General features: G+C 45.6%; 2 protein-coding genes across 3 annotated transcripts; one reads left to right on the forward strand and one right to left on the reverse strand.

Moving 5' to 3' along the window:
• Positions 1 to 37,270: 37,270 nt before the first annotated feature.
• LOC119337051 (U-box domain-containing protein 35-like) lies at positions 37,271 to 40,239 on the forward strand. The gene is made up of 4 exons (XM_037609155.1): positions 37,271 to 37,698; positions 39,082 to 39,200; positions 39,316 to 39,431; positions 39,530 to 40,239. Exons 1-4 carry the CDS (start codon positions 37,392 to 37,394, stop codon positions 39,816 to 39,818), a joined length of 831 nt encoding a protein of 276 aa, XP_037465052.1. The 5' UTR covers positions 37,271 to 37,391; the 3' UTR covers positions 39,819 to 40,239.
• Positions 40,240 to 40,499: 260 nt separating this feature from the next.
• LOC119337050 (protein kinase G11A-like) lies at positions 40,500 to 44,194 on the reverse strand. 2 transcript variants are annotated; one of them, XM_037609154.1, is made up of 4 exons: positions 43,902 to 44,194; positions 43,149 to 43,207; positions 42,057 to 43,006; positions 40,500 to 41,574 (listed from the first exon to the last, which is right to left on the reverse strand). In XM_037609154.1, the coding sequence occupies exons 3-4, from the start codon at positions 42,911 to 42,913 to the stop codon at positions 40,695 to 40,697; spliced, it is 1,737 nt and encodes a 578-aa protein (XP_037465051.1). In that variant the 5' UTR covers positions 42,914 to 43,006; positions 43,149 to 43,207; positions 43,902 to 44,194; the 3' UTR covers positions 40,500 to 40,694. The 2 variants fall into 2 exon arrangements, with proteins under 2 accessions (XP_037465051.1, XP_037465050.1); XM_037609153.1 differs by lacking the exon at positions 43,149 to 43,207 and having other exon boundaries at positions 43,902 to 44,193.
• Between the last annotated feature and the right edge of the window lie 27,895 nt (positions 44,195 to 72,089).

Raw genomic sequence — 72,089 nt, forward strand, 5'->3', positions numbered from 1 at the left:
GATATTAATGAGGGATCTTTCTATTATTCTAACACGCATAGAAACAAAGAAGCATAACAATCACAAATAAACGCATATTGTGAAATAGTATGGCTCCTTCATGGACGTTCTTCCAGGTCGGCTCCGACTCCGATGACCATCTAGGAACTCCATCTTGTTTGTCACGCTCGGACGCCAAGCCACCAACCTAATCTCTATTATCCAACTACTACAACTAGTAATGAATTTTACATAGAGTCACAAGTCGACATGCAGGTCATTATACATTATAATGACAACACTTTGGCTCCTGCCGGCTGACAAACATGACACGCAGGCCATGTATAATTTACACATATGCATCACATACACATGAGCCATACTATTCACATCAAACCCTGCAAAACAAAGTTATGCATAGAATCGCATTCTACCGGTTTGAGTGATCGTGTACAAAATACAAGGCACTATGCACACGGCGGTCCTGCTAGCCGATCAGCGGGCGGGGTTCGAAGGGGAAGCGCCCCTCGTGGGTGCGAGCAGCGCCCGATGTTTTCGGAAATCACAGATCATATCTGAACTTCGATCACGCCGAATTTTCTAATCTGACCGATCTTATCGATCATCATGAGTCTGATTCGGATTTACGTTTCACTATTAACCCCGATGGCGGATACCGACCGGTAGGGGTAGGTTGTGTCATGACCGCATTGACTCCGATCATCAGAAAACAAAGCCTCTTCAATCCCATGTGCAATTGATCTCATCAACCGTGCACATAGCCGATTTCATCAATGACAACAGATCTCATCTGCTACCTCCACATATCTAATATGCATACGATCTCCAACATGTGCCAGGCGTGGCGTCGGCCTCGAGCCACGCTTCAATAAATAGTAACTTCTCGACGTTATGGCCAGAAGCGACTCTTCGTTGGAGGAGAAAAAGTTGTCAGATAAAGACACCATTTGCACTTGAACGGTATTTGTTTATTATGGGCTTCGGTGTTAAGTAAAACTGCCGTTTTAGATCCCGGACATCACTTGGTTCTGAACTTGGATAAAAAGTACTGAAGAACTCGCCTTGCAAGCCGAATTCTGGTCGGATGAGCGGATGCCGGATACATCCTTGGTGTTGGAGGAAAGTTCGGGGGCTACTGAGGGAGTCATGGACTAAGGGGTCCTCGGGGCGACGGACCATTGTACATGGTCCAGACTGGTGGAGCCATATAGTGACAGGAAATCTATGAAGCCGTGGTATGCCCTGCAAGTCAAGAAGGCACAGGATGCCTTTAATCCCTTATTGTAATCTATCTTTGGTAAACCTAACCCTACCGATGTCTATATAATCCGAGGGTTTTTAGTCTTTAGGGCTACAACTTTATTCATCACCTCATCACCTTAGGGTTTAGCTTGTGCTGATCTTGAGGTAGATCTACTCTGTAAACCATATTACACGTCCAATATAATCAAGTAGGACGTAGGGTATTACCTCTTCGAGAGGGCCCGAACCTAGGTAAACATTGTGTTCATCATCCCTTGTTCCCCATTGATCCTAGATCCACAGCTCGGGACCCCCTACCCCGAGGTCTGCCGGTTTTGACACCAACAATGGGCATCCCCAAGCTTAGGCTCTTGCCACTCCTTATTTCTTAGCCCATCAAAACTTCACTTAAAACTTGAAAACTTCATAACACAAAACTCAAGAGAAAACTCATGAGATCCATTAATGTAATAAAGTAAATCACCACTTTTAGGTACTATTTTAAACTCATTCCAATTTTATATTTGCATTAAATATAATGTATTCTTAACTTCACCATGGTTCATACCCCCGATACAACACATAGATTCATAAAAACAAGAGAACAACACAATGAAAACAGAATTTGTCAAAAGCACAACAGTCTGTAGTAATTTGGACATTAGCCAAACTTATGTAATTCCAGAAACTCTGAAAAATTAGGACTAAGTGGGAAATTTGTATATCAATCTTGTGTAAAACATTCAGAATTTATCTCACTCCAGCAAATTTTATCAATTCTGCTACTGGACGTAAAAGTTTCTTTTTTTTCCAGAACAAATCAACAATTTTCCAAATCATCCCAAAGGTCTTACTTGGCACAAGTACTAATTAAGAACACAAGAACACCATCATAACACAAGTATAATGGCATATTTATTGGAAAACATAAAAGAAAAATATTGGTTTGTCTTATGATGCACACATGAAAGATAATAATTGAAACACAAAGAGAGCATCACAAAACATGTGAAAAAAAGTTAAGTCTAACATGCTTCCTCTACATAGACATTATATAAGCAAACAAATTATCAAGGCAAGCAAAAACTAGCATATGCAAGGGAGAAGAATAAAACATTGACAATCTCAACATAACAAGAGGTAATTTAGTGACATGAAAATTTCTACAACCATATCTCCCTCTCTCATAATAATTACATGTGGGATCATATTCAAATTCAACAACATAGCTATCAGGTAACATATTCTCTTCATGATCCACATGCATGCAAAGTTGACACTCTTCCAAAATAGTGGGTTTATCATCAAACAGAGTCATGACCTCTCCAATCCCACTTTATCAAAAAATTCACAAGTTTGATAATTCTCCAAAGTAGTGGGATCATTATTACCAAAAGTTGAAATTCTTCCAAACCCACTTACAATATTTTTGCAAACATTATTATCGATAAAATATTCATCATGAGACTTAAATAACTTTTCAAGACCATAAGAAGCATTGTCACCCCAATAATGATCATTGCAATAAGTACTGGACATAACAAAATCATCGTCCCCAAGCTTGTAGCTTTTCCTATCATTAACACAATTCACATTCATAGAATTTATAATAACATCATTGCAATCATTCTTTTCATTCAAGGAACTATCAAGTGTGGGTGCAATAGAAATAGTTTCATTTTTAACATAAGGAACTATTGCAAGTTCATCTCCACAAGCATTATTAATATTGCCATAATGGCCATAAGAATAGCAAGTATCTCGTTCATCAAGGGGGGGGGGATAAATTAATCAAATCAACAGAATCATAATTATCTATAGATTCATGCATATCATTATTTTCTTCCAAAGCAGCGGACATTCTCTCAATAAATTATTTAACATAGGCATTATGAGCATAGTTTTCATAGCAATATTTACGTATGTCAAAATGTTCAAATTTGTAGAGAGTAATATCATACTTTTCAATCAAAGAAGCAATGTCATAAGCACCCTTAAAATCAACAAATTCTTCAGTTTGTTCGATATCATAGTAACTATAAACACCCTTTTCATAAGAAGATAAGATTTCATTATCATTAAACTCACATAGGTAGGGAGGGTCTTTTTTAGGGTTCTTAGAGCAACAAGTAAAATCATAAAGTTCACAAAGATTACAAGCATAGCATAACAAACAATTTATTTCATTCCATAAGAGCCTCCCTGTCTGAGACAAATGGTGACGCACAAAATGAGCATGCTCATCTAAAGATTTTCCATCAACTAAGCTAGTTGAGGTTTCAGCATGAGCATAAATGGATCGAAGATGATCCAAGTAGAAAACTTTAAGTGGATCCATAGTTATCTTTATTTTCTTGTTTATTTTTCTGTTTTTGAGTCATGACATGAAGACAATAAAAGCAAGCAAACAAGCAATCGACCAAACAAATAAAAAGCAAACAAAAAAGGAAAATAGAAAGAAGGAAAATGTTTTTGTTTTTTTAAACGTTTTAGAAGTGGGGGAGAAGAAAATGAGAGGCAAATGGCAAATAATGTAAATGCAAGAAGTGAGAGTTTATGATAGGTACTTGGTAGGCTTGATGTAGATCCTCCCAGCAACTGCGCCAGAAATCCTTCCTGCTACTTCTTGAGCTTGTGTTGGTTTTTCCCTTGAAGAGTAAAGGGTGATGAAACAAAGTATAGATAAGTATTTTCCTCATTTGAGAACAAAGGTTTCAATCCAGTAGGAGGAACACACAAGTCTCCAGTAATTGCACCTACACAAACAAACTAATACTTGCACCCAATGCGATAAAGGGGTTGTCAATCCCTTCATGGTTACTTGCAAGGATGAGATCTGATAGTGATGGATATAAAATATAAATAAAAGTGTAAATAAAGGTAAATAAATTGCAGCAAGGTATTTTTGTGTTTTTGATTTTGTAGATCTAAAAATAATATGATAAAAGATAGACCCAGGGGCCATAGTTTCCTCTAGAGGCTTCTCTCTCGAAAGAAAGCATATGGTGGGTAAACAAATTATTGTTGAGCAATTTATAGAAAAGAGCATAGTTATGATGATATCCAAGGCAATGATCATGTATATAGGCATCACGTCCGAGACAAGTAGACCAACTCATGCCTGCATCTACTACTATTACTCCACACATCGACCGCTATCTAGCATGCATCTAGTGTATTAAGTTAACAAGAACATAGTAACGCCTTAAGCGAGATGACATGATGTAAAGGGATAGATCCAATCAATATGAACAAACCCCATCTTTTTATCCTTAATGGCAACAATACAAATATGTGTCATGTCTCCTTCTATCACTGTGATTGAGCACCACAGGATTGAACCCATTACAAAGCACCCCTCTCATTGCAAGAAAATCAATCTAGTTGGCCAAACCAAATCAATAGATCAGAGAGAAATACAAAGCTATGTAAATCATGCATAAAAGAGTTCAGAGAAGACACAAATAATATCCATAGATAATCTGATTATAAATCCACAATCATCGGATCTCAACAAACACATCACGAAAGAAGATTACATTGAATATATCTCCAAGAACATCGAGGATAACATTTTATTGAAGATCAAAGAGAGAGAAGAAGTCATCTAGATACTGGCTATGGACCCATATGTCTGAGGTAAACTACTCACACATCATTGGAAGGGCAGAAAGGTTGATGTGGAAGACCTCCGTGACTGAATCCCCCTCCCGCGGAGTATTAGAAAAGGTCCCCAGATGGGATCTCACGAAGACAGAAACTAGCAGCAATGGAAAAGTATTTTTGGTGTGCCCTCTGGTCTACGGGGAATATTTGGGTATTTATAGAAAAATAATTAGGGTTGGAAGTGCCACAGGAGGGGGCACAAGCCTGGAGGGGCTCCCCTGATACGTCTGTTTTGCATCATGTTTTCTTACTGTTATTTACAATGTTTTTATGCTTAATAATGCTTTATGGAGTAATTTTAATGCCTTCTCTCATAATTTGCAAGGTTTACACAAAGAGGGAGAATGCCGACAGTTGGAATTTTGGACCTGAAAAAGCTATCATAGTTACCTATTCTACACATCTCCAAATGAGCTAAAAATTTACAAAGAATTGTTTTGGAATATATAAAAAATACTGGAGCAAATAACTACCGGAGGGGGCCACCTGGTGAGCACAAGACACCAGGGCGCACCAGACCCCCCAGACGGCCCTGGTGGGTTGTGCTCAACCTAGCTCACCTCTGATGCCCATCTTCTGGTATATAGGTCATTTTGACCTAGAAAAAAAATAAGGAGAGGACTTTCAGGACGGAGCGCTATTGTCTTGAGCCGGAACATGGGCAGGAGCATTTTTGCCCTCCGGAGCGATTCCGCCGGGGGAACTATCCTCCCAGAGGGGGAAATCGAAGCCATCGTCATCACCAACAGCCCTATCATCTTTGGGAGGCCAATATCCATCAACATCTTCAACGACACCATCTCCTCTAAAACCCTAGTTCATTCTTGTGTTCAATCTTTGTACCGGAACCTCAGATTGGTACCTGTGGGTGACTAATAGTGTTGATTACATCTTGTAGTTGATTAATATATGGTTTATTTGGTGGAAGATTATATGTTCAAATCCATTATGCTATTTAATACCCTTCTGATCTTGATCATGATTATCATTTGTGAGTAGCTACTTTTCTTCTTGAGGTCATGGGAGAAATCTTGTTGCAAGTAATCATGTGAACTTGATATGTGTTTGATATTTTAATGATATGTATGTTGTGATTCCCTTAGTGTTGTCATGTGAACGTCGACTACATGGCACTTCACCATCTTTGGGCCTAGGGGAATGCATTGTGGAGTAGTTATTATATGATGGGTTGCTAGAGTGACAGAAGCTTAAACCCTAGTTTATGCTCTACTTCATAAGGGACCGATTTGGATCCAAATGTTTAATGTTATGGTTAGATTTATCTTAATACTTTTCTCGTAGTTGCGGATGCTTGCGAGGGGGTTAATCATAAGTGGGAGGTTTTTTCAAGTAAGAAGAACACCCATGCATAGGTCTACCCACATATCAAATTATCAAAGTAGCAAACACGAATCAAAACAACATCATGAAAGTGTCTAGATGAAATTCCCGTGTACCCACAAGAATGCTTTGCCTATTATAAGAGACCGTTTTGGCCTGTCCTTTGCCACAAAAGGGTTGAGGTACCTTGTTGCACTCTATTTACCGTTACCGTTACTTGCTCGTTACAAATTATCTTGGTATCAAACTACCTGTTACCGACAATTTCAGTGCTTGCAGAAAATACATTGCTGAAAACCACTTGTCATTTCCTTCTGCTCCTTGTTGGGTTCGACACTCTTGCTTATCGAAAGGACTACGATTGATCCCCTATACTTGTGGGTCATCAGCCCCCCGGGGCGCGCCCCTGAGCTTGTGGACACCTCGTGGCTCTTTTGGCCTCCTCCACCTTGTGGCACTCCAGGATGTCTTGTGGTCCAAGAAAAATCGTCAAAAAGTTTCGTTCTATTTGGACTCCGTTTGATATTGATTTCTGTAAAGACAAAAACAAGGAAAAACAGCAACCGGCATTGGGCACTAGGTTAATAGGTTAGTCCAAAAAAAGATATAAAATAGCATAATAACGCATATATAACTTCCAAGATGGATAACATAATAGCATGGAACAATAAAAAATGATAGATACGTTGAAGACGTATCAGTTGCCGGCGGAGCCCGACGAGGACGAGCGGCTCCTCGCTTGGGTCAACCACCCGTCGCTTACAACGGCAGAGATGAGCGCTCAACGGCTCCACCGGAAGAATGCGGGCACTCCGGCATGCCATTGAGCAATCGGAGCGCGAAGCGGCAGAGGCAGTTGCGGAGGCGGCTCGGGTGGCAAAGCTCAAGTGAGGGTAGGACAGGGCTGTCCAGCAGCTCAAAGGGCTCATCGTCCTCTCTGACTCCTCGTCCGACGATGGTGACGACCACAGCGCCTCATCCGACCACTCGAACAATCCACCACCAGCCGCAGACGTCTACGGCTACGCCGTCGACCGGAAGGGCGCCGGCGAGGAAGTGGTGAAGATTCATCGTCTCCACCTTTAATTTCAAGTTTTTAGTAATGTAGTTTAAACTTGTCTATCGTTTATGTGCATTATATGAACTTTGGCGATTTTTGGAGATCCGTTGGTGATCTTTTGGTGAACGGAATGTGTATTTCTATGCTTGATTCTATGTTCGTTCATGATCCGTGTAGTTTTATTCACATTGCATGGTTTAGTATGGATATAGGGTATCGGATATGAGATACACGGATGTGGATGACCCGGTTTGAGGACTGGCTGGTCAGTGCCTACAGACGCGTCCATGGGCATTTGAGGGGCCGGATTTGATGACCACGCCCGTAGATGCTCTAATGGCCATAAAGCCACATTTCCCTTTCATTTCAAGACATATGGATGTATTGGGTATAAACCCTAGCCACAGGTGGCGCGCTACAGTGCTTTTTTTCTCCTTTGCAATATAGTACACGCTAGATCGTGTGACTGATCTCTGAAATTCTCTGAACTAATTCAGTGTGCACTTTTGTCACTTCATGCTTTATCAGAAGAACAAAGGGTCTCCCGCGTCATCTCTTGTGCTGCGGCGTGCCACCGTGTCGTGCCTTGAGCTCTCATCTACCTTTGCCTATAGGCATGCTCGCGTCGTCCAACTCATGCGGTCCAGAGTGGATCATCACGGTTCGATGACCACCGACAATTCTTCAGGAAGCGGGTATGTGCGCCAGCGGCAACAGAGCACGGATGCAGAGCTGGTTCCGATCGCACCAACCTCATCGAACACTGCACAATGCCATGATGCCACAATTAAATTGGATTTAGTACAAAAATAGTACTCCCTCCATAAAAAAATATAAGAGCGTTTAGATTAAATGCTCTTATATTTTTTTAAAAAAATATAAAAAATACATAAGAGGCACAAAAGCGCTAGCCGCTGCCTCCAAGAACCCTAGCTTTCTGCCTCCCACCAGCGCCGGCGCCGGTCCATCCCGTCTCCGGTGGCCGTATGATCATGGAGGCGGAGTGGATCTCGGCCATTGCCGGTGGGAGGGCTCCGTTTTTAGATATTTTTTCGAGCTTTGTTATGGTTTGTGTCCTGCTCAGGAAGGCGAGACGGTGGCGGCTTCTGAAGATGGAATAAAGGTCTCTTCGCCTAGCCCCCGTTTCGGTGATGCGTCTTGCATCGTCGGTGGGCGTGTAGAGTTGTGTCTCCGGCGGATCTGTCTTTGGTGGATTTGCTCGGATCTGTTCGTCGTTCGTCTTCGTTCGTGTGTTTTCTGGTTGGATCCTTTTGATCTACACTCTTCATCCGCGGCGGTTGCTGTTCCGGTGTGTTGGTTCTACAGGGCCTTAGCACGACGACTTCCCGACTGTCTACTACAACAAGGTTTGCCCGGCTCCGGCGAGGGAGGGGCGATGACAGCGGCGCGCCTTCGGCTCGCTTCAGTGCTTGTAGTCATCGCTAGGTGGTCTATGGATCTGGATGTAATTTTTATTATTTCTAGTTTTCGTTGTACTACCATGATTGAAGTTGAATAGAATGGAAGTTTTTCCCGCAAAAAAAATGCTCTTATATGTTTTTACGGAGGGAGTAGGAATAATAAACTATAGCATGTGACGCATGTCTTCTTGAATGCAAAAGTGAATAAGATCAAACACCCAGATTGTCCAACACAGTGCTGAAAACCCCACAAGCACTCGCTGCCTGCCTCAATAGCTCATTCATGCATCTATCTAGTCCAGATGACCAGATCCCTAGCATGTCTGTCAGCGGCGAGCCTACTACTATGACTTGCATTTGGTGGTTGAACTTTGTTTTGACCCTTTTTGGTAAGAAATTCAAGATCTGACCTCGGTTGCAAAAAAAATCGGGATTTGATCCTTTTGCTACCGCCAGGGCCTTTGGCAGTAGGGTTGGACAGCCTACCGCCACGTCCCATGGCGGTAGGGTGCGACGGAGGTGGACGGCGGCCGTTTGACTGCGCTGACGTGGATAAGTACCTACCGCCAGGAGGCCTGGCGGTAGGCTGTCTAAACCTACCGCCAGAGCACCTGGCGGTAGGGTGTAGCAGGGTTTTGCCGTACAAACCTTCTGTAACGAAATGTGCAGTGGACCTAGTGGTAGGTGCACCCTACCGCCATGGGTCCTGGCGGTAGGCTGTGCGACCCTACCGCCAGAGCCCATGGCGGTAGGGTCCTGTGTTTTCTAGTGTAATGTTTCTGCAACGAAGAATGGAAGGGCCCTGGCGATAGGTGCGCCCTACCGCCAAGGGGGCTGGCGGTAGGTTGTGTGAACCTACCGCCATGGTCCTTGGCGGTAGGGTCCTGTGTTTTGTTGTTTCTAGTTCATTTGGTTGTTTGTTTTCGAATGCAATATGACAGCAATATACAGCAAGTTTTACAAATATGACAGGAATCACAGATTTTAAACAATTAAACTTGGGCATCACATAGATCAACATTAGATAACTTGTGCATATAACATTTCAAACAAACTTCAACGGAGTTCCACATATTAGCAAACACATAGATCCACAAATAGCAAACACATAGTTCCACGTAGTTTCATAACCACTAGACAAGTTCAACCAAACTAAAATAGCCAAGTATCAAAGAGCATAATTAGTTGCTCCTTCCCCTCTTGGAGGTACGGTCCTCGTTACTCTTTGAACGAGTCTCTTCGGTCTTCTTCTTGGGCCATCGAGGAACCGGTCTCCGGAAAGGGTCCGGACTCAGCAAATCCTTCTTCTTCGGATTCCTCTTCTTCGGCAGCTGAGATGCTTGAGATGTTTGAGTTGGTGGAGGTCCATAATCTTCAGCGTACTCCTCCTCCTCGTTGCTCTCATCCTCCTCCTCCCCTTCTTCATATGTGGCCTCCTCCTCCTCCTCCTCCTCCTCCCCAACCAACCTAGACGATGAGGGAGCATGGCTCGATGAGCCGATGAGACCCTGTGTGGCTACAGGCTGATAAGCTTCAACTGACGCAGCTCCAGCACACCCAAGCAGCCCTACCAGCTTGCGACAATGCTGCACAAACTTCTGCACTCACAATGAAGCAAGGTCATAATAAGTATCAGATCGACTGATTGCAAGTGAACAAGATGCATCTATTTCGAGGAGGCTGAAATGGTACCTTCATCGTCCCCCTGACTCTGGTCTCCGATTGTACGCTCCCGGGAAGATCACCTAGTGCATCTGAGGCTTCAAAGATGCATCTGTTCAGCTCACCGGACTGCAACGGCATAAGTTAGTCACGATGACGAATAAAATATTTTAAATATGACCGTCGGTTCAAACTTACCACTCTGTTGATGAGGGGTGCAAACTCCCTAAATCCACTGGGCATGTCTCTGATGCCGGACTGGTATGCCTGTTCATCGGGGTCATCCCTCTGCAGCTCCGCGATGTCTTCCACCGTCCATCGAGGCCTAAGACAAAGATGGTGCTTCTGGTCATCATCGTACCACCTCATGTGTCGGCCCAGGTAATCATCCCAGTTAGTCACTCTCCTCTTCACATCTTTACGGTACCTCCGTCGGTTCCAGTCCGTCACATGAGTCTTGTGCTCCTCTCCCTAGTCTGTGATCGACTGATTCTTCTGCCGGCTCATCCTTCAAGGCATAAGCAACAAGAATCATCATAAGCACAATGAGATCATCATAAGCAACAAGAAACATGATAATCACGGAGAACAAAGAGCTCACAGGTGGAGCGTGTGGCCGCCGGTATCGGTGGGCTTGCCCGGTGGGGTATGCTGATAAATCCCAAACTGCGTGGCCACGCGTTGTGGCAAATGCCACTCGACGGCGTACACACAGATCATGGGCACGATGCACCGCCAGAGACCATGGTACGCATCGCGCATCACGTTCAGATCAAAGTTCCACTGTCGTTCTTGTCGATACGGCCACCAGTTTACCTATTGCATATACCTTGGTAAGTTCGCACTCTCGGTCAAAAGTGGAATCAAAGAGAAAGGTGTTGGGCGAGTTCATATACCTACGTATGCGTCAGAGCATCCAACTTGTTGGTGTAGGTCTTGTACGAAGTCTTGTTTAGGACCGTGTAGAGTTTGACAATGTCCCACTCGTAAGCTACGGTCGGGTTTCGAGTCTCGTCGCCTTCTTCGCCATAGTCTTCCCATGGGCGTCTTCGCAACTTCTCCTGACGCCCCACCGGCAGCCGCTCCCACATCCAAATGGAGAAGGCACAGAAAAATCCACCCATATTGGACTTGTCTCCCGTCCTCTGTGTTGCGTCGTCAAGCTGCAAAACATCAAATGAGGATCAGATATAAGAAAATGTCGTGGACACACTTTCGTAGGTAGGTAGGCAATTAGACACTCTCTTACCGAACGGTATAGGTAGGCGAGAGATGTGGTCCCCCAACTGTACCCTGCATCCCAGTCCGCTAGGAAGAACAGATACGCCCAGTTGGCAGAGTTCCCGGAGCTGTCTGGAAACACGACCTCCGAGAGAATATACTGATGAAGTCATGTACCTAGGGTAGGGTCATGGACCTGTCCAAGGTACCCTCCCCAAGGACATCTTTAGAAGAAATCGTCTTCCAGTCGACCTAGAGGGATTCCACTCGACAGACTTGAAGACACTCGACCATGAAGACTCACTCGACCACCGGAAGTTCAAGAACCACTCTGTATTCAAATGGTCTGTAATTAAGTAGTCTTTATGGTCATGATGACACTTTATGTAAGGCGTTACCAGTAACGCCAGGCCTTAATGTACTTTAAACCCTTCGCTACGTGGGTTGGATGGGGTCTTGGCATCCTCTATATAAGCCACCCCCCTCCACTGGCAGAAGGTTCGCACCCCTCTAACTCATACGCCTATAATCCAGTCGACCGCCTCCGGGCTCCGAGACGTAGGGCTGTTACTTCCTCCGAGAAGGGCCTGAAATCGTAAATCGCATGCGTATACAACTACTCCATAGCTAGGATCTTGCCTCTCCATACCTACCCCCTATTCTACTGTCAGTCCTAGTACCACGATGTTGGGGAACGTAGCAGAAATTCAAAATTTTCCTACGAGTCACCAAGATCTATCTATGGAGAAACCAGCAACAAGGGGAAGGAGAGTGCATCTACATACCCTTGTAGATTGCTAAGAGGAAGCGTTCAAGAGAACGGGGTTGAAGGAGTCGTACTCGTCGTGATCCAAATCACCGGAGATCCTAGTGCCGAACGGACGGCACCTCAGCGTTCAACACACGTACAACCCGGTGACGTCTCCCATGCCTTGATCCAGCAAGGAGAGAGGGAGAGGTAAGACTCCATCCAGCAGCAGCACAACGGCGTGCTGGTGGTGGAGGAGCGTGGCAATCCTGCAGGGCTTCGCCAAGCACCACGGGAGAGGAGAAGGGAGAGAGGTAGGGCTGCGCCAGGGAGAGGTCAAAACTCATGTGTTGGCAGCCCTCAAGACCTCAACTATATATAGGGGAGAGGAGGGGGTGCGCCCCCTCTAGGGTTTCCACCCCAAGGGGTGCGGCAGCCCCAATCCCATCTAAGGGTGGCGGCCAAGGGGGGAAGAGGGGAAACTTGCCCCCCAAGTTAGGTGGAAGCACCCCCTCCCCAAACCCTAGGCGCCTTGGGCCCTTGTGGGGGGCGCACCAACCCACCTGGGGCTGGTCCCCTCCCACACTTGGCCCATGGAGCCCTCCGGGGCCTGTGGCCCCACTTGGTGGACCCCCGGGACCCTCCCGGTGGTCCCGGTACGTTACCGATAAAACCCGAAACTTTTCCGATGACCAAAACAGGACTTCCCATATATAAATCTTTACCTCCGGACCATTCCGGAACTCCCCGTGACGTCCGGTATCTCATCCGGGACTCCAAACAACATTCGGTAACCACATACAAACTTCCTTTATAACCCTAGCGTCATCGAACCTTAAGTGTGTAGACCCTACAGGTTCGGGAACCATGCAGACATGACCGAGACGTTCTCCGGTCAATAACCAACAACGGGATCTGGATACCCATGTTGGCTCCCACATGTTCCACGATGATCTCATCGGATGAACCACGATGTCAAGGACTCAATCGATCCCGTATACAATTCCCTTTGTCTAGCGGTATAGTACTTGCCCGAGATTCGATCGTCGGTATACCGATACCTTGTTCAATCTCATTACCGGCAAGTCTCTTTACTCGTTCTGTAACACACCATCCCATGATCAACTCTTTGATCATATTGCGCACATTATGATGATGTCCTACCGAGTGGGCCCAGAGATACCTCTCCGTCACACGGAGTGACAAATCCCAGTCTCGATTCGTGCCAACCCAACAGACACTTTCGGAGATACCTGTAGTGCACCTTTATAGTCACCCAGTTACGTTGTGACGTTTGGTACACCCAAAGCATTCCTACGGTATCCGAGAGTTGCACAATCTCATGGTCTAAGGAAAAGATACTTGACATTAGAAAAGCTTTAGCATATGAACTACACGATCTCTGTGCTAGGCTTAGGATTGGGTCTTGTCCATCACATCATTCTCCTAATGATGTGATCCCGTTATCAATGACATCCAATGTCCATGGTCAGGAAACCGTAGCCATCTATTGATCAACGAGCTAGTCAACTAGAGGCTTACTAGGGACATGGTGTTGTCTATGTATCCACACATGTATCTGAGTTTCCTATCAATACAATTATAGCATGGATAATAAATGATTATCATGAACAAGGAAATATAATAATAACTAATTTATTATTGCCTCTAGGGCATATTTCCAACAGTCTCCCACTTGCGCTAGAGTCAATAATCTAGTTCACATCGCCATGTGATTAACACTCACACGTCACATCACCATGTGACCAACATCCAAAGAGTTTACTAGTGTCATTAAACTAGTTCACATCATCATGTGATTAAGACTCAATGAGTTCTGGAGTTTGATCATGTTTTGCTTGCAAGAGAGGTTTTAGTCAAGGGATCTGTAACATTCAGATCCGTATGTACTTCACAAATCTCTAGGTCATATTGTAAATGCTGCTTCTACGCTCCACTTGGAGCTATTCCAAATGGTCGCTCCACTATACGTATCCGGTTTGCTACTCAGAGTCATTCAGATAGGTGTTAAAGCTTGCATCAACGTAACCCTTTACACCGAACTCTTTATCACTTCCATAATCGAGAAACATGTCCTTATTACTCCAAGGACAATTTTGACCGCTATCTGGTGATCCACTCCATGATCACCTTTGTACCCTCTTGCCAGACATGTGGCAAGGCATACATCAGGTGCGGTACACAGCATAGCATACTGTAGAGCCTACGTCTAAAGCATAGGGGACGACCTTCGTCCTTTCTCTCTTTTCTGTCGTGGTCGAGCTTTAAGTCTTAACTTCGTACCTTACAACTCAGGCAAGAACTCCTTCTTTGACTGATCCATCTTGAACACTTTCAAGATCATGTCAAGGTACGTGCTCATTTGAAAGTATTATTAAGCATTTTGATCTATCCTTGTAGATCTCGATGCTCAATGTTCAAGTAGCTTAATCCAGGTTTTCTATTGAAAAACATCTTTCAAATAACCCTATATGCTTTCTAGAAATTCTACATCATTTCTGATCATCTATATGTCAACAACATATACTCATCAGAAATTCTATAGTGCTCCCACTCACTTCTTTGGAAATACAAGTTTCTCATAAACTTTGTATAAACCTAAAATCTTTGATCATCTTATCAAAGTGCATATTCCAACTCCGAGATGCTTACTCCAGTCCATGGAAGGATCACTGGAGCTAGCATACCTTTTAGCATCCTTACGATCGACAAAACCTTTCTGATTGTATCACATACAACCTTTCCTTACAAAAACTGGTAAGGAAACTCGTTTTGACATCCATTTGCCAGATTTCATAAATGCATCTAATGCTAACATGATTCCGACGGACTTAAGCATCGCTACGGATGAGAAAATCTCATTGTAGTCAACTCCTTGAACTTGTGAAAAACTCTTCGCCACAAGTTGAGCTTCATAGACGGTGACATTACCGTCCACGTCTGTCTTCTTCTTGAAGATCCATTTATCTCAATGGCTTGCCGATCATTGGGCAAGTCCACCAAAGTCCATGCTTTGTTCTGATACATGGATCCTATCTCGGATTTCATGGCTTCTAACCATTTGTCGGAATATGGGCCCACCATCGCTTCTCCATAGCTCGTAGGTTCATTGTTGTCTAGCAACATGACCTTCAAGATAGGATTACCGTACCACTCCGAAGCAGTACGCGTCCTTATCGTCCTACGAGGTTCGATAGTGACTTGATCCGAAGCTTCATGATCACTATCATAAGCTTCTACTTCAATTGGTGTAGGCGCCACAGGAACAACTTCCTGTGCCCTGCTACACACTTGTTGAAGTGACGGTTCAATAACCACATCAAGTCTCCACCATCCTCCCACTCAATTCTCGAGACAAACCTTTCCTCGAGAAAGGACCCGATTCAAGAAACAATCCCTATTGCTTTCATATCTGAATTAGGAGGTATACCCAACTGTTTTGGGTGTCCTATGAAGATGCATTTTATCCGCTTTGTGTTCGAGCTTATCAACCTAAAAATTTTTCACATAAGCGTCGCAGCCCCAAACTTTTAAGAAACGACAACTTAGGTTTCTCCAAACCATAGTTCAAACGGTGTCGTCTCAACGGAATTACGTGGTGCCCTATTAAAGTGAGTGTGGTTGTCTCTAATGCCTAACCCGTGAACGATAGTGGTAATTCAATAAGAGACATCATGGTACGCACCATATCCAATAGGGTGCAACTATGATGTTCGGACACACCATCACACTATGGTGTTCCAGGCGGTATTAATTGTGAAACAATTTCCACAATGTCTTAATTGCGTGCCAAAGCTTGTAACTCAGATACTCATCTCTATGATCATATCATAGACACTTTATCCTCTTGTCACAATGATCTTCAACTTCACTCTGAAATTACTTGAACCATTCAATAATTCAGACTTGTGTTTCATCAAGTAAATATACTCAACATCTACTAGAATCATCTGTGAAGTAAGAACATAACGATATTCATTGCATGCCTCAGCACTCATTGGACTACACACATCAAAATGTGCTACTTCCAACAAGTTGCTATCTTGTTCCATCTTACTGAAAACGAGGCTTTTCAGTCATCTTGCCCATGTGGTATGATTTGCATATCTCAAGTGATTCAAAATCAAGTGAGTCCAAACGATCCATCTGCATGGAGTTTCTTCATGCATATACACCAATAGACATGGTTCGCATGTCTCAAACTTTTCAAAAAATGAGTGAGTCCAAAGATCCATCAACATGGAGCTTCTTCATGCGTTTTATACCAATATGACTTACATGGCAGTGCCACAAGTAAGTGGTACTATCATTACTATCTTATATCTTTTGGCATGAAAATGTGTATCACTACGATCGAGATTCAATAAACCATTCCTTTAGGTGCAAGACCATTGAAGGTATTATTCAAATAAATAGAGTAATCATTATTCTCTTTAAATGAATAACCATATTACGATAGACATAATCCAATCATGTCTATGCTCAACTCAAACACCAAATGACAATTATTCAGGTTTAATACTAATCTTGATGGTGGAGGGAGCGTGTGATGTTTGATCACATCAAACTTGGAAACACTTCCAACACATATCGTCTGCTCACCTTTAGCTAGTCTCCATTTATTTCGTAGCTCTTTTATTTCGAGTTACTAACACTTAGCAACCGAACCGGTATCTTAATACCCTGGTGCTACTAGGAGTACTAGTAAAGTACACATTAACATAATGTATATCCAATATACTTCTACCGACCTTGCCAGCCTTCTCATCTACCAAGTATCTAGGGTAATTCTGCTCCAGTGGTTGTTACCCTTATTACAGAAGCACTTAGTCTCGGGTTTGGGTTCAACCTTGGGTTTCTTCACTAGAGCAGCAGCTGATTTGCCATTTCATGAAGTATCCCTTCTTGCCCTTGCCCTTCTTGAAACTAGTGGTTTCACCAACCATCAACAATTGATGCTCCTTCTTGATTTCTACTTTCGTGGTGTCAAACATCATGAATATCTCAAGGATCATCATATCTATCCCTGATTTGTTATAGTTCATCACGAAGCTCTAGCAGCTTGGTGGCAATGACTTTGGAGAAACATCAATATCTCATCTGGAAGATCAACTCCCACTCGATTCAAGTGATTGTTGCACTCAGACAATCTGAGCACAAGCTCAACGATTGAGCTTTTCTCCCTTAGTTTGCAGGCTAAGAAAATCGTCGGAGGTCTTATACCTCTTAACATGGGCACGAGCCTGAAATCGCAATTTCAGCCCTCGAAACATCTCATATGCTCCGCGATGTTTCGAAAACGTCTTTGGTGCCTCAACTCTAAACCGTTTAACTGAACTATCACGTAGTTATCAAAACGTGTATGTCCGATGTTCGCAACATCCACAAACGACGTTTGGGGTTCAGCACACTAAGCGGTGCATTAAGGACATAAGCTTTCTACTGTCCGCATAATCGCTGCTGTCAACTTTCAACTATATTTTCTCTAGGAACATATCTAAAACAGTAGAACTAAAGCGCGAGCTATGACATAATTTGCAAAGGGTTTTTGACTATGTTCAGGATAATTAAGTTCATCTTATGAACTCCCACTCAGATAGACATCCCTCTAGTCATCTAAGTGATTACATGATCCGAGTCAACTAGGCCGTGTCCGATCATCACGTGAGACGGACTAGTCATCATCGGTGAACATCTTCATGTTGATCGTATCTACCATACGACTCATGCTCGACTTTTCGGTCTCTTGTGTTCCGAGGCCATGTCTGTACATGCTAGGCTTGTCAAGTCAACCTAAGTGTTTCGCGTGTGTAAATCTGGCTTACACCGATTGTATGTGAATGTAAGAATCTATCACACCCGATCATCACGTGGTGCTTCGAAACGATGAACTTTCACAATGGTGCACAGTTAGGGGGAACACTTTCTTGAAATTTTAATGAGGGATCATCTTATTTACTACCGTCGTTCTAAGCAAATAAGATGCATAAACATGACAAACATCACATGCAATCAAATAGTGACATGATATGGCCAATATCATTTTGCTCCTTTTGATCTCCATCTTCGGGGCTCCATGATCATCATCGTCACCGGCATGACACCATGATCTCCATCATCGTGTCTTCATGAAGTTGTCTCGCCAACTATTACTTCTACTACTATGGCTACCGGTTAGCAATAAAGTAAAGTAATTACATGGTGTTGTTTAATGACACGCAGGTCATACAATAAATTAAGACAACTCCTATGGCTCCTGCCGGTTGTCATACTCATCGACATGCAAGTCATGATTCCTATTACAAGAACATGATCAATCTCATACATCACATTCTTCTTGGCCATATCACATCACATAGCATACCCTGCAAAAACAAGTTAGACGTCCTCTAATTGTTGTTTGCATGTTTTACGTGGCTGCTATGGGTTTCTAGCAAGAACGTTTCTTACCTACGCAAAACCACAACATGATATGCCAATTGCTATTTACCCTTCATAAGGACCCTTTTCATCGAATCCGTTCCGACTAAAGTGGGAGAGACTGGCACCCGCTAGCGACCTTATGCACCAAGTGCATGTCAGTCGGTGGAACCTGTCTCACGTAAGAGTACGTGTAAGGTCGGTCCGGGCTGCTTCATCCCACAATACCGTCGAAACAAGATTGGACTAGTAACGGTAAGCATATTGAACAAAATCAACGCCCACAACTACTTTGTGTTCTACTCGTGCAAATAATCTACGCAATAGACCTAGCTCATGATGCCACTGTTGGGGAACGTAGCAGAAATTCAAAATTTTCCTACGAGTCACCAAGATCTATCTATGGAGAAACCAGCAACGAGGGGAAGGAGAGTGCATCTACATACCCTTGTAGATCGCTAAGCGGAAGCGTTCAAGAGAACGGGGTTGAAGGAGTCGTACTCGTCGTGATCCAAATCACCGGAGATCCTAGTGCCGAACGGACGGCATCTCCGTGTTCAACACACGTACAGCCCGGTGACGTCTCCCATGCCTTGATCTAGCAAGGAGAGAGGGAGAGGTTGAGGAAGACTCCATCCAGCAGCAGCACAACGGCGTGGTGGTGGTGGAGGAGCGTGGCAATCCTGCAGGGCTTCGCCAAGCACCACGGGAGAGGAGAAGGGACAGAGGTAGGGGTGCGCCAGGGATAGGTCAAAACTCATGTGTTGGAAGCCCTCAAGACCTCAACTATATATAGGGGAGAGGGAGGGGGTGCGCCCCCTCTAGGGTTTCCACCCCAAGGGGTGCGGCAGCCCCAATCCCATCTAAGGGTGGCGGCCAAGGGGGGGAAGAGGGGAAACTTGCCCCCCAAGTTAGGTGGAAGCACCCCCTCCCCAAACCCTAGGCGCCTTGGGACCTTGTGGGGGGCGCACCAGCCCACCTGGGGCTGGTCCCCTCCCACACTTGTCCCATGCAGCCCTCCGGGGCCTATGGCCCCACTTGGTGGACCCCCGGGACCCTCCCGGTGGTCCCGATACGTTACCGATAAAACCCGAAACTTTTCCGGTGACCAAAACAGGACTTCCCATATATAAATCTTTACCTCCGGACCATTCCGGAACTCCCCGTGACGTCCGGGATCTCATCCGGGACTCCGAACAACATTCGGTAACCACATACAAACTTCCTTTATAACCCTAGCGTCATCGAACCTTAAGTGTGTAGACCCTACGGGTTCGGGAACCATGCAGACATGACCGAGACGTTCTCCGGTCAATAACCAACAACGGGATCTGGATACCCATGTTGGCTCCCACATGTTCCATGAGATCATGATCTCATCGGATGAACCATGATGTCAAGGACTCAATCAATCCCGTATACAATTCCCTTTGTCTAGCGGTATAGTACTTGCCCGAGATTCGATCGTCGGAATACCGATACCTTGTTCAATCTCGTTACCGGCAAGTCTCTTTACTCGTTGCGTAACACATCATCCCGTGATCAACTCTTTGATCACATTGCGCACATTATGATGATGTCCTACCGAGTGGGCCCAGAGATACCTCTCCGTCACACGAAGTGACAAATCCCAGTCTCGATTCGTGCCAACCCAATAGACACTTTCGGAGATACCTGTAGTGCACCTTTATAGTCACCCAGTTACGTTGTGATGTTTGGTACACCCAAAGCATTCCTACGGTATCCGGGAGTTGCACAATCTCATGGTCTAAGGAAAAGATACTTGACATTAGAAAAGCTTTAGCATACGAACTACACGATCTCTATGCTAGGCTTAGGATTGGGTCTTGTCCATCACATTATTCTCCTAATGATGTGATCCCGTCATCAATGGCATCCAATGTCCATGGTCAGGAAACCGTAACCATCTATTGATCAACGAGCTAGTCAACTAGAGGCTTACTAGGGACATGGTGTTGTCTATGTATCCACACATGTATCTGAGTTTCCTATCAATACAATTATAGCATGGATAATAAACGATTATCATGAACAAGGGAATATAATAATAACTAATTTATTATTGCCTCTAGGGCATATTTCCAACACACGACAGTTGGCGCCCACCGTGGGGCAGGTGTCTTAGCGACTTATTGGAGAAGTTGCAATTGTTTCGATCGCCTTCATCATGGTTTCTGGCGGAGTTCTGGTCGAGAGCCACGAGATCCGTCTCGGCGCGCTCACGTTCATTGCCGACGACTCCGCTTGGCTCCAGGAGGCTCCACTCGACATCGACGCGCTTCCCGTCCGCGGGGCAACACACTTTCGCGCATGTGTCCACGGCGTCCTGCTGCGGCAATAGTCGGCCCCGTATCGGTCGACTCCTGCGTCATCCTCCCCCCTGTCTCCCGCCAGCGCAAGCGCTCTGGTCAGTCCAGGCTTCAACGGTGGCTGAGACACACAGTGGCTCGCCAATCGGCCATCACCCAAGTCGCGGCGATCGAGCTTGACGAATCTCTCTACGGCCTGTTTGATCTGTCGACTGGCTCCGTAGAGACTGCATCCGAATGCGACAGTAGTGATCCAGCGGCGGAGGTCCTGATGGTCAATGGGCCTCGTAGTCCTCCCGGCTTCCCTCGCATCGACGGAGCGGACAGCGGAGGTGACCCCGCTCAGGTCCACGAGGAGTATCAACCCGAGCCACTCACTTCTCTGCAAAGAGAAGAGCTTCGCCGCCGGAATATGGATGCTCTGCATACTCCCATCGTAGGAGAAACCCTCGAGGCTCATGCCTTGGAGGATGCGCGTTTGGCCAACTTGGCTGAGCGCACTCGACTGGAGAACCTCTAGCGAGCACTCGATGAGCGCGCGCGGCAACGAGTTCTAGACTCCAGTCGACGTCAACTCTTTCCGCCGCCGACTCAGGTATACCAAACCCCAATTTAGAATCTAGCAGCTGTAGCCCGTATAGCAGAGTCAATTCAACCCTCTCAATCAAAGGCTGGCAGAGGCTTGATGCAGATCCGAGATTTTCTCTGGGCTGCAGGAGATCAGAATTCAGCTATATCACAATCACGCAATAGGATTCACAGTCGATCCGTCGCTGTGAATACAGTTCAATTGGCTCATAGCCCAAGATCGCCTCCGCGGCGTGAGGGACGTGGGGGTCGACATGATCAATATGATGACCGATTCGATCGCGATGATCGGCGTCGAGTGCCCACTCCTTCCCCAAGGGGTGGGTCTTACGCCCCTCGGCAACAAGATGACACACGCCAGCACAGTGTTGGGCGAAGAGCTCCGGTCGACCCCAGGGAACCAGGCTTTGATGCGAGATCCATTATCATGCAAGGTCTGGTCGACCGGAACAGAGCTCACCAAGAAGGCCATGACAGAGATGCGCCCACTAGCAGCAGAGTTCATGTTTCAGGACTAGAGTGTTTTAGCAGAGCCATCAGGGCCGCAGTGATCCCTCCCAACTTCAGGCTGGCGACTGGGATGAGTAAGTTCACCGGTGAGTCCAAGCTTGATACTTGGCTTGAGGACTACCGAGTGGCTGTTTAGATTGGCGGTGGCAATGATGAAGTGGCCATGAAACACCTACCGCTCATGCTGGAGGGCTCGGCCAGAGCCTGGCTGAATCAATTGGCACCTAGCAGCATTTACACTTGGGAGGATCTTGCCCGAGTGTTTGTCAGGACATTTGAAGGAACTTGCAAGCGACCAGCAGGTTTGACCGAGATGCAAGTCTGCGTGCAAAAGTCGAATGAGACCTTGAGAGATTACATCCAGAGGTGGATCACGTTGCATCATACAGTAGAGAATGTATCTGATCACCAAGCAGTATGTGCCTTCAAGGAAGGTGTTAAGAACAGAGAGTTGAGTTTGAAGTTTGGTCGGACCGGAGACATGACCCTGAGTCGAATGATGGAGATTGCCACCAAATATGCCAATGGTGAAGAAGAGGATCGACTCCGGAGTGGCAAGTACAAGCCGAGCCAGTCGGAAAAAGGAAACTCCAGTCGGAAGCAGAAGCGGAAAGCCGAACCCGCTGCTCCTGGAGAAGCCTTGGCCATGACCCAAGGCAAGTTTAAAGAGAAACCCAAAGGATCTTGGAACCCCAAGAAGGTGAAAGACAAGGAAGGAAACAACGTGATGGATTTGCCATGCCACATCCACACGAAGAAAGATGAAGAGGGTAACTTCATTTACCCGAAACATACCACTCACCAGTGCCAGCTCTTAATCCAGCAGTTTCAAGGAAACAGACCAAGGATAAGGGAAAGGAGTCGGACAAGGCTGAGGACAAAGAGGACAGTGATGAAGGATACCCCCATGTCAATTCCACCCTGATGATTTTTGCTGATGTTGAGAGCAAAAGTCGATTAAAAGTTATCAACAGGAGGTGAATATGGTTGCTCCGGCAACACCTAGTTATCTGAAGTGGTCTCAGACCGCCATCACATTTGACCAGTCTAATCATCCAACACACATAGCCACCCCTGGGAGGCAAGCTTTGGTGGTCGACCCAGTCGTCGAAGGCACTCGACTGACTAAGGTTCTGATGGGCGGTGGCAGTGGACTGAACATATTGTACGCGAAGATGCTGAAGGGAATGGGCATTCCGATGTCCAGACTTAGTTCCAGCAACATGAGTTTCCATGGAGTCATTCCTGGGAAAAAGGCTGAATCACTCGGCCAAATTGCTCTTGATGTGGTTTTCAGCGATTCGAAGCATTTCCGCAAAGAAAAGTTAACATTTGAAGTTGTGGATTTCCAGAGTGCTTATCATGCCATTTTAGGCAGGCCAGCTTATGCACAATTCATGGCTCGACCATGTTACGTGTACCTCAAATTGAAGATGCCTGGTCCCAAAGGGGTGATCACCATCACTAGCAATCGGAAAAAGGCAGAAGAGTGCTTTCAAAAGGGCTCAAAGATCACCGATGCTCAGATGGCAGTGGTAGAGCTACAGGAGTACCAGAAAACCGCAGATCCGAGTGATTTGTTGCGAGCCAAGAAGCCTGCTACCGAATCAGTGTTTCAGTCGTCTGGTGAGACAAAGCCGATTCACATCCACCCGACCGACCCCAATGCTGCTCCGACTCATATCTCAACAACACTCGACTCCAAATAGGAAGAAGCGCTCATCCAGTTCCTCCGTGAGAACTGGGACATCTTCGCATGGAAGCCTGCTGACATGCCGGGTGTTCCCAAGGGGCTGGCTGAGCACCGCCTACGAGTCGACCCAAAGGTAAAGCCTGTCAAGGAACATATTTGACGGTCTGCCATCCAGAAGAGAAAGGCCATTGGCGAAGAGGTGGCTCGGCTCCTGGCAGCAGAGTTTATCCGAGAGATTTACCACTCCGAGTGGCTCGCCAATGTTGTCATGGTCCCCAAGAAGGACAATTCACTTCGCATGTGCATTGATTTCAAACATATCAATCGGGCCTGCCTGAAAGATCATTTTCCTCTCCCTCGCATCGACCAAATTGTCGACTCGACTGCGGGGTGTGAGAGATTATCTTTTTTAGACGCCTATTCCGGGTACCATCAGATCCGTTTGCATGGACCCGATGAGATCAAAACAGCTTTCATCACTCCATTCGGGTGCTTCTGCTATGTCACCATGTCGTTCGGCCTCAAGAATGCCGGAGCCACGTTCATGAGGATGATTCAGAAGTGTTTACTCACTCAAATCAGTCGGAACATGGAAGCGTACATGGATGATATTGTGGTCAAATCATGGAAGGGTTCCGACCTGTTGACTGACCTCGCTGAAACATTTGCCAATCTCAGGAGGGATGATATCAAGCTCAATCCATCAAAGTGCACATTCGGAGTTCCTGGTGGAAAGTTACTTGGTTTTCTCGTTTCCGAACGAGGAATCGACGCTAACCCAGAAAAAGTTGGCACTATACTCCGAATGAAACGCCCTATACGTGTGCACGATGTCCAGAAGCTTACTGGATGCTTGGCCGCGTTAAGTCGTTTCATCTCTCGCCTCGGTGAAAAGGCATTGCCTCTTTACCAACGGATGAAGAAGTCAGACAAGTTCGAGTGGACTCCAGAGGCTGATGCAGCATTTGCCGAGCTAAAAGCTCTGCTCTCCACCCAGCCGGTGCTTGCCGCTCCAATCAGCAAAGAGCCTCTGTTGCTTTACATTGCAGCCACAGGACAAGTCGTCAGTACAGTACTTACAGTCGAGCGGGAAGAAGAAGGGAAAGCCTTCAAAGTTCAGCGCCCAGTATATTATCTTTCCGAAGTGTTGACCCCATCGAAGCAAAGATACCCTCATTATCAGAAGCTCGTGTATGGGATCTACATGACCATGAAGAAGGTTGCTCATTATTTCTCTGATCATTCCATTACAGTCGTCAGCGACGCCCCATTGTCAGAGATTCTACACAACAGAGATGCAACCGGTCGAGTGGCGAAATGGGCGATTGAACTCCTTCCCCTTGATATCAAGTTTGAGGCAAAGAAAGCCATTGAGTCCCAAGCAGTAGCAGATTTCATCGCCGAGTGGATCGAACAACAACAGCCGACTCAAGTTCACTCTGAGCACTGGACCATGTTCTTTGATGGTTCTAAGATGTTAAATGGTTCCGGTGCTGGGGTAGTATTGGTTTCCCCCCGAGGAGATAAGCTCAGATATGTGCTCTAGATTCACTTTGATTCCTCCAACAATGAAGCAGAATACGAGGCGCTTTTGTATGGGTTACGCATGGCCATTTCACTCGGCATCCGTCGCCTTATGGTTTATGGCGACTCAGATTTGGTGGTCAATCAGGTGATGAAGGAGTGGGACGTTAGAAGCCTAGCCATGACTGGATACTGCAATGCAGTGAGAAAGCTTGAAAAGAAATTTGAAGGGTTAGAGCTCCATCATATACCCGGACTGAAGAATCAAGCGGCTGACGATTTGGCGAAGATAGGTTCCAAGAGAGAAGCCATTCCCAGTGATGTGTTATTGGAGCATATCCATACTCCATTAGTTAAAGAAGATCCTTTTACCGAAGAAGCTCCGCAGCCTAAAAGTGTCACAAATCCGACTGAAGTCGAAGTTCCAGCAGTGGTCGACCTGATAATGGAAGCATTAGTGATCACTCCCGATTGGACAGTGCCGTACATCGCGTATATCTTGAGGAAAGAACTCCCAGAAGATGAAGAAGAGGCTCGATAGATCATCCGCCGATCTAAGGCCTTTACCGTGATTAAGGGACAGTTGTACAGAGAAAGCGCGACTGGAGTTGGTCAGAAGTGTATAACGCCAGAAGAAGGTCGGATAATCCTTGATGATATCCACTTGGGGACCTGTGGTCATCATGCGTCCTCTCGGACCATTGTGGCTAAAGCATACCGAGCGGGATTTTACTGGCCAAGAGCGAATGAAATGGCAAAGGAAATAGTCGACAAGTGTGAAGGATGTCAATTTTACTCCAATATGTCACATAAGCCCGCCTCAGCCTTGAAGACCATTCCACTCGTCTGGCCTTTCGCTTTATGGGGATTGGATATGGTTGGACCACTGAGAACGGGCAGAAGCGGCTTCACCCATGTGTTGGTAGCAGTCGACAAGTTCACCAAGTGGATTGAGGCTAAACCCATCAAGAATCTTGATGCCGGCACTGCTGCCAGCTTCATCAGGGAGTTGATATTCAGATATGGAGTTCCACACAGCATCATCACAGACAATGGGTCAAACTTCGACTCTGAGGAATTCAGAGCCTTCTACACATCTCATGGTACACAAGTCGACTATGCTTCAGTCGCTCACCCCCAGTCGAATGGACAGGCAGAACGAGCAAATGGCTTAATTCTCAAAGGGTTGAAACCCCGATTGATGCGTGATCTCAAGCACGCAGCTGGTGCATGGGTCGACGAACTTCCATCAGTACTTTGGGGATTAAGGACCACGCCTAACCGGTCGACTGGGAGAACTCCGTTCTTCTTGGTCTACGGAGCTGAAGCAGTCTTGCCGAGTGACCTGCTTCACAACGCACCCCGAGTCGAACTCTACACCGAAGCTGAAGCTGAACAAGCCCGGCAGGACGCAGTCGACCTTCAAGAAGAAGAATAGAGATGGCCTTGGTCTGATCGACCATTTATCAGCAGGACTTGCGTCGCTTCCATGCCAAAAACATGAAGAATCGAGCTTTCCAGGAGGGAGATTTAGTTCTCCGAGTGGATCAGCAGAAGCCACACAAGCTTGCTCCTACTTGGGAAGGTCCCTTCATCGTCACCAAGGTTCTCCACAATGGATCATACCGCCTTTACAATGTCGAGCACCAGATTGACGAGCCCCGAGCATGGAACGCGGAGCTGCTCCGCCCCTTTTATACTTAAGTATTCACTCGGATGAGTTGTAATAAAAGTACTTCTGTAGTTTATTTATCAAAGACAAGAGCTTTATAATTTTCCCAGTGATTGTTGTTACTTTTGTCCACAAAAAGCAGTCCCCTAGTGGGTGGCTTAGCTGCGAATCCGTTTTGCCTAAGTCTGTAAAAAAATCCTTACCGAGTGGTGAGCCAGCCTCCCACTCGGGGGCTTAGCTGCGAATCCATTTCGCCTAAGTTTAAAACAAAATCCTGCTGAGTGATGAGCCAGCTCCCACTCGAAGGCTTAGCTGCAGTCCAAGTACTCGCCTAAGTTCAACAAAATCCTGCCGAGTGGTGAGCCAGCCTCCCACTCGGAGGCTTAGCTGCAGTCCAAGTACTCGCCTAAGTTCAACAAATCCTGCCGAGTGGTGAGCCAGCCTCCCACTCGGAGGCTTAGCTGCAGTCCAAGTACTTGCCTAAGTTTCAACAAAATCCTGCCGAGTGGTGAGCCAGCCTCCCACTCGGAGGCTTAGTTGCAGTCCAAGTACTCGCCTAAGTTTAAACAAAATCATGCCGAGTGGTGAGCCAGCCTCCCACTCGGGGGCTTAGCTGCAGCATAGCGCTCGCCTAAGTACAAATACAACGTGCGCTCCGCAAGGAGGACGAGGTGCAGGTCGACTGCTACCCTCTCCTTCCGAGCTACGCCACAAATACAACATCGCTCCGCAAGGAGGACAAGGTGCAGGTCGACTGCTACCCTTTCCTTCCGAGCTACGCCACAAATACAACGTGCGCTCCGCAAGGAGGACGAGGTGCAGGTCGACTGCTACCCTTTCCTTCCGAGCTACGCCATAAACACAACGTGCGACCCGCAAGGAGGACGAGGTGCAGGTCGACTGTTATCTTCTTCTTCAGAGGTACGCCACATAAATCCTACCGAGTGGAGAGCAGACCTCCCACTCGGAGGCTTAGCTGCAGCCCAGTGCTCGCCTAAGTTTTTGAAAATCCTACCGAGTGGAGAGCAGACCTCCCACTCAGAGGCTCAGCTGCAGCCCAGTGCTCGCCTAAGTTTTTGAAAATCCTACCGAGTGGAGAGCAGACCTCCCACTCGGGGGCTTAGCTGCAGCCCAGTGCTCGCCTAAGTTTTTGAAAATCCTACCGAGTGGAGAGCAGACCTCCCACTCAGGGGCTTAGCTGCAGCCCAGTGCTCACCTAAGTTTTTGAAAATCCTACCGAGTGGAGAGCAGACCTTCCACTCGGGGGCTTAGCTGCAACCCAGTGCTCGCCTAAGTATGACGAGGTACAAGTCGATTGCAATTTGTGCTTCGTCCCTACCTGCAAGAGTGCATCACAAACACTAATATATATTCCGAGTGAAGGACAATGATCGTTCGAAGGCAAATGCAAACATATTCCATGACAAACCCAAGTTTAGATAGCGTCCTACAGACCCAGAAGTGCTCAGGCACCAAGCCTGTTAAAGTTTATCGGTTACAAAAACCACTCGGCATTCTGAGGCAAATTTAAGGCATCAAGCGTAGAAGTTTTTTACCCCTCCTGTGGAGGGCTGGAAGGTGCAACGAACTCGTCCAGGTCGATTCCATCTGCGATCAGAGTGGCAGCAGCGATAAAGGTCTCCATGAAGGATCGGAAGTCATGCTTCTTGGTATTGGCCACCTTGAGAGCTGCCAGCTTGTCCTCTCGCGCATCCTTGCAGTGAACACGGACCAGAGATAGAGCAACGTCGGCACCACACCTGGCAGAAGACTTCTTCCATTCTTGCACTCGACTTGGAACTCCGTTCAGTCGGGTCATCAGAGAAGGTCATTCTGAAGTGTTTCTCCTGGCCAGAGTGTTGTGTCGATGCGTGACGTCGCAACCTTCAGCCTTGCAAGATAGTCAACAACAGCAGCAATGCGAGACTCGAGTCGGAGCACGTTCATGGCAGCTTCATCCTTCACAGGAGAGTTGATGGGATCCAAACCAGTCTCCACTCGAGTGGTCTCCTCTTCAAAGTTATGTGGATACGATCCAAGGATAAGTTAATATCCCTACAATAAGTCAGTGTTTACCAGTCGGATATAAGGAGTTACCTTCGAGCAACTTCTTGGCGAGCCCCCCCCCAAATAAACCTCTAAGTCATTCTTCTTTCCCGCCAGCTCACTAGCCTTATCGCTCAAGGTCAACTTGTCATTTTTCAGTTGACTGGCATACTTGTTCGCCGTGTCAAGAGCAACTTTTAGACTGGTATTCTCCTCTTCAAGTTTGCTGATCGAAACCAACTTTTCTTCTGCGAGTTTGGTCTTTTCCGAAGCTGCTTTCTGCGCCTCAGCGAGATCAAGATCCTTCTTCTTCAGAGAATCCCTCAGTTTGTGTGCAAAATCTCAGTGAGATCAAGCTCGGGAGTGAACAAGGAACAAAGGCAGTCATCAAGATTCTCACCAAACATACCTTTTGCCTCCTCCTTCGCCTTCGTGAAGTTCTCCTGGACAAGCTTCAGATCAAGTTCGAGCTGGATATGCTTGTTCTCCAACTCAGTGTAACGAGCTGCAAGCTCGCAAGATTACTGCGAAGAACCAATCGACAGACAGTAAAGATAGGTCACTTCCGAGTGACTAAGAAAAAAAATCGTAGTATTTCTAAGACTACAGCCGAATCTAAACATTCAACTGTAGTCTCGGGGACTACACCCACTGGGTGCACTCAGCGTGCCCCCACTGGTTCTATCAGCTAGAGTCGATCAGTCGACCAAAAAAGGCAGAAAGGCTAACCACCAACAGTTAGTCACAGTTTCAAAAAAAAAAGTGTTCTTCAGACCGTAGTCGACTGCCAGCAGTCGACCATAGTCTCGGAGACTACACCCAGTGGGTGCACTCAGCGTGCCCCCACCGGTTTATGATTCCGATCGACCAGATCGAGTAAAGAAAGTAATGAGAAAAAGTTCAAGGCATTAAGACTATGGTCGACTGCCAGCAGTCCACCATAGCCTTGGGGACTACACCCAGTGGGTGCACTCAGCGTGCCCCCGCCAATCCAGATATTCAACCGACACACCCAGTGGGTGTACGATAGATACTAAGATTTTCAGAAAGAAAAGTTTTCAGATATCATATCCTAACAGAACAGGCGGTGATCGACTAACCTGAACATTGCTCTGAAGGGCTGAACTGGCATCGTAAGCTGCTTGACTGGCGTCCCGGATCACCTTCACTTGCTCCATCATGACCCCCGCCTGGCGTATGGCTTCTTTAGCAGCGCTTGCTTGGTCCTCCGGGACGTGGTGGGTGGAGAAAAGAGAAGGCGGATCAGCACTCGACGACGAAGGGCGAGCACTCGTCAGCGGCACCGCAAAGGATACGGTAGCCCGAGTGACGTTGTCTCCCTCCGGAACCGATGTCTCAGGTGTTGATACAACCTGAGCTGTCTTACCAGCAGACGCCCTCCTATTCCTCCTCTGCCTCAGTGGTTCCTCGTCATCATCATCAGGAAGATCAATGACGATATTAGGTGGAGCTGCAGAAAAGATTCAAAGTTAAAAAATGAACATCCTGTCGACTGAAAACGAAACTTCAAAGGTCATACCAGGGTTGGAAGTGACAGCATCCTCCATTTCTTGATCTTCAGGTCTGGTCGAGGTATCAGAAGTAGCAGCACTGCAGTTTCAGAAATCAGTCGGTCAGCTAACGAATCGACCGAGAATAAATCCATGAGAAACAAGAAGACACAAGTTACGTCATTACCCAGAAATAGTGGGAATCACCATATTCATCTTCGGCAAAACCTTCGTCGGCTTTGACGGCGCCACTCGAGATTGCTTCGGCGCTTTCTCAGTCGGCGCCGGAGAGGTCGTCCGAGGACGCTTGGTCAATTGCACAACAGGTGCGGCCCCCTTGCCATGCTCGACTGCAGGGTCATGGACAAGCTTGGATCTTCTTTCAGAACCGGGAGGCGCGACTTCCTCCTCCTCTTCCTCTTCCTCTTCCTCATCGGAGCCATCATCTTCATCACCCTCATCGCCGTCCAATTCCCACTCCTCTTGACTTTCACCTCCACTTCCTTCCTCCTCCTCGGTCTGTGCTTGCGCCCTGTTGGGCATCGAATACAACTCAGTGGTAGCCTGAAAGACAACAGACAAGACAAAAGTCAATCGACTGATCTGCAGCAAAACAGAATGGATGAAATATGATTACAGTCAGAGATAAGTGGTCATACCTTGTCTGGATCATAAGACTGGTCGAGTGGCGGGATCCTCCTGGCCCCATGAGGGTTACCTTTGTTCCCTGTGATGGCAGTCATCCACCTCTCCAGTGTGGCATCGTCGACCTCCTCTGGGTGGACACCAGTGGTGTCTTCGGTACCAGAATACAACCACATCGGGTGACCTCGGTATTGGAGTGGTTGAATGCACCATCAAAGGAAAACCTCCAGAAGATCCATGCCAGTGACCCCGTCACGAATGGGCTGGACTACACGCTCCATCAACATTTTAACCTGAGCCTTCTCCTCCGGAAGCACCTTCAGAGAGGATTGCTTGTTCACTCGACTCATGGAGAAAGGAGGGAGCCCAGTCGACTGCCCTAGCGTCGACTGGTCCTGGCAGTAGAACCAGGTTGACTGCCACCCTCTAACTGACTCGGGAAGGGTCATGGCTGGGAAAGCACTCTTACTCCTCATTTGGACTCCAAGACCCCCACACATCTGGATTACTTGGGTTCTCTCGTCATTCGGATTGGCCTTTTTCACCGTCTGAGAGCGACAAGTGAATATGTGTTTGAAAAGGCCCCAGTGCGGCCGACAACCCAAGAAGTTTTCGCACAGAGACACGAAAGCGGCGAGATAGGCAATGGAGTTGGGTGTGAAGTGGTGAAGTTATGCCCCAAAGAAGTTCAGAAACCCCCGAAAGAAAAGATGTGGCGGCAGAGAAAACCCACGATCGACATGGGTGGCTAAGAGGACACACTCACCCGCCTGAGGCTGAGGCTGCCACTCTGTCCCCGGAAGCCTAGCTGCCCCGCGCTCGATCAACCCTTCGTTGGCCAGGTCGTCGAGATCCTTCTGGGTGATGGTCGAGCGGATCGAAACCCCCTGGATCCAACCTTGCGGCAGGCTGGACCGCGACGAGGATCCAGCCCGACTGGTCGCTCTCCCCTTCGCCTTCGCCGTCGCCTTCTTCGCCCGCTCCAAAGCCGTCGTCTTCTCCTTCACCGTTGTTGCCGACGAGGCTGGTACGGAGCGGCAGCGCTGAACAGATAGCAAGCACCGCAGATGAATCTGAAGACGGGGGAGGGGAAAATGAGGGAGCACTGTTCAAAAAACCTTCGCCCGATGCCTTATATGGAGTCGCTTCCGAGTGGCTGACTGGTAGGCCCGGGCAATCCTGTCAAATCCCGAAACAGACGCGCGAGCGATACGTGGCGAAAAAGGCGGCGCAGAAATCGAGGTGTCTCTGCCTTATCCCATCCGAGTACCGCGGCCTTCCCCACTTCGCGCGCTTCCCGAAATTCGGATCCCACTAAATCCGCTAACAGCAGAGCAACTTGTCAGACGGAAGATCTCCTGCGATCCGTCGCTCAGAAATCTCCAAGTTCATAGAGTTTACTCGACAGATATAAAGAATGGATCAAGGCGGCTGAAAGAGAAGTTGACACCATCACTAAAAAGTCATTGATCCAGAGTAAGACACACTCACAGCACCAGAAAATAGGTCGGAAAGGTTATCAACTCCTTCCTCACTCAAACCTCGATCCATTCGGGGGCTAATGATGAAGTCATGTACCTAGGGTAGGGTCATGGACCTGTCCAAGGTACCCTCCCCAAGGACATCTTTAGAAGAAACCGTATTCCAGTCGACCTAGAGGGATTCCACTCGACAGACTTGAAGACACTCGACCATGAAGACTCACTCGACCACCGGAAGTTCAAGAACCACTCTGTATTCAAACGGTCTGTAATTAAGTAGTCTTTATGGTCATGATGACACTTTATGTAAGGCGTTACCAATAACGCCAGGCCTTAATGTACTTTAAACCCTTCGCTATGTGGGCTGGCTGGGGTCTTGGCATCCTCTATATAAGCCACCCCCCTCCACTAGCAGAAGGGTTCGCACCCCTGTAACTCATACGCATATAATCCAGTCGACCGCCTCCGGGCTCCGAGACGTAGGGTTGTTACTTCCTCCGAGAAGGGCCTGAACTCGTAAATCGCATGCGTATACAACTACTCCATAGCTAGGATCTTGCCTCTCCATACCTAACCCCTATTCTACTGTCAGTCTTAGTACCACGACATATACCACGGATAGGCCCTCGCGTACAACTCCACAGTCGCCTCATCTGCGCCTTGGGGGCATGTCTTCCGGTGCTCCAGGAGCCAGATCAACGGCACACCGGACGTACGGTTACTCTTGGCATCGGGGCAATCGCCGATGAGGGTGGTGACCCTCTCCTGCCAGTTGGTCCTCTCCACTCGACCGGTGAGTGCATGACCCTCGATCGGCATTGCAGTAATCATCCCCCAGTCCTCTAGGGTCACCGTCATCTCCCCGCATGGCAGATGGAAAGAATGGGTCTCCGGTCTCCACCGGTCAATCAAAGCTATGAGAGCCGCGTGGAAAAGCGTCAGCGGTTGACGCTTGAACTGCAACACGAAACCCAACAGACGAACTTTCTTGAAGAACGGCGTGTAGCGCTCGTCGTAGTCCATATGCCCATGAACCCCGTGACCCCTCATGCGCAGTGGCTGGAGCGTCTGTCAAAAAGTGAACGCCAAAAGTTAGGAAATCATTTTCATCAATCCGAAAACTTTGATCAAAATTTCTTTCATATCACTTACCTCTCCATTCTCTATGAAACGGGCACGACGACCCTTGTCGAATGCTCAATCCAGCATGCAGTACCGTGGGTCGATGTAGTCCGCAAGAGGTGGCTGCCTTAATAGAGTTTCATAAACAAAAGCACCATAAGCATAAGCATACACAAACAAACAATGAACTCAAATCATATTAAAATAAAATTTTAAGCATATTCCTCCAACAACATCTACTACACATGATGGATCAAATCATATCAACATGCATCATATCAAAAAAACCTCCAACATACATCATATCTTCATATTTTTAAATAAAATTTTCCAAACAACATCTTCATATCATCATATCAACATGCATCATCAAACTAGGGTCCATCTTCACACTAGATCATATCATCATATCACATGCATCATCAAACTAGGGTTCATCCTCATATCAACATTACATCCTCATATCAACACTAACATATGAACTATTGATTAGAGTTCATATCCAATACCACTACTTACTGAAGAACTAAGAACTACAACTACAATCAATCTTAGGTGGAAAAAAATCTAATCTAAGTTCAAAAACATGAGGGATTTCAAGCAAATAATGCGTCGAATCGGAAGCAAGTTTGCAAAAACTAATTGGAGGGATCAGAGGAGCTTACGGTTCTCTCCTCAGGGCCATCTCGATCCGTCAAAACGGTGAAGAATCGGTGAAGATCCAAAGGGGGGAGTGAAGGAGATGAGAGAGGGAGAGAGAGGCGACTTGGGGGAGAAAAGGATGAACTGCCAACGGGGGGAAGGGGGAGGGGTGGGGAGATGGGCAGGGGCGCGGGGGTTTCGGGGCAAATAACTGCCCGGACCCTACCGCCAGGGCCCCTGGCGGTATGGTTAGACAGCCTACCGCCAGGGCCGCAGGCGGTAGGGTGCGACGGAGGGGGACGGCGACGTCTTCGCGCGCTGACGTGGATAAGTTTCCTACCGCCAGGGTCCCTGACGGTTGGCTTTGTAACCCTACCGCCAGAGGCCCTGGCGATAGGAGAAAGGATCAAATCTCGAAAAAAAATTCAAACAGGGATCAGATCCTAAATTTTTTTGTCAAAAGGGTCAAAACACGAAATTCGGCCGCTTTTGGTTGCCAAGCCGTTGGGCGGTCACCGGCGGACGATTCAAAGGCGTCAGCTGGCCCTCCCTCCCCTTTGACCCCGAGGCAGCCCCGCATCGCCATCGCCACCGGAAGGGATCCGACCGAGATCCCCCGGCATATTCCCTTCCTGGTCCACGCTGGCCCAGCAATAATCCGCATTACAATAATCTGCCCCCGTATACTAGTCGATAATGTGCGTCATCTCCCTCTGCCATGCAGTAGCTCAACTCAACAACGTGTTCCGGTGCACTGTCGGGAACCGGCCTACTCAACACATGTCAGTCAGCTCCCTTCATTGTAGTTCGTGTAACCACACGCACGACTAAATTAATTGACCGTTTTTATTCTGTATGTATCATGATCATCCACCTTGTCCTTCATACCGTACGGACACGTTTGTGCCCTACCAAAGGAAGGGCATCAGTTGGAGCTACGCTGCAGCAACTCATAAATCAAAAGTACCAGAATATGCCGCAGCCTAAGAGCAAATCCAACGACCGACCCAAACGGACGACTGACTCTTTTTTTTGTCTGTTTGGGTCGGTCCGGCGGATATAAATATCCACTTCCGCATTTAGGTTGGCGCATGGGTCCAGAGCTGACCCAACCCATTTTGACGGCGTGAGAAAAAAAGAATACAAGCATTTCTAAAATAAAAACAACATTAATTAAACATTAAAGCCGGTCACGAAGGCCAGCGAGAGTCCACGCGTCCACATTTGCATTAATGAAAATTAAAACTAAAATAAACTACGCGGCGGCACGCTGCCCTAGGCGGCGGGGGCGGCATCCGTGAGGTCGATGAGCGTCGGCGCAGGACCGGCCCAGGGGAAGCCGTGTTTCAGGCGGCGGCGATGTCGGCCGCTGGCTGTGCTGCCGCGAGCTGTGCTGGCGCGGCCTGGCGCGCCTCCTCCTCGGCCTGGCGTGCCTCCTCCTCGGCCTGACGCGCCTCCTCCTTGGCCTGGCGCTGCTCGTCCTCGGCGTCGCGCTCGAGTCGCGTTGACCCACTCGCGCACTACTCTCGTCCAGGAGTAGCGCTCGAAGGGGGGCGGCTCCAGCTCGGTTTTGACCGAGGATGCTAGGGCCACCGGCGGCACGACGTAGTCGCCCGCCGCGGAGAGGGCCATGGCCGCCTCGTACGCCGCCTCCTCTTCCTCCTTCGCCGCCACCTTGTGCCGCTCGTCCTCCTCGCTCTCTCGGAGGACCGTTGCAACGGCCGCCTCCTGGTCCTCCTCGCGGACGACGAGCAGGGGCGGCGGCACGCTAGGTCGACTTCACGGACGCTGCGTTGCCTCGCCTCCTCGTACTCGAAGGCGAACCATCGAGCCCAATTGGACGAGTCGAAGGCGTACGCGGCGTCGCGGCGCTGCTCCGGCGCCGCACCTCCTTCTCGTGCGCCCTAGCCGACCGCGGCGTCGCCGGCACTAGGATCCTCTCCGAATCCAGGTGCCAGTCGTGCAGCAGGATGGCGCCGGGGTACGAGGGAGGCACGCGGTGCTGCCAGTGCCACTCCGCCTGGTGCACTGGCACGTTGACGCGCTACCTCAGCCAGCGAGCTGGCACCGGCGGAGGCTGGAGGAACTCAGAGGGAAAAGGAATGGTGGGGTTCTTGCCCGTCGACTTGCTGTTGCCGACGCCGGAGAAGAGCCCCATCTGGCTTTGCTGGGGTGGCTAGGGTTTGCCGCCGAAGGGGGAGCAGAGTGTGGCTAGATGGGGACGGGGGCTGGCTGGAAGTGGATGAGGACGGCCCCGCCGCACGGTCGGCTTAAAAATGAACGACCCGAGGTCATAAATTAAGCTGATCAGACTGACCGCGGGCAGTTGGACAACCGCCAGGTGGGGACGCAGCGGACACCGAGAAGGCACGCGTGGAGTCCGTTCCGCGTCCGCGCCGACGCATTTGGGGTGCAAATTTGGGCCGCAAATGCGTCGGCGCGGACACGAAGCGGACTCGATTTGGGTTTGGGTCGGCGCGTTGGGCCTTCTCTTTTGTCTGCTCCGACCCAAACGGACGGCGGCGGACGAAATAGGTCGCCCCATTGGAGTTGCTCTAATCTTTATATATATGGGGTTTAAAGGATAACAAAAAAGTTGTGCCATTTAAAAAAAATATACTAGCAATCTTCAGGAAAAAGTCAAACTAGAACATATACACACGATCCCCTCCAGCTGGCCACATTGAGACGAAACAGAGTACACAAAGCCCTCCTCCTCCCTTCGTCTCCGTTGCTCCGTCTCATTTCCAAGCTCCATACTCCACCACGAGCTAGCTGGTACTGCTGTCCTGTCAGGGAGGCCCGCCGGCCAAGAAGATCGACGCATGGCCGAGGCCGTCCGGGACGATCATCGTGGCGCGGTCGGCGTCGCGGTGGACGACCGCACCAACAACGGCGACAGCACGTGGGAGATAGAGGAGTTGGAGCCGGACGACCGGACGGCCGGACCGCCTCCTCCCCCTCCTCCCGGGGCAGCGGCCATCTCTGACGCCGACGACGTGTACGTGGCGGTGGGCAAGGGCGGGTCCAGCATGGCGGCGCTGTCGTGGGCGCTGACGCAGCTCGCAAGGCCGCGGAGCTTCGTCTACCTCGTGCACGTCTTCCCCGTCGTCGCCACCATCCCCACCCCATGTAATCAAGCAACCCTCTTCTCCCCCTTTCCTACCTCCTGAATCAAACATTTCTCCTATAATATTTGTTCACCTTAGCATTGCGAGATCGACGAAGCTATCTTATTACTAGTTGCCTTCATGAGGTAATAACCAGAACAGTGACGATTTTGCTACATGAATGTAGAAGTTACAAAGTTACCGGTAGTCAAAGTGTCACGTTAAGATCGGCGGCTAACATTCCGAAACAGTTGGTAAGAACACAGTAGAAGCAAGTCTGGTCTTGGATCGACCACCAATGGGTCCCAGCAACGTTTACATAGACAAGGGATTGGCTGGCAAAGGGTGGTTGCAAACAAGGTCATGTTCTTGGACTGGTCTCAAGAGGGTTTTGGCTTTGTATGATTGGAACTTTCAAAGGCGGCACCCGCCAGTCCACCACACCTGGCTGGCTGCTAGGGGTTCAGAGCTTCCGTGAAGAATAACGATTGAAAAAGTCGGCCCGTCGCGGAGCTGCAATCGAGGAAGTTCTAAACTGTTGTTGATGCTGACCTAGGTTTTCATGGACTGATCTGTTCAGACTCACACTTTTCGGTGCTAATTATACTGACTAGGTGGACATGGTGTTCTCCCAAGCACAATTATATGGTTAATTTGATGCTGTTAGTTATCAGGTTCTTGCTTAAAAGGAGATTAGAGTTCTCATCTTACATCGCCAATGTTTTTCCTTTTGCCAAAGTACATGTCCAATGACAGTCACAAAAGGGAGAGAATGAATGCTTTTGGTAGAGCTTGTAGAGAAAAGGCATAGTGCTTGTGCTAGGTATCATTTTCCAAGTATATATTCTCAACAATCATTTTATGAAAAAAAATATTCTCAGCTATCAGATCAAACTTTTTAGCTCAAGTCTAATGGATATGTGGAGTATGGAGGATGCCAAACTTTAGGCGTTAGGTTCCGGGGGTGCCGAGAAGAATAGGACGCATACCAGTCTCTGATGTTAGCCTGCCACTGAAGTGTGAACAATCCAAAACAATAAGATTCCTTTTCTTGATATATAGCTTTATCTTCTTTTCTTTTTTTTGAGGGAGATATATAGCTTCATCCTTCTTATACACGATAACCTGATAGAGGCTTTCAACAGCTATATTACGCATATTTGTTCGTAAACCACTACACCTTTTTATCTATATATCACGAGGTCCAAGACACAAATATGTCGATTTTTTTATTCTTTTTGGCGTGTTTTTCTTTCTTTCTATGCGTGGTTTAATAGTTATGTCCTCAATATCAGAGTTTTCTGAATGTAATCATTTGACGACTGAACAGCAACAAAGATTTAGTTAAAAGGCGTCTTTATGTTGTGACGAATCTGACACATGTGGCAACAATTTTCTGAAATAGTAGGAATGATGCCTAAGAGACAAGCAACCCCAGAGCAAGTAGAAACTTACATGAACCAAGAGAGATCCAAGAGGCGAGAGATGCTGCAGAAATTTCTGGACCACTGTCGCAACTTTCAGGTAAACTGGCTGCATCAGTTCTTTGCAATAAATAGATTAATAAATTAAAAACCTACTGCACTTTACACGCCAAATTTCATAGTAGTAAACTTACATTGTTGCCAATTATGATCAGGTTAACGTCGATGTGTACCTCATCGAGAGTGATCAAATCGCTGATGCGGTCGCTGAACTTATCCCTGTTCTGAATATAAAGCAGCTAGTACTTGGGGTGGCAAAATCCAACTTGCGGTAAGGTCTATATACCATGAATCATGCAAATCAGCTGGATTTTAACTACTTTTCTTCAGCTTGCCAATATATATCTACTTAATTTTGAATGCGCACAGGAAGTTGAAGAAAGGAAACACAATAGCAGGACAGATACAGAAGAATGCACCTCTCTACTGCGAAGTCAAGATTGTCTGTGATGACAAGGAAGTTGCAGCGGCGACGACTGCTGATCCGACACCACCATTTTCACCTTCCCCTGTAAATAACAACAGCAGATCTCGCACCCCGACACCGCCATCATCTACGCCAAATCACAATAGCATAGAGGCAGTTGATGGCAAAAATGATAGCAAAACCAAAGAAAGAAGGAAGGTTCCCAAGTTTCTCAGGTGCCTGTCATCCTGATTGCTGTTCCAGTCACTTTCACAGCTGGAATGCTGTATGCGCCATCTTAAGGTAGCAAAAAGTTTGTGATTAAAAGTTTTGCCATATTTTGAATTTTAAACTTCTAAATCCATGGTGTACAAATGAGATAATTTACCGTACATGGAGCTTTTCAGCATATCTCTGTGGGGTTCTTTCTTATTTTATTTTATTTATTTTGTAATGAAGCCTTGTACTTGATTGCAGTGGTTATGGAGCTGCATGAAAAAAATGCAATTGCAATTGGAAACATGCAGATGGTTTAGATGCACCTGTGGTCTTAAGACTTCATAAACATTTTGCCCAACATGCATAACTGATCAAGTAGAAGTGGTAGCCAATCAATTAGTAGCATAATTGTTGGTAGGGAGCATCTGTGCTATATTTAGGACAATCAGTGAGCATCAATGCCGTAGTGCAAGCTGACATACACATGATTACCCTATTTTAATCAAACAGTATTTCAGCAAGACTTGTCGGATCGTGCACACAATGATGCAGCCATCAGTGTGAGCAACAGCAATGGCCAAGCAGGTAAAAACACCGGATAATTCCAACGAAACAAGGCCCTGTAAGGTGCCTTAGTTGCTGACAGTAATAACTTTTTTTACGACAGCATAAGCTGTTACAAAACTGAGTTTAATTCTGCACATCACGCGAAGATTTCTCACAAAGATTAGCGACTTCAAAACTGGTGGGGGAATATAAATTTGAAACATCCAATTCGTTCACTACAAAGCAGAAAATAGCTTGACAGACACAAAAATCTACATACGACTCATCTGTCAGACACATGCATGCGAAAAGCCTACAACTTCTAATTATGCAAACAAATGGAAAAAATGAACATTCTGTTCACTAAAAGAAATCAAACTCTAAATAGTTATCCGAGCCTTTCTGGGATGCACCAGTAGGTGCTGCACTAGCCTCAGATGTTGACACTGGCAGCTTTGTAGTCTGCCTCTCAATCTCGACAGGCTTCGGAACCTCTGGAGGGCTCGCACAGCGTATCAACGCCCAATTCACACCCTCAAAAAATGGATGCTGTTTTATCTCGGTGGCGCCACGCTTACAACCCAATCGTTGTTGGGGCTCCTTAACAAGTAGGCCCCTTATTAAATCTCTTGCTGAAAAGCTCACGACTGGGTATTCTGGGAAACGCAACGGCTGACCGATGACATTGAACAGAGTCGCTCGGTTACCTGAACCTTTGAAAGGTGTTTTGCCGAACAGAAGCTCGTACAAGAATATACCAAAGGTCCACCAGTCAACAGCACTGCCGTGGCCCTCACCTTTGATAATCTCAGGGGCCAAGTACTCATGTGTGCCAACAAATGACATTGATCGCGCATCACTAGGTTCCGCCATGAGCTCGGGCCATGGACGGACCTGGTTGACAACTTCAGGCTTTGGCTTTCGATCTTTCTTTGACTTCGAGAAGAACCGAGGGCCAAAGCATGTTGTGGGGGCTGTGCACGATGGTTGTATCATGCAGGATGGCTCAGCACAAGCTGGTTGAGCACAGTAGGCCTGGCTGCTCTTCCGAAGTGCTTCTGTTTCAGGATTGGATGACCTGATTAGAGTCGGGCTAACTGTGCAGCGAAGGGAGAGGTCGAAGTCGGATAGCATGATGTGCCCGTCATCACGGACAAGAATGTTTTCAGGCTTCAGATCACGATATATGATACCGAGCATGTGCAAGTACTCCATAGCAAGGAGGATTTCTGCTACGTAGAATCTGCGATTAAGAAGAAATGCAATATCGGATCAGTGTGCAGTAGTTTTTATTTAGTAGAAATGACTTGTAAAAAGAAATACTAAAAAATGTATTCACATAATATTACTGGGATATTTATGTCGCTATACGTTGTACTTGCTTCATTTAATTTGATGCATGTTTAGTTCTGCTGCATGGATGTAATCTGAAGCAGACTAGATGGATTTTGTAGCAGGAAATTAAATTTGCAAATGTTGCTTAATTCGCACAAGATTACACAATATGTCACCAATTAGCTACATTACTGGAAATTTTCCATACATTCAGCTAACTTGAAACGGATAATAACTTTCCACTATTCTTCACTTTGTTGCCACCATACACGGGAACACACAGAATCGGATAAACACTGTTGTTTAAAATACTAAGAAAATGCAGAATCCTAAAAGTCAAGAAGACAGTAAAGCATATTATGTACAGCGTAAAAGATGGATCAGACATACTTAACAGCTTGTTCTGGAAAATACTTGCCACGCTGTTTCTGTCGAAGTGTATGCAAGTCTCCCCCAGGGCAGAACTCCATAACAAGGCATGAGAACTTATCAGTCTCGAAGTGTGTGTACAATGTTGGAAGAAAAGGATGATCCAAGCACTGTAAGATTTCCTTCTCAGTCTGGGCTCGAAGCAACTTCTTACGGCCTGTGAGTGATGCCTTGTCCATAACCTTCATTGCAAAATAGCTCTTGGTTCCAGTCAACTCTGAAAGATACACACTGCCGATGTCACCACAGCCTAGCTTCTTCAATAGCTTAAAATGGCTGAGGCCAAGAATCCCGTCTCTAGTCCTGATCATCTGGATTGCCTCCCACCGTGAATCATTTGCCTTGTGAGGCTTGCTGGTGCTACTAAAACTGCTGCACGCGCTTTCCTCACTGACATCACTGCCTGTGCTCGGCCTGCATCGGCTGCTAATACCTCTTTCTCCAGTCTCAGACCTTCCCGTCAACCTGGCACTTCCACTTGCACTCGCTGCACCATGATCCTTATCTACCGCCGAGTCTGATTTCACGTTTCCATTTGTGTTTCCATTTTCAACAGTATCCTTCTCATCATCTGCAGGAACCTTGCTGGATGTAACATCAACGGACTCATGTAGCTTGTGAGATGGTTTCTGGTCATTGGACTGGACTTCTTTGTTTGGACTGCTGGGGATAGCCGATTCGGGCAATTTTCTTGGCAAGGCTGTACTGGGTTTACTCAAATTGGTGAGATCCAGAGAAGAATCATTCGGAGAATACTGCTTCTTTTCTTCAGTGTTGGGGGTTGTTGGGATGGTTTGGGGCATTGTCTTGGAAGTCATTGCTCTGACAACTGAAACCTGAAGCCCAGATTGCAACACTACTGGTCAATCAAGGGTTTGAGCTTGGATGGACCACTGAAGTGCATTCCAAATCTGCAAAAGGAGCAAGAAAAATCTTATAAACCAAAGATAGATACATGCAGGCAATAATTGCATGACTGCATGAGTGATCAACTCAAAGAGCAAAAGATCATCAACAGTCAACCATCAGTCCCAAACAAGATCAAGAAAGAACCTCCACAATCACCACTCAGATCCATCAACCTTCCCACCAAAGTGAGAGAGAAGTGAGACCTGTCACAAGTCACAACTGGACTTAACAAAGTTATCACTTGAGAGTTCATGGCGCCCCTCCTATCCTAGTCCTATATATGGCACTGGCGAGAGCACTGAACCTGTCCAACCGCCCACTAACTGTAATCATGCAACACTATGGATGTAGATGTAGCACTCCCCACTCTGGAATAAACAAGATTTGTTATGGATCCGCAAAGAGGGGTGCCCTCTTTCTTTCTTTCTTTCCCATCAGAAAAGGAGAGGAAAGAAAAGCGGCTCCCAATCCCCCATCACCCACCCGAAAACGACGCCTTTAGCCTCTCGCAGGCGCATTTTACTACGATCGATTGGAAACGATACTACAGGCGCATCAATGGCGTCCTTTACCGCCATCAATGGCGCCCTTTACCGTCACATCGAAGCAGACTTTCTTGCGGAAAACTGAGGGAAAGCAAGAAATCATAATGAAACTGGAGAAAGCAGGGGTTGCGCTTTCGTCTTTTGATCTGCGGAATGCAGAGGCACGGAATCTCGCGTTCGTTGGATAAGAGAGCGAAAGCAGCGGGCGCGCATGAAGTATCCAGGCGGCGCAGATCTAAACATGGCGGAATCACAGTCCGGTAACGGCGGGAGGAAGAGGGGCGAGAGCCAGAGATCGAAGTAGGGGAAAATGCTGCCATGGAAGAACAAGAAAAGGCACAGGAAATCTCACCGGAATGGCGTCGTCGTCGGGACCTTGAGGGGTGGTAGATCTTCGCGCGTCCAGGAATGGGACAAAGAAGAAGGAGAGGAAGGAAGGAGGAGGAGCGCCCGGAGGAGGCGGATCGAGTCACGGGGTACCCGACCAAGAAGCTGCCTGTGGGCTCTCGTGCTGCGGCTTGGGAGTTGCGACGAGTGAGAGGTGGTGGGTCGTTGGAGGTTGAGGGCCGAAGTGTATGCGCAGTAGTAGGAGTAGTGGTACTGGCGCGGCGCAGGGTGGTAAAGAGGGAAGGGGACGGGCGCAGGAGGAGGAGAAAGGCGACGTGCCGGGCGCTGAAAGGCCAGCTTTCCCTCTCTCGCTCGCTGAAATCGCTGTGGATTCGTTCGCTGAGGTAATGATTCTGTCGAAAATTTGGGCTCCGGCTGATGGGGAGACGACGTGACGGGGTTATCCCAAAAATGACATGGATGGCCGCGCTCTACATGGACCGTTGTGTCGGCACCCGGAGCTTGCAGCCGGGAGCAAGTTTCAGGTGGAGTGGTCCAGCAACGTCGGAGTATCATACCAACTATCATCGTCTACGGTGATTACACAATTAACATGTACTGTAATTGATACCCTATCTAGTGTCATTGTGTGATTAATTTCCTTCTGAATATCAACGTGCATTGCATGTACACATTTACTGGTCGAGACAAGTGTGGTCACAATAATTAGCATCGGACGAGACCATCATCTCTCTCCCCCCTACTTAAGAAAAATGTAATGTTTTGACGTCTGCCTCTTCGTTCAACATTTGCGTACTTCACATTTCTCTCTCCCATTTTGATTATTCATTTTTACTTCAAAAACCAGCTCAACTGCCCCGCCTCTTATTTTGTATGTACCAGACAAATTATGGTTCCTTTGATAAGTTAATAACTGCTTAACAAATAACATAAATATGTTTGGTACATACCCATATCAATTTAGTTGTGTAAAAACGAAGATTTTATCTAGTAAACATTTATTTGTTAAGCATAAATTATAGTTATGTTTGTCACCGTTAATAAGTGTTATGTCTAGTTCAACAATACAAACATAACACTGGTGACAAGCATATATGCATTAACATAAATATCCTTAAAAGTAAATACACGAAGACAATACATTATTGATAATCTCCATTAAACATCGGGCAAGTAGCAACCTAGTTGTGGCAACATCTAAACATCAGTGATGTTGCAGCCACGGGCCATGTTGCAAAGTAACTTGGCATGCGCCATGTTGTAAGGTGAGAGACACAATGACGGGGTCATTCGATCGTGTCGATCCAATGGCACACGGCCCGGGCTGATCTTGATAAAAAGATCAGTCGGCTGAAACGTAGCGCGAGCCATTCATTTGTTATCGGCATCAAAAAGGTGGGACCAAAATACAACTACCCACTTGGAGCATGACAAGAAAATCCCACACAATCAGGAGTTAAAATCATAACAATTTGCCTCGCTAACGAGGAAAATTAAGAACAATAGACATGGTTTATGCAATGAAATCTTTTTAATAAACGTATTTGGTGGGATGTAACTATAGCAGCTTGTGCTAAGAGTCATGCAACAATTGCTATATAAAAAAGTCGTGCCACAAATTACAACCCTACCGTAAAGCTCGAGCGGACCTTTTTATGGAGCTTTGTGTAAAAGAGAACTGCAAAAACACACGCAGTACCGGTTGCATGACTGCATGCAAACGAAGCTCAGGGTACAGTCCGTGCCTGGGTAAATTTGGCTGGACATGGTCAGAGTCTTGCAGGCCAGATGTACAAGTTTTCTTACTGTTTTCTTCTTCGAATCTTTTGAATCCTAATTTGTCCGTATGGATGAGGTACAGTGTATTGGCGCTCTCATCCAGCATTCATGGTTACTTTATGGATTGGCCAATGTAGAAGTTCAAATGCATGAAAAATCATGAGATGACACATCTTTAACTTTTTTTTCTATGGTAGCGATCATGAGATTGCAAAATTTTAAATTTTACCTAACAAGCAATCTTAATCTCTAGTACTTTACACAATTTTGACATTTATCTTATAGTAACTGAGAGAAAGTCACAGCCACAACAAAATAGGCATCTCGTCAGGCCAACTCCAGCGCACGACCTCAAACGGACGTCTGTTTTGCGCGGATTCTGTCCGTTTGGATAGGACAATTGGGTCGTGTCCGGGCCTGTCCTGGGATGCGGTGGCCGTGCGTCCAGCGCGCGGCCGCATCCTTTGGCCCCATCCTGTCCGCCACGGCCAAAAATGCCCATATAGTCATATTTCAATCTTCAAAACAAGTTTGCACGTCCAAATAAAAATAGTTTTACAACCCAATCGAAATTGTCTCTAAATAAAATAGTTTTGCAACCATATCGAAATTGTCTTGAATGAACCAATACATCTATTGGTTGTCAATGTGACTCCACACATGCTCAACCAAGTCATTTTGAAGATCCAAATGAGTGTGCCAATCATGCATTTCACGATGAAATTGGGCAAACTATTCAAACGTGGCCGGTTCTTGGTGGAGGGGCTCAACATTTTCACCATGAGAATCAAATCCTTGGTCGAAGATGTTGTCATCACGCTCGTCCTCGACGATCATCTTGTGCATGATCACACAAGCAGTCATCACCTCCCAAAGCTTCCCTTCATCCCATGTCAGCGCAGGATTTCAAACGATACCCCATCGGGATTGAAGCACACCAAAAGCACGTTCCACATCCTTTCTAGCACTCTCTTGCATTTGGGCAAATCTCTTTCTCTTCTCACCTTGGGGGTTCGAGATTGTTTTCACAAAAGTTGACTACTGAGGATATGTACCATCAGCTAGGTAGTATCCCTTGTTGTACTGGTGGTTGTTGATCTCAAAGTTGACGGGTGGGGAGTGGCCTTCTGCAAGCCTTGCGAAGACTGGAGAACGTTGCAGCACGTTGATATCATTGTGAGAACCTGCCATGCCAAAGAACGAATGCCATATCCAAAGATCCTGCGAAGCCACAACTTTCACATGCCCCTTGTACTGGCCCTGCCAAGCAAATGGGCAGTTCTTCCACTCCCAGTGCATACAATCTATGCTGCCAAGCATGCCTGGAAAACCTCTAGCAGCGTTGGTCACCAACAATCTCTCTATATCAGCGGCAGTTAGCTGCCTCAAGTACTCAGGGCCAAACACTGCCACCACGGCCTTGCAGAAGCTGTACAATGACAGCAGACATGTGGACTCACTCATACGTACATACTCATCCCCCAGATCGCCTGGAATTCCATATGCAAGCATGCGGATGGCCGCGGTGCATTTCTGGTAAGAGGAGAATCCAAGCTTGCCAAGGGCATCTGTCTTGCACTCGAAGTATGGGTCATGAGCAACCACTCCTTCTCTGATACGATTGAACACATGCCTTGCCATACGAAAACGGCGACGGAATTTATCCGGCTTGAAGAGCGGGGTGTTTCCAAAGTAATCGGCATAGAGCAGGGTGTGGCCTCTCTCCCTGTTGTGGTTCAGGTTGGAAGCACGGCCAGGGAGTGACCCCCTGTACCGAGGAAGCTGCCGTTCAATGTGGTCGTGAACGACCAGTGCAGCCACCACAAGATCTTCATCATCCGACGACGAACCGTCCGATGAATAAATGAAGTGGTGGAAGAAAAATTCATCTCCACTGTCCATATCTTTGTGGGCAAAGTGTCAAACACCTTGCGGTCGTGGTGGCAAAGAGGTCGTGATGATCACCTCGATGCAGCAGGGATGGCTGGCGGCCGACTACTGGCCTCTCTGGAGCACTCGTCAGAAGCTATCATGGCCGCCGTGGTACGTCGCTGGCGTTCGTATCCCTCTGCCACCGGCTACGATGGCGATGGCCAAATCTCCTCCAATCGACGACCAAAACAACGGCGAAAGCACGAGCGTGGTGGCGGCCATGTCCAGATGTGGTTTGGTATGGACAGCCGAGGGGTGCGCAGTGAGGAGGCGGCCGGAGAATAGTGGCGGCGCCGGCGGCGGGGTGGGGCAAGGAGAGGGGGTGGACGCGTTGGAAGCGAAGGGCCTGCTAGTGTCCCCGACACGCGGGCCACGGAGGGACAAGGGCGTGCATCGAGCCCGTCCGCGCGATGTCCGTTTCACCCCAAACTCGATGCATGTTTGTGTCGTGGATGGGTCGAAAATGAACAGAATCCGGACATTTGTCCGTTTGGGGCCGCGCGTTGGGTCGCACTATTCGTCCGTTCTACCCCAAACGGATGCACCCGGACAGAATGGGGTCGCGCACTGGAGTTGGCCTCATGTACTTTCTTCAAGAAATTGTGCAAGACTATAGGAGAATAGGTTTGGCTATGCAACTCACAATGTATTAATCAGGTGCATAGGCACGTATATATAATGTACAATATGGGCCTCTACCTCAATGTATACAAAGAAATAAGAGATGGGCTTGATGTACAAGAAACAATCTATACATGCCACAATAGGTGCTCAACAAAGAGCATTTGCCATTGTGAAGAAATTGTTGGGCATATTAGCAATTGATGGGTATACTAGTATAGAAGCCCTCCTTTGTACTAAGCCATGCATGCATAATCTGTTATCACTCGTGGATTGCTTGCGAGTACATTCAAATTACTCATTGGCTTGCCCCTGCCTATTCACTCGCCCAAGCATGGAAAATCAGGAGTTTGAAAAAGAGTTCTTCGATGACCATGATGTGAACTAGTACATTTCCCCAGTTGGTTGCCTATAGGGTTAAGGCCCTAGCATTGGTCCAAGTTATCGATGGTTTTTCCGCTACAAGTGTTTCGTTTGGAGTTTCACCTTCAAGGATTTTATTTATGTAAGACTTGACTATGATGGTCCTATTTATGTAAGATGTTATGTAATGGATGTAAACTCTTGATTATCAGTTCATTGTACGCAGTGACACACTGATCATGGGATCAATGTTGCATGCGCAATTGGTGGCTTCGACCATACAGGTCGGGGTCCCCACACTTGCTTAAGCGCCCCGAAGGTCATCTTGTGGTCGGTGGTAGGCAAGTGTGTCATGGATCTACACGTGGTTGAGGTGCAATAGTGTGTCCCAAAGGTCGTCCAACGAAGAATGGAGTTGTGTTGTTGGTGTCGGTGGCATGTCTATTTGACAGTGCTGGATCAAGTGTTGGTGGTGCTCTATTGCAGCGGCAGCACCATGGAGAGGTTGGGCGGTGAAAAATGTCATGCACAGCTACACGTGGATCTAGGCATGTTGTCGCACGCTCTGTTTGGCAGGCTGGTATCCGGCAGGCGGCAGGCCCTGTCATGGACCAACTGAACGTGGTTCCAAACGTGTAGTGGTGTGGGTTGGAGAGATCCGACGTGGTTTTGCCCAGATCCATCGTGTGATGGAGTGGACATGCCGGATCCAACAACGCCAACCCACCTCTACTAGGTGGCATATGTAGGGAAGTGGTTTCACCGTATTCTCGTGCAACACATAATGCATTTTGAGCCATATTAGCTCGTATGTATACAAGGGGCCATGCCTAGGCAGTCGGTTCTTCAAACGTTGGTTTTACTTAAAGGGAACCATGAGACTACCAAAGACGTAGGATTCGAAGACTTACACACCAAGAATGTCAAGATGGATGACGCGGCCACCAAATGTGACCCTATATAAGGGCATTCCTTCTAGATGATATTGGAGATATGCCCTAGAGGCAATCATGTGATGATGATATTTCCCGATGTATTCATGAGTCTTTTGTATTGTCCTTGAGCATCATCAGTGATATGTATCAACAAGTACTAGATCATCAAAGATGCGCGTTGCCGCGTCCGTCCATTTTCTCAATAAAATGATCGGTAATTAGTACAAAATTTGTTAGTGTAAGTCAATTTTTTTTAAGTTTTGGAAGAAGATTGTAGAAGCAAGTTAGTACGCATTACTTTGTGGTTCAATTTATTAAGTGGATATTCGAGTTCAGAGACAAGTCAAATAAAATTAATAATTATATAAAATTGTAACAAACTCCTTTGAAAATTTTATAAAACAAAAGCTAACTCTTGGCTTTGCGCAAAACATTTCACATGCCTTAATGTTTTACATGCCATACAACCATATCAAGCACACACACCACACAAGACCTTGACCACGTAAACAATCATATATCATCAAAACTTTGATGTTGAACTACCAATCAGTCACACTGCCAAGGATCAAAGTAAGACAGTCTTCCTGACTTGCCATCAAAGAATAATGAGGTAGATGAGATCGTGTAAATCAAGACAGGATATTGTTTTTAAAAGTAATGAAAGAGTGCTTCTCATTTTTCACCAGAGTTGGTAGGTAGCAATAATTTTTAAATCTTCACCAAACCTCCTTCAGTGATTTAAATCACCCCTTGATAAGTTATATAGGTGTTCCATTAATCATCTATCACACTTGAATTACAAGGGTCTAGGAAATCTTGCAAGCAATTTGACTTACCAACAGAAAGTAAACAATCAAAACAAATCTGAACAGATAATCCTGGATTTGATGGTGATTTCCACCATGGGTCATTTTGTAATAACTAAACGGAAGCAGGTACCTTTGCTTCATGAGATTACAGTAACCCTATAAAGTTTATACATTACACACTCAATTAACATCACAATATGATGAGAAAATAACAAAGGCAAATAAGTTAATTTGCAACAAATGGCAAGAAAATAGTAATAATGCTATACGTGATGATTAAAATGCAATGACATAAGAGAAATATTTCTATAACTGAGTATACATGATAAGAAGTTGATTTGTTGTATAAAAAGGACTATTGTACTGTTTTTACATCTGCGGGATGAATTAAGCAAGTCAATGCAATTGGCCAGTCAATCACTATGCAAGCCTACGTTTTATTGCTAAATCACATGTTTCATTACAGATTTCTATAGTAGAAAATCCTTTATTTCATCTTTCAAAGTATAGAGAGTGTTCATCGCATCAATTCTTTGAACATCTTTTAGTGCACAATCCATTAAATAAAGATGAGATCACATGAACAAAATCAGATGGAATCTAGCCAACAGCCAAAATGAGCATACTTGCTCACTTGGATCTTAGTGTAACTGTTCACTGTCGGGATTACCCCCCAAACCTCAATTATTCGAGCACAAATGAGACTTACAGTATGAACCCACATGTCGTTGGCATTTGAAAAATGCACTATCTATACGAAAGCTTAGAATGGGGGCTAGTTGTGCTCTTAGATAATGCAAAAAAAATGAATGGCATCTGAGGTTCAGACCAGCGCTCACAAACAATGTTTTTTGCTGGAAGCAACACGCTACCCTATGTTTTAACCTCATCTAAACTCCGGAGCATCGTTTTCTTTAGTTAGATAAGATATCCAAACCAGAACTTTGAAACCCTCTGGAACTGTATGAACCCAAAATTGCTTAACCTAGCTGCTCGAGGCAGTGAATTAACTTTAACATATCCTACGCGGTGGCGTGAGAGGGCTGGGATGAGGGACGGCCATGAATCAAGGGGGCGTGAGAGGGCTTGTTTTATGTGCGGTTATACTGTCCTAAATGACAACGGGAAGCCTGCTGCTCAAATTCTACTTTTGCCGTTCACTCGGACAATAGTCATATGGATAACTGGATATACATTATGTTGGATCAGCAGCAAATAAATGCTTACAGGAAGAGGAACAAAGCCATTCCATCTTCTGCTTATATTTGAATTATTTGTTCGGCCAAACAGGAGCATTAAGAACCAAAATAGAATTGCAGAAAAGAACATCCATGTTTTACCATCCAAAAGCACAAAAAGACGCCCTAATTTACCAGATGTATTTTCTTCATAGGTCCTAATAATAGTCCCTTATTCTATGCAGAAAACATTATACTCTGCTTTTCTTCCACAAAGTTTTTTTATAACTTCATCTAATATAATCTTGCGGAAATGCAAATAATTGCACAGGAACATATAATCTAAGCAATCCTGTGGCGTAAAAACATGGATGGTAAAACATCAAAAGATAAGGTGTGGAGCAATTACTTGTCTAGAAGCCATTAGAGATTATGAAAATGCCAGTACCAAGCTCCAAAATCTGCCCAAATCAGTCCACCACAACAACATGAACATCAACTGTATGTACAGTTTTTTGAATGAGAGGATATCAAGATAATGTAATTGCTTAGTGGAAGAACCATACATGAACTGAAAAGAAATACATGGTAACCTAGCCGAGCATCATGCTGAAGGAGGTTTTGGTACCAGAGTGGAAAGGGTGAGCGAGGAGTGGTAGGGGAGGCAACATATATATACACAACAGTACCACGAGGTAGCGGAAAGGATTTACACTTACCTCGCCATGAATGCGTGAACAGAAACTGAAGAATCATTGCCTCGGTGGAGCAGTTTCGCTCAGACGAGGCGTCGGCCCTGAATCGCCACGTCGGCTGGAACGTTTCTTTTCTACTTCGCAGATTGATCGCCCGCATCACCCACGGTGGCTGGGTCGATCCCTTCCTGCCTCGCATCGATGGCAGCGACCGGTGGATCAACGTCGCTCGCATCACCTGCAGTGGTTGGATGGATCGATCCCCCATCAGATCCATGACGTTCGTGTGGTCGGTGGTAGGCAAGTGCGTCATGGATCTGCACGTGGTTGAGGTGCAATAGTGTGTCACGAAGGTCGTCGACGAAGAATGGAGTTGTGTTGGTGGTGTCGGTGGCATGTCTATTTGACAGTGCTGGATCAAGTATTGGTGGTGCTCTGTTGCAGCGGCAGCACCTTGGAGAGGTTGGGTGGTGAAAAATGTCGTGCACGGTTACACGTGGATCTAGGCATGTTGTGGCGCGCTCTATTTGGCACGCTGGTATCCGGCAGGCGGCAGGCCCTGTCGTGGACCAACTGAACGTGGTTCCAAATGTGTAGTGGTGTGGGTTGGAGAGATCCGACATGGTTTTGCCCAGATCCATCGTTTGATGGAGTGGACATGCCGGATCCAACAACGCCAACCCACCTCTGCTAGGTGGCATATGTAGGGAAGTGGTTTCACCGTATTCTCGTGCAACACATAATGCGTTTTGAGCCATATTAGCTCGTATGTATACAAGGGGCCATGCCTAGGCAGTCGGTTCTTCAAACGTGCCACCCTGGTTTTACTTAAAGGGAACCATGAGACTACCAAAGACGTAGGATTCGAAGACTTACACACCAAGAATGTCAAGATGGATGACGCGGCCACCAAATGTGACCCTATATAAGGGCATTCCTTCTAGATGATATTGGAGATATGCCCTAGAGGCAATCATGTGATAATGATATTTCCCAATGTATTCATGAGTCTTTTGTATTGTCCTTGAGCATCATCAGTGATATGTATCAACAAGTACTAGATCATCAAAGATGCGCGTTGCCGCGTCCGTCCATTTTCTCAATAAAATGATCGGTAATTAGTACAAAATTTGTTAGTGTAAGTCATTTTTTTTAAGTTTTGGAAGAAGATTGTAGAAGCAAGTTAGTACGCATTACTTTGTGGTTCAATTTATTAAGTGGATATTCGAGTTCAGAGACAAGTCAAATAAAATTAATAATTATATAAAATTGTAACAAACTCCTTTGAAAATTTTATAAAACAAAAGCTAACTCTTGGCTTTGCGCAAAACATTTCACATGCCTTAATGTTTTACATGCCATACAACCATATCAAGCACACACACCACACAAGACCTTGACCACGTAAACAATCATATATCATCAAAACTTTGATGTTGAACTACCGATCAGTCACGCTGCCAAGGATCAAAGTAAGAAAGGTCTTCCTAACTTGCCATCAAAGAATAATGAGGTAGATGAGATCGCGGAAATCAAGACAGGATATTGTTTTTAAAAATAATGGAAGAGTGCTTCTCATTTTTCACCAGAGTTGGTAGGTAGCAATAATTTTTAAATCTTCACCAAACCTCCTTCAGTGATTTAAATCACCCCTTGATAAGTTATATAGGTGTTCCATTAACCATCTATCACACTTGAATTACAAGGGTCTAGGAAATCTTGCAAGCAATTTGACTTACCAACAGAAAGTAAACAATCAAAACAAATCTGAACAGATAATCTTGGATTTGATGGTGATTTCCACCATAGGTCATTTTGTAATAACTAAATGGAAGCAGGTACGTTTGCTTCATAAGATTACAGTAACCCTGTAAAGTTTATACATTACACACTCAATTAACATCACAATATGATGAGAAAATAACAAAGGAAAATAAGTTAATTTGCAACAAATGGCAAGAAAATAGTAATAATGCTATACGTAATGATTAAAATGCAATGACATAAGAGAAATATTTCTATAAAGTATACATGATAAGAAGTTGATTTGTTGTATAAAAAGGACTATTGTACTGTTTTTACATCTGTGGGTTGAATTAAGTAAGTCAATGCAATTGGCCAGTCAATCACTATGCAAGCCTATGTTTTATTGCTAAATCACATGTTTTATTACAAATTTCTATAGTAGAAAATCCTTTATTTCATCTTTCAAAGTATAGAGAGTGTTCATCACATCAATTCTTTGAACATCTTTTAGTGCACAATCCATTAAATAAAGATGAGATCACGTGAACAAAATCAGATGGAATCTAGCCAACAGCCAAAATGAGCATAATTGCTCACTTGGATCTTAGCGTAACTGTTCATTGTCGGGATTACCCCCCAAACCTCAATTATTCGAGCACAAATGAGACTTACAGTATGAACCCACATGTCGTTGGCATTTGAAAAATGCACTATCTATATGAAAGCTTAGAATGGGGGCTAGTTCTGCTCTTAGATAATGCAAAAAAATGAATGGCATCTGAGGTTCAGACCAGCGCTCACAAACAATTTTTTTGCTGGAAGCAACACTCTACCCTATGTTTTAACCTCATCTAAACTCCGGAGCATCGTTTTATTTAGTTAAATAAGATATCCAAACCGGAACTTTGAAACCCTCTGGAATTGTACAAACCCAAAATTTCTTAAGCTAGCTGCTCGAGGCAGTGAATTAACTTTAACATGTCCTACGCAGTGGCGTGAGAGGGCTGGGATGAGGGACGGCCATGAATCAAGGGGGCGTGAGAGGGCTTGCTTTATGTGCGGTTATACTGTTCTAAATGACAACTGGAAGCCTGCTGCTCAAATTCTACTTTTGCCGTTCACTCGGACAATAGTCATATGGATAACTGGATATACATTATGTTGGATCAGCAGCAAATAAATGCTTACAGGAAGAGGAACCAAGCCATTCCATCTTCTGCTTATATTTGAATTATTTTTTCGGCCAAACAGGAGCATTAAGAACCAAAATAGAATTGCAGAAAAGAACATCCATGTTTTACCATCCAAAAGCACAAAAAGGCGCCCTAATTTACCAGATGTATTTTCTTCGTCTGTCCTAATAACAGTCCCTTATTCTATGCAGGAAACATTATACTCTGCTTTTCTTCCACAAAGTTTTCTTATAACTTCATCTAGTATAATCTTGCGGAAATGCAAATAATTGCACAGGAACATATAATCTAAGCAATCGTGTGGCGTAAACACATGGATGGTAAAACATCAAAAAATAAGGTGTGGAGCAATTACTTGTCTAGAAGCCATTAGAGATTATGAAAATGCCAGTACCAAGCTCCAAAATCTGCCCAAATCAGCCCACCACAATGACATGAACATCAACTGTATGTACAGTTTTTTGAATGAGAGGATAATGTAATTGCTTAGTGGAAGAACCATACATGAACTGAAAAGAAATACATGGAAACCTAGCCGAGCATCATGCTGAAGGAGGTTTTGGTACCGGAGTGGAAAGGGTGAGCGAGGAGTGGTAGGGGAGGCGGCATATATGTACACAACCGTACCACGAGGTAGCGGAAAGGATTTACACATACTTCGCCATGAATGCGTGAACAGAAACTGAAGAATCGTTGCCTCGGTGGAGCAGTTTCGCTCAGACGAGGCGTCGGCCCTGAATCGCCACGTCGGCTGGAACGTTTCTTTTCTCCTTCGCAGATCGACCGCCCGCATCACCCACGGTGGCTGGGTCGATCCCTGCCTGCCTCGCATCGATGGCAGCGACCGGTGGATCAACGTCGCTCGCATCACCTGCAGTGGCTGGATGGATCGATCCCCCATCCTCTCTCTCCGTTTGTCTCGATCTCGATTTGGTTGTATCTATGGACAACAATTCTTTTTGGGAGGTTTGACGGTCCAGCGGGCTCTCGTGTCGAAGCTAGCCATATTTTTTTGGAGGGGTACGATGATCTAGTGGGCTCTACCATGGAAGCTAAGCCATACGGGCCAGGAGAAAGCCCAAACAACCACAGATCTCCGTTTTTTCTTATGGAGTAGCTGCCCTTTTAGGACAGCTGGGCCAGGAATTTATGGCACAGTGGAGATCAATACGACAGTAATCTGATGGCTAGAAATGCTCCACTTACTAAAACGGACGGCCAGGAATCAAGGGGGCGTGAGAGGGCTCGCTTTAGGTGCGGTTATACTGTCCTAAACGTGACTTTTTTGTGAGACTATATATTGTATGATGGTCCCTAGTTCATAAGGTTATGCAGACACATACCCTTTTACTAGTATACAATTCGGTTTGATGATTGTGTTTCAGAAGAGATAGAGATGCTAAACCGATAGTATGGACTCAGGGATGGAGATCACCGAGTCAGACAGGCCCACTTTGAGACACAGCGAGATATTGTCATCTAGTAGTCTCAAGGACAATGATATGACATGTCCTAGACCTGAGGTCCTTGCATGTACTCGAGATGAGGATCGACTCACTTAGCGTCTACCAAATGAAACTCCGTAACTGGGTAGTTATAAAGGTAGCTTTCGGGTGAGTCGCAAGACATTGTTGACCAAGAAGGGAGTTGCCCCTCCTATATGGATAGATATTTTCCGGGCCCTCTCAAGTGATCAGATTCAAAAAGCATGGCCATGCGATTTGGGTTAAGAGTTAACCCGGTTCAGGAATATGTATCACGGTTTCGAGAGGAAAGGTCGAGCTACCACATGGGTGACAAGTACTTTCCTTGAGTTTGACAACATATATATCGTGAGGCAAAATGAATGTTGCAGATAACACATTGTCGAGGTTCGTGTAATGACTTTACATACACATGGGAGTTGGCACATTTTGCTAGGAGCCGCTACCAACCATCGACTCGGGTCACGTCCATGTGTATGTGAACCTATAGGGTCGCATACTTAGGGGATGCAACTCATTTGGATTGGATCCGAATGGAAATGGTTTTAGACACTGTGCGGGCTTCAAGTGCTGAGGCCATCACACAGGTCTATATAGGGGAGTGGGCGCACCACTTAGGCTTGATCTTTTTCCTCGCTCCACAGTCGCCACCACTCCCAGTGACTCCATGCCATGCGATCAGACCTAGCAGTCCGACGCCCGACGCTGCTCCCCGTAAATGTGGATACCTTGGAGGCATCACATTTGTGGCGCTTGGACGAACCGTCCAAGGGAACTGCAAGGAGTCATTCGAGGGATCTGCGAGGAGATGTTCGCGGGACCTCGTCATTTGCGGGAGATCACCGTTCGCTGGACATCACTGTTCGTGGGAGATCGTTCGAATGTCATGCATCAACAACTCTACTTCCATTGCGGTGACTGCGTCTCTAGTGGTAAATCCGATCCTGTGATCTATTTCCAGCAGCGTGTTCTTGGGTGCGTGGTAGAAATTTTTTATTTGGCGCTAGCATAGGGTACCACGTGTTCCATCAGATTATACCCCTTGAACCGCATTCCCTAGACACTTATTGGCAGACTTAATCTGTTCACAACCATGTTGTATACCCCTTCGACAACTGACAGTACAGGTGGATCCATGCTTCCTTGTCGGCATTCATCTCAGCGTGACACCTAATGGTGCATTTATTGCTTTTGTCCTATACCGTCAGTGTTTGGTATGATAGCATTGTAGCCACTATTCACCCTCTATAATTATCATCTTGTCGCTAGGTGACCCCTTTCGTATATAAAAGGAGGCCCATGGCTACCTTTACAAGGGTTGACACCCTACCCATTTATAGTAGCTCGCTGCGCCTCCTGAGCACTCTACCGGCAAGGTTGCACTCTTGTAAACGCAAGGCTCAATCAACACATAAATCCACCAAAGCAGGAGTAGGGTTTTACGCTTCACAGCGGCCCAAACCTGGGTAAATGGTCGTGTGCTCTCGTGGTTGTTGTTGCTCCTCGTGTGCTGCTTGCCCACGCCGAACATAGAAGGGTCTCTGGACCCATAGATTGTCGTATGCCCTTCTATTATCGTGACATGCCTCCTAGACAGGTATCAACTATGTAGATACACACACCAATATCGATCAGTGCATAACGCCACATGTTCATTGTCTCCTCTTTCTCCCTCCCATATCTCTCTCTCTCTCTCTCTCTCTCTCTCTCTCACACACACACACACACACACACATAAAAACAAAACTAAGATCACAACAGTCTGAAACCCCCACCAGTAGGGGCATCTCCAAGGCGGACCCACAAACCTCCCGTAACAGCCCGGACCGCATTGTCTGGTCCAAAGTCATCCAACGCGGTCCTGTATTGGTCTGCAGGGCGGCCTGGACGCAATTTCTCTCACAAACCGGAGACAAACATGGGGGGGGGGAGCTTTGCGGGAGTTCGGACCCCTCCCAAGTCTGTTTCTGGCCGCTCTGGCCCACCCAAAACCCCCACCCGCCCCTCCCGCGCTTTTCTTCCGATGCACGCATCGCTTACCGTGCCGCATTCATGCCCGCCCAGAGCATGCAGCGACTGGCATTGATGTCGTGATGTGACCGGAGGGAGGGAGGGCGGCGCTGACCGACGCGACCTCTCAGGAGCTGTGGCTCAACGTGGATGCAGGTTCCCAAGGAACCAACTCCGGCTGCTACGCCGCATTGAAGCAGACCGCCCCTTCGCCTGGGCCTTGCCGCTGCTATTTAAAACGTGCGCTCGTGACGCACAAAGCCACACTCTCCCTCCTCGAGCACCAGCCCCCTCCCCTTCCCCGTCTCTGTCTCTGTGCCCGGGCCCTCCCTCCCCCTCTTTGACCAAGCTCAAGCGATGCCGAAGTCATGGTGCTCCGCGCCGGCAGGCGGAGTAGGAGGAAGCTCCTCCTCTGGCGGTTCTTGGCACCGCCGCCCATGCTCCCCGGGCCCGTTAGCGTCCACGGCGGCTGGCTCCTCCGCCAAGGAGGAGGTTGCCATCTCCTTTGGTGACGAGGAGGACCAGACGCCACCGCAACAGTCACCCTGACTCCTCAAGGAGGCTGCTCTGACGGACGAAGATTTCGTTCATCAGATTGAGATAATAGCGGAGCAGTCACTCCGTTACATGGGGTTGTCGCTGCCATCGCCAGCGCACATGAAGGAGGAGGCATCGTCCCCACCGCGCTATCGCATGAAGCCCGAGTCAGCGTCCACGCTCCTATCGGTGAAGGAGGAGTCAGCCTTGCCTCGGCACAACTGCGGTGTCCAGATCAGGCACCGCATGAAGGAGGAGTCGGCCTTGCCCCTGCTACGTCTTGAGCTTGCGTTGGTTTTCCTCGAAGAGGAGAGGGTGATCTTTGGCATATCACACAAATAAACAAAGTTGTTTAGATGAGTAGCGGCATCTTCACTAGGAAGGCCGGCAAATTGATGTTTCATAACAAGATTCAGCAAAGCAGTATTGATTTCACAAGACTCAACATCATTAAGAGGAGCAATCGGAGTACTAGGGAAATCATTATTATTGGTATTCAAGAAATCACACAATTTGGTATTATCTTGCGCCATGGCAACAAGTAATCCAACACACAAGCAAACAGAAAAAGGCAAGTGAAAAGAGAGGAGGAGATTGGGAAAGAGAGGGCGAATAAAACGGCAAGGGTGAAGTGCGGGAGAGGAAAACAAGAGGCAAATGGCAAATAATGTAAATGCGAGGAAGATGGGTTTGTGATGGGTACTTGGTATGTCTTGACTTGAGCGAAGACCTCCCTGGCAACGGCGCCAGAAATCCTTCTGGCTACGTCTTGAGCTTGCGTTGGTTTTCCTCGAAGAGGAGAGGGTGATGCAGCAAGTGTAGCGTAAGTATTTCCCTCAGTTTTGAGAACCAAGGTATCAATCCAGTAAGAGGCTCCTCAAAAGTCCCACGCACCTACACAAACAAACTGAGAACTCCAACCAACGCAATAAAGGGGTTGTCAATCCCTTCACGGCCACTTGCGAAAGTGAGATCTAATAAAGATAGTATGATAAGATAAATATATTTTTGGTATTTTATAATATAGATGCAAAAAGTAAAGATGCAAACAAAAGTAGATTAAAAGCAAATATGATAAGAGATAGACCCGGGGGGCATAGGTTTCACTAGTGGCTTCTCTCAAGATAGCATAAGTATTACGGTGGGTGAACAAATTACTATCGAGCAATTGATAGAAAAGCGCATAGTTATGAGATTATCTAGGCATGATCATGTATATAGGCATCACGTTCATAACAAGTAGACCGACTCCTGCCTGCATCTACTACTATTACTCCACACATCGACCGCTATCCAGCATGCATCTAGAGTATTAAGTTCATAAGAAAAGAGTAACGCATTAAGCAAGATGACATGATGTAGAGGGATAAACTCATGCAATATGATATAAACCCCATCTTGTTATCCTCGATGGCAACAATACAATACGTGCCTTGCAACCCTTTCTGTCACTCGGTAAGGACACCGCAAGATTGAACCCAAAGCTAAGCACTTCTCCCGTGGCAAGAAAGACCAATCTAGTAGGCCAAACCAAACTAATAATTTGAAGAGACTTGCAAAGATAACTCAATCATACATAAAAGAATTCAGAGAAGATTCAAATACTATTCATAGATAAACTTGATCATAAACCCACAATTCATCGGATCTCGACAAACACACCGCAAAAAGAGTTTACATCGAATAGATCTCCACAAGAGAGGGGGAGAACATTGTATTGAGATCCAAAAAGAGAGAAGAAGCCATATAGCTAATAACTATGGACCCGTAGGTCTGTTGTAAACTACTCACAACTCATCGGAGGGGCAAGGATGTTGATGTAGAGGCCCTCCATGGTCAATTCCCCCTCCGACAGAGTGCCGACGAAGGCTCCAAGATGGGATCTCACGGATACAAAAGGTTACGATGGTGGAAATTGTGTTTGGTGGTGCCCCTGGATGTTTTCGGGGTACGTAGGTATATATAGGAGGAAGAAGTATGTCGGTGGCCGCCCGAGGGGCCCACGAGATAGGGGGCGTGCCCTACAGGGGGGCGGCCTCCTATCTCGTGGAGCCCTCGGCTGCTTCTTGACTTGCACTCCAAGCTCTCCGGATCACGTTCGTTCCAAAAATCACGCTCCCGAAGGTTTCATTCCGTTTGGACTCCGTTTGATATTCCTTTTCTTCGAAATACTGAAATAGGCACAAAAAAACAGCAATATAGGCTGGGCCTCCGGTTAGTATGTTAGTCCCAAAAATGATATAAATGTGTAAAATAAAGCCCATAAACATCCAAAAGGGGTAATATAATAGCATGGAACAATCAAAAATTATAGATACGTTGGAGACGTATCAAGCATCCCCAAGCTTAATTCCTGCTCGTCCTCGAGTAGGTAAATGATAAAAAAGAAATTTTTGATGTGGAATGCTACCTAGCATAATTCTCAATGTAATGTTCTTTATTGTGGCATGAATGTTCAGATCCAAATGATTCAAAATAAAAGCTTATAAAACATAAAAATAATAATGCTTCAAAGCATACTAACAAATAATCATGTCCTATCAAAATAACATAGCCAAAAAAAGCTTATCCCTACAAAATCATATAGTTAGGCTATGCTTCATTTTCATTACACAAAATACTCCCATCATGCACAACCCCGATGATGAGCCGAGCAATTGTTTCATACTTTTTAACGCGCTTCAGCTTTTTTAACTCTTACGCAATACATGAGCGTAAGCCATGGACATAACACTATGGTGGTGGTTGTGAGGACAAAAAGGGAGAAGATAGTCTCACATCAACTAGGCGTATCAACGGGCTATATAGAGATGCCCATCAATAGATATCAATGTGAGTGAGTAGGGATTGCCATGCAACGGATGCATTAGAGCTATAAATATATGAAAGCTCAACAAAAGAAACTAAGTGGGTGTGCATCCAACTTTCTTGCTCACGAAGACCTCGGGCATTTTGAGGAAGCCCATCATTGAAATATACAAGCCAAGTTCTATAATGAAAAATTCCCACTTAGTATATGAAAGTAACAACATAGGAGACTCTCTATCATGAAGATCATGGTGCTATTTTGAAGCAAAAGTGTGGAAAAAGAGATAGTAGCATTGCCCCTTCTCTCTTTTTCTCTCATTTTTATTATTTTTTTCTTTTCTTTCTTTTTTTCTCTTTTTTTTCTTTGGCCTTCCTTTTTTCTTTTTGGCCTTTCTATTTTTTTTCTAATTTTTTTTCTTTTTGTAAAGTCCGAAGTCTCATCCCGACTTGTGGGGGAGTCATAGCCTTCATTATCCTTTCCTCACTAGGACAATGCTCTAATAATGAAGATCATCACACTTTTATGGGTTTACAACTCAAAGCTAGAACAATATATGACTCTATAGGAATGCCTCCGACGGTGTACCGGGATATGCAATGAATCAAGAGCGACACGTATGAAAATTATGAAGGTGGCCTTGCCACAAATACGATGTCAACTACATGATCATGCAAAGAGCAATATGACAATGATGGAACGTGTCATAATAAACGGAATGGTGGAAAGTTGCATGGCAATATATCTCGGAATGACTATGAAAATGCCATAATAGGTAGGTATGGTGGCTGTTTTGAGGAAGATAAATAAGGGGTTTATGATACCGGCGAAAGTTGCGCGGTAATAATAAAGGCTAGCAACGTAAAAAGGATGAGTGTGCCTATGTCCATGGACTCACATTAGTCAAAAGAGAACTCATATACTTATTGCAAAAGCCTACTTAGCCCTCGAAGCAAAGTACTACTACGCATGCCCCAAGAGGTATAGATTGGTAGGAAAAGACCATCGCTCGTCCCTGACTGCCACTCATAAGGAAGACACTCAAAAGAGCACCTCATGCAATAAATTTGTCACACAACTTTTACCATACGTGCATGCTACGGGACTTGCCAACTTCAACAAAAGTATTTCTCAATTTCATAATTACCCACTAGCATGACCCTAACATTATTACCTTTATATCTCAAAACAATTATCAAGCATCAGGTTGATCATAGCATCCAATTCTTTTTCTATGATAGTTTTTATTATACCCAACTTGGATGCTCATCATTCTAGGACCAACTTTATGACCATAGCAAATACCATGCTGTTCTAAAAGACTCTCGAAAAGATATAAGTGAAGCATGAGACTAGCAATTTCTTCAAAATTAAGACACCACCGTGCTCTAAAAGATAAAAGTGAAGCACTAGAGCAAAAACTATTAAGCTCAAAAGATATAGGGTCTTTTACATCTGTGTCCCTAACTCGAACCCACAACTCACATTTGCCCCTAATTAAAAAGCCTGCTAAAAAATGCCCCTCCGTCGTTAGGTGCCCTTACAGAAATGCCCTTCTGTCCCGTTTCCGTCTGGTCAAAGGGGTTTGACCATCTACTCGGCGTTTATTGGACATTTTGCCCCTGCCTCCATGTGCCACTTACACGTGGGACCCAGTCAAAACATAAATAAAATGAAAAACACTTTATCTCACCCCCTCTCTCTCACACACACTTACACGTGGGCCCCCTCATTTATAGAAAAAATAAAAAGGAAACACTATCTCTCTCACCTCTCCCCCCTGCCGAACGACGGGCCGACGGCCACTACCTCTCAACTCCAGCGAGAGTACTGAACGGCCACCGCCTCTGTCGCTGGCCTCCCCTGATGCCGTAGTCCTCTGTACCTCATGCTCTCTCCGCCGCCCGCCCTCTCCCGCAAGCACGCCAGCGAGTGCCCCGTCACCGGCGTCAGTCAAGGACGTGGCCAACGGCAACTTGAAGCGCCGCTACCTCGCCAGGAAGCTCATATGCCATGACCTTGTCCAACCAGCTGACAATTTTGACCAGAGATATCCAGCACAGAGCGCCACAACGCATCTTCCCCGCCTCTGAGCTCGGACCGCCGCCTTCAATTCGACTCTGTTGAAGCATGTCGGCCGATCCCGGCGGCTCCTATGGCATACTTATGCACCACAAAAGACTTGGGAGTCCTCCATAGCAAGCTCCATGACCTCGAGTCATCTTCCCCATGAGCTCCGAGCTCTTCCATGGCCGCCATCGTCGAAGTCATCGCTTTGGTCACCCCCGAGCCCCAGCGGTGTCGCCGTCGTGCTCCAAGTGTGCTCCCTATTGTCACACGAACCGTTCCCCTCTCTCTACCCCTCGCATGGTTGCTGCCCCACTTGCGTCGCCCAGAGCCCCCGCGGGAATGGCCGCCGCCGTTTGCTCTGGCGACCATATGGTCTGACGACCACATCCCTGGATGCAGTAGAGCTACGCCTATAGCCTGGTTCCCTCAGCCGTCCTCCTCGCAGCATCCCGACGTGCCTCCACCGCGGGATTTGGTCGCCGCCGGCCACCGTCGACCCAATCCACAGTTAAGAATTAATTAAGGCACTAATTAAAACAAAATATTTCTGGAAAATATTAATAAGGCAATGACATGTGGGCCCAATATTTGTTTGAAAAGTCCTTTTTCCTTTTCTTTTTTTAGACTGGCCCCACATGTAAGTGTGTGTGTGTGAGAGAGAGAGGGTGAGAGAAAGTGTTTTTCATTTTATTTTTTGAGAGTGGGACCCACTGGTAAGTGGCACATGGACACAGGGGCAAAAATGTCAAAGAAACGGCCAGATAGCGGTCAAAGCTCTTTGATCGGACGGTAACGGCACGGAAGGACATTTCTGTAAGGGCACCTAACGGCGGAGGGGCATTTTTGAGCAGGCTTTCGAATTAGGGGTATATCTGATTATGTGGTTCGAGTTAGGGACAGAAATGCAAATGGCCCAAAGATATAAGTGAAGCACATAGAGTATTCTAGCAAATTCTAATCAAATAGGCATCTCCCAAAAGGTGTGTACAGCAAGGATGATTGTGGTAAACTAAAAAGCAAAGACTAATATAATACACGATGCTCCAAGCAAAACACATATCATGTAGCGAATAAAAATATAGCTCCAAGTAAAGTTACCAATGGACGAAGACGAAAGAGGGGATGCCTTTCCGGGGCATCCCCAAGCTTAGGCTTTTGGCTATTCTTGATTATCTTGGGGTGCCATGGGCATCCCCAAGCTTAGGCTCTTGGCACTCCTTATTCCATAGTCCATAAAAGCTTTACCCAAAACTTGAAAAACTTCACAACACAAAACTCAACAGGAAATCTTATAAGCTCCGTTAGTGAAAGAAAACAAAACAACCACATAAGGTACTGCAATGAACTCATTCTTTATTTATTTTGGTGTTAAATCTACTGTATTCCAACTTCCTTATGATTTATAAACTACTCCCTCCGTCCCATAATGTAAGACGTTTTTTGACTTTAGTGTAGTGTCAAAAAACGTCTTACATTATGGGATGGAGGGAGTAATTTACTAGCCATAGATGCATTGAAATAAGCAAACAACACACGAAAAATAGAATCTGTCAAAAACAGAACAGTCTGTAGCAATCTGTAACTAACGCAAACTTCTGAACTCTAAAAATCCTACCAAAATAGCAAGTCCTGGAAAATTTGTTTACTGAACATCAGCAAAAAGAATCAACGCAAAAGCACGTTCCTGTGATTTAACAGAATTATATTCATGCGCGCAAAGTTTCTGTTTTTCAGCAGAATCAAATCAACTATCATCGTAGGTTATCCTATAGGTTCTACTTGGCACAAACACTAATTAAAAGATAAAAACACATCTAAACAGAAGGTAGATGCAAGATTTATTACTAAACAGGAGCAAAAACAAAAAACATAAAGAAAATTGGGTTGCCTCCCAACTAGCGCTATCATTTAACGCCCCTAGCTAGGCATAAAAGCGAAGATAGATCTAAGTAGTGCCATCTTTGGCACTAGATTCGTAAGTAGCATGCATGATAGATTCATAAGGTAATTTGACTTTCTTTCTTGGAAAGTGCTCCATGCCTTTCTTTAATGGAAATTGGAATCTAATATTCCCTTCCTTCATATCAATAATCGCAGCAGTCGTTCTAAGGAAAGGTCTACCAAGAATAATAGGGCAAGAAAGATTGTAATCTATATCAAGAACGATAAAATCCACGGGCACCAAATTTCTATTTGCAACAATAAGAACATCATTGATCCTTCCCATAGGCTTTTTAATGGTGGAATCCGCAAGGTGCAAATTTAAAGAGCAATCATCAATATCATGGAAACCTAGAATATCACATAAAGTTTTCGGAATCGTGGAAACACTAGCACCCAAATCACACAAAGCAAAACACTCATAATCTTTAATTCTAATCCTTATAGTAGGTTCCCACTCATCATTAAGTTTTCTAGGTATAGAAACTTCCAAATTAAGTTTTTCATCATAAGATTGCATCAAGGCATCAACAATATGTTTGGTAAAAGCTTTATTGTGACTATAAGCATGAGGAGAATTAACAACGGATTGCAACAAGGAAATACAACCTTTTAAATAACAATTATCATAGTCAAATTCCTTGAAATCCGAGATAGTAGGTTCAATATTATTGGAAGTTGAGGATTCTCCAATCTCTCTTTTACCAAATTTAGCATTAAGATCTAAAGACTCCGAATTCTTGGGACGCCTTCTAGGCAAAGTTGATTCATCATCAGTCCCATAATCATCAAAATTCATATTGCAAAACATAGATATAATAGGAGACGCATCAATATTTTAAGATCCTCATCATTATTTTCACGGAAACTAGAAGAACACGCTTTTACAAACCTATCTCTTTTAGCACGCAATCTAGCGGTTCTCTCCTTACACTCGTCAATGGAATTCTCACTACTTTGAGAGACTCATTGATATCATGCTTAGGAGGAGAAGATCTAAGTTTAAGGGAATCAACATCAAGCGAGAGTCTATCAACGTTCCTAGCCAAATCATCAACTTTGAGCAATTTTTCTTCAAGCAAAGCATTAAAATTCTTTTGAGAAATCATAAATTCTTTCACACTATTCTCAAAATCAGAGGGCATCTTATTAAAATTACCATAAGAATTATTGTAGGAATTTCCATAATTATTAGAGGAATTACTAGGGAACGGTCTAGCATTAAAGTTTCCTCTATAAGCATTGTTTCCAAAACTATTCCTACCAACAAAATTCACATCCATAGATTCATTATTATTCTCAATCGAGGAAGACAAAGGCATATCATTGGGATGAAGAGGAGTATTTTTAGTAGCAAACATCTTCATAAGTTCATCCATCTTTCCACTCAAAACATTAATTTCTTTTATAGCATGCACTTTTTTTACTAGAAGATCTTTCGGTGTGCCATTGAGAATAATTAGCCATAATATTATCAAGTAGTTTTGTAGCATCTCCTAACATAATTTCCATAAATGTGCCTCCCGCAGCCGAATCTAAGAGATTTCTAGAAGCAAAGTTCAAACCGGCATAAAATTTTTGTATGATCATCCATAAATTCAAACCATGAGTAGGGCAATTGCGAAGCATCAATTTCATTCTTTCCCAAGATTGGGCTAACATGCTCATGATCAAGTTGTTTAAAATTCATAATATCGTTCCTAAGAGTGATAATCTTAGCGGGAGGAAAATACTTAGAGATAAAAGCATCTTTGCACTTTTTCCAAGAATCAATACTATTTTTAGGCAAAGAAGAAAACCAAACTTTAGCATGATCTCTAAGAGAAAACGGAAATAACTTCAATTTGACAATATTGTCATCCATATCTTTCTTCTTTGGCATATCACACAAATCAACAAAGTTGTTTAGATGAGTAGCGGCATCTTCACTAGGAAGGCCGGCAAATTGATGTTTCATAACAAGATTTAGCAAAGCAGTATTGATTTCACAAGACTCAACATCATTAAGAGGAGCAATCGGAGTACTAAGGAAATCATTATTATTGGTATTAGAGAAATCACACAATTTGGTATTATCTTGCGCTATGGCAACAAGTAATCCAACACACAAGCAAACAGAAAAAGGCAAGCAAAAAGAGAGGAGGAGATTGGGAAAGAAAGGGCGAATAAAACGGCAGGGGTGAAGTGCGGGAGAGGAAAACGAGAGGCAAATGGCAAATAATGTAAATGCGAGGGAGATGGGTTTGTGATGGGTACTTGGTATGTCTTGACTTGAGCGAAGACCTCCCTGGCAACGGCGCCAGAAATCCTTCTTGCTACGTCTTGAGCTTGCGTTGGTTTTCCTTGAAGAGGAGAGGGTGATGCAGCAAGTGTAGCGTAAGTATTTCCCTTAGTTTTGAGAACCAAGGTATCAATCCAGTAGGAGGCTCCTCAAAAGGCCCCCGCACCTACACAAACTAACTGAGAACTCGCAACCAACGCAATAAAGGGGTTGTCAATCCCTTCACGACCACTTGCGAAAGTGAGATCTAATAAAGATAGTATGATATGATAAATATTTTTTTGATATTTTATAATATAGATGCAAAAAGTAAAGATGCAAATAAAAGTAGATTGAAAGCAAATATGATAAGAGATAGACCCGGGGGCCATAGGTTTCACTAGTGACATCTCTCAAGATAGCATAAGTATTACGGTGGGTGAACAAATTACTGTCGAGCAATTGATAGAAAAGCGCATAGTTATGAGATTGTCTAGGCATGATCATATATATAGGCATCACGTCCATAACAAGTAGAACGACTCCTGCCTGCATCTACTACTATTACTCCACACATCGACCGCTATCCAGCATGCATCTAGAGTATTAAGTTCATAAGAACAGAGTAACGCATTAAGCAAGATGACATGATGTAGAGGGATAAACTCATGCAATATGACATAAACCCCATCTTGTTATCCTCGATGACAACAATACAATATGTGCCTTACAACCCTTTCTGTCACTGGGTAAGGACACCGCAAGATTGAACCCAAAGCTAAGCACTTCTCCCATGGCAAGAAAGACCAATCTAGTAGGCCAAACCAAACTGATAATTCGAAGAGACTTGAAAAGATAACTCAATCGTACATAAAAGAATTCAGAGAAGATTCAAATATTATTCATAGATAAACTTGATCATAAACCCACAATTCATCGGATCTCGACAAACACACGGCAAAAAGAGTTTACATTGAATAGATCTCCACAAGAGAGGGGGAGTGATACGTCTCCAACGTATCTATAATTTTTGATTGCTCCATGCTACTTTATCTACTGTTTTGGACTATATTGGGCTTTATTTTCCACTTTTATATTACTTTTGGGACTAACCTATTAACCGGAGGCCCAGCCCAGAATTGCTATTTTTTGCCTTTTTCAGTATTTCGAAGAAACAGAATATCAAACGGAGTCCAAACGGAATGAAACCTTCGGGGTCGTGATTTTCCAACCGAACGTGATCCAGGAGACTTGGACTCTACTCCAAGCAGTGTCCGAGGAGGTTACGAGGGTGGAGGGCGCGCCCCCCTGGGTGCACCCCCTACCTCGTGGGCCCCTCGGAGCTCCACTGACGTACTCCTTCCTCCTATATATACCTACGTATCCCCGAACGATCAGAACAGGAGCCAAAAACCTAATTCCACTGCCGCAACCTTCTGTATCCACGAGATCCCATCTTGGGGCCTGTTTCGGAGCTCCGTCGGAGGGGGCATCCACCATGGAGGGCTTCTACATCATCACCATAGCCCCTCCGATGAAGTGTGAGTAGTTTACTTCAGACCTTCGGGTCCATAACTAGTAGCTAGATGGCTTCTTCTCTCTTTTTGGATCTCAATACAATGTTCTCCCCCTCTCTTGTGGAGATCTATTTGATGTAATCTTCTTTTTGCGGTGTGTTTGTTGAGACTGATGAATTGTGGGTTTATGATCCAGTATTATCTATGGAAAATATTTGATTCTTCTCTGAATTCTTTTATGTATGATTGAGTTATCTTTGCAAGTCTCTTCGAATTATCTTTTTGGTTTGGCCAACTAGATTGGTAGTTATTGCAATGGGAGAAGTGCTTAGCTTTGGGTTCAATCTTGCGGTGTCCTTACTCAGTGACAGAAAGAGTTGCAAGGCACGTATTGTATTGTTGCCATAGAGGATAACAAGATGGTTTTTTTATCATATTGCATGAATTTATCCCTCTACATCATGTCATCTTACTTACGGTGTTACTCTGTTTTTACTTAATACTCTTGATGCATGCTAGATAGCGGTCGATGAGTGGAGTAATAGTAGTAGATGCAGAATCGTTTCGATCTACTTGTTTTGGACGTGATGCCTATATACATGATCATTGCCTAGATATACTCATAACTATGCTCAATTTTGTCAATTGCTCAACAGTAATTTGTTCACTGCCGTAGAATACTTATGCTCTTGAGAGAAGCCACTAGTGAAACCTATGTCCCCCGGGTCTATTCTCATCATATCAATCTATATCACTTTATTTACTTGCTTTGTTTTTACTTTGCCTTTACTTTTTACCTTGCATCTATCTATCAAAAATACCAAAAATATTATCTCTATCAGATCTCACTCTCGTAAGTGACCGTGAAGGGATTGACAACCCCAAAGTGTTGGTTGCGAGTTGCTATCGTTTTGTGTAGGTATGAGGGACTTGTGCGTGGTCTCCTAATGGATTGATACCTTGGTTCTCAAAAACTGAGGGAAATACTTACGCTACTTTGCTGCATCATCCTCTCCTCTTTGGGGAAATCCAACGCAGTGCTCAAGAGGTAGCAAGAAGAATTTCTCGCGCCATTGCCGGGGAGGCTCACGCAAGCAAGTCAACCATACCAAGTACCCATCGCAATCCCTATCTCTCGCATTACATTATTTGTCATTTGCCTCTCGTTTTCCTCTCCCCCACTTCATCCTTGCCGTTTTATTTGCCCTCTCTTTCCCAATCTCCTCCTCTCTTTCCCGTTTGCCTTTTTCCCTTTGCCTTTCTGCTTGCTCGGGTGTTAGTTTGCTTGTCGTCATGACTAGTTTCATATCATCCCCGTTTTTTCCCGAGAATGAAGTCTTAAATTTTAAACAAAGGGAGGGAGAAAATCTAAAAGATGCTTGGTATAGAATTTTCAATGCTCAAAATAAATCTACCAGGAAGCAATCTACTTCAGTTCTTCTTCGCAATTTTTACGTAGGTGCTAATCCTTGGTATAGATATATCCTTGATACCATTACCGGAGGGAATTTTTTGGGTAGACATACTTTTGATTCTTATAATGCTTTAATAGATATATTTGGCTCACCACCTCTTTTGATTAATGGAACTACGTTAACTTTGGAGCATGTTATGCAAAGACTTGAAATTATTGAGAATAAAGTTGCTACCATTGAATCTATTGAAAATCTTGATAAAAAGATCCATAATCAAATTACCCAATATGGATCTAAGGTAGGAATGACTTTGAAAAATATTAAAGAAAAAGATCCCATAGTCAGTGTGAAAATAAACTAGACTCCACAAGAATCGATAAACTTGAGGGTATCATTACCAATTTGGGAACCGCTTTTTCTTCCATGCAAAATACTCCAAGTTCGTCTACCAAAAATACTAAGCTTATTTATGTTCCTAAGAATAAGGGTGAATCATCTAGTAAGGAAACTGCGAATCTTAAATCTATAAGCGTTCATCCCAATCTTTTTTCCATCATTAAGGAACCTTTTGCTATAGATGAATTTTCCGATCTTTTGCCTAAAAAATTGACAATTACTAGAAATAAAGAAAATCCTAAAGGAGGTAGATGCCTCATTGAAGAATTGCCTACCAAAGATGGCAATACCTAGATCTATCCTTGCTTTTATGCCTAGCTAGGGGCGTTAAACGATAGCGCTTGTTGGGAGGCAACCCAATTTTATTTTGTGTTTTTTTGGTTTTGCTTCTGTTTAGGAATAAATAATCCATCTACCTTTTGTTTGGATGTGGTTTTATGTTTTAATTAGTGTTTGTGCCAAGTAGGACCTATAGGATAACCTACGATGATAGTTGATTTGA

The sequence above is a fragment of the Triticum dicoccoides genome, chromosome 7B (assembly GCF_002162155.2).
Source record: "Triticum dicoccoides isolate Atlit2015 ecotype Zavitan chromosome 7B, WEW_v2.0, whole genome shotgun sequence".
In the NCBI taxonomy this organism is placed as follows: domain Eukaryota; kingdom Viridiplantae; phylum Streptophyta; class Magnoliopsida; order Poales; family Poaceae; genus Triticum; species Triticum dicoccoides.

Coding starts and splice junctions, on each gene's coding strand:
- LOC119337051 (XM_037609155.1), top strand. CDS start 37,392: ATGGCCGAGGCCGTCCGGGACGATCATCGTGGCGCGGTCGGCGTCGCG. Junction 37,699..39,081: donor CGCCACCATCCCCACCCCAT/GTAATCAAGCAA, acceptor TTTCTGAAATAG/TAGGAATGATGCCTAAGAGA. Junction 39,432..39,529: donor GTGGCAAAATCCAACTTGCG/GTAAGGTCTATA, acceptor GAATGCGCACAG/GAAGTTGAAGAAAGGAAACA.
- LOC119337050 (XM_037609154.1), bottom strand. CDS start 42,913: ATGACTTCCAAGACAATGCCCCAAACCATCCCAACAACCCCCAACACT. Junction 41,575..42,056: donor TTTCCAGAACAAGCTGTTAA/GTATGTCTGATC, acceptor TCTTAATCGCAG/ATTCTACGTAGCAGAAATCC.